The 72,089-nt window shown below is 34.7% G+C and overlaps 1 protein-coding gene across 1 annotated transcript; it reads left to right on the top strand.

Moving 5' to 3' along the window:
* Positions 1–30,076: 30,076 nt before the first annotated feature.
* On the top strand, positions 30,077–36,687 carry LOC101265793 (uncharacterized). Its single transcript, XM_019211160.3, is given in 20 exon segments — positions 30,077–30,445; positions 30,569–30,673; positions 30,844–30,900; positions 30,991–31,061; positions 31,407–31,506; positions 31,812–31,882; positions 31,996–32,081; positions 32,175–32,278; positions 32,380–32,433; positions 32,551–32,606; positions 32,725–32,755; positions 32,757–32,764; positions 32,864–33,008; positions 33,187–33,368; positions 33,451–33,518; positions 33,746–33,818; positions 33,913–33,974; positions 34,046–34,973; positions 35,179–35,469; positions 36,333–36,687. Coding segments are annotated over 20 exon segments (2,841 nt in total). The 5' UTR covers positions 30,077–30,382; the 3' UTR covers positions 36,619–36,687.
* The last annotated feature ends 35,402 nt before the right edge of the window (positions 36,688–72,089 follow it).

Genomic DNA, 72,089 nt, shown 5'->3' with positions numbered 1-72,089 from the left:
GTCATGGGTGGTGTGTCTAAACAAGCTGCAAAAGATTTGGTATGGTACCTTGCACAAAACTAGTGCAAGGCTAATTTTGACACAGTCTGCAAAAGTCATTCATGTGAGAATAATTTTACAAAGTCAATCAACAAATGGATTATAAATGCAAGGGAAAAACATATAATCAAGATGTTAGAAAATATTAGAATCAAGGTGAGTTGCTACTGTTTATAATATCATAACTTATATTACCTTAATATAACTGATAGGTTTTTTATAGGTTAGATTAATGTGGGATAACACTGAAAATTAGAGTTTGAGATTTTTATAGTTTGGTGATTTTGAGTTTTCAGCTCATAAAGTTATACTTTTTCTTATTCTTTTCAATTTATGTTGATTTTTGTTGTGATATATGACCTTGTTTCTCTTTATTTGAATCTCTTTAATATTTAAAAAATCAACTTATTAGGAACTGAATTTTACATTTGAGATTAAAGCCTTAAAGAGGAATGTTCAATTCTGTGTAAATTTATTTCCATTGATAGATCTAGTGTTTTAATAGAAATTACAGAATATAGCTTGATGTGATTGTTACATTGATAGGTAATGTTGTTCTTACTTCTGTATTGTTATATAGGTTATGAATAGGTTGCAAAAACTTGAAGAAGAGGGTAGAAATTGGAATGGAGAATTTAGTCCATATGCCATGGAGTTGTATAATGATTTCAATATCATTGCACAATGTTGTCAAGTTCAATCTAATGGAGACCAAGGATATGAGGTAGTTGAGTGCGAAGATAGACATGTGGTAATCTTAATAGGAAGAAGTGTACATGTAGGACATGAGCCTTGACTGGTATACCATGTCCTCATGCCATTAAAGCATATCTTTACGACAATCAAGAGCTACTAGATCAATTGAGTTGATGGTATTCCAGAGAAGCTTACATGTTGATATACATGCATAAAATACAACCTGTTAGAGGTGACAAGTTTTGGAAAGTTGATCCTTCTCATGCTATGGAGCCACCAAAAATACATAAATTGGTAGGCAGGCCAAAACTTAAGAGAAAAAGAGAAAAAGATGAGGCAAGGAAAAGGGAAGGGGTGTGGTCTGCTTCAAGAAAAGGACTAAAAATGATGTACGGACATTGTAGTGCAACATGTCACAACCAAAGAAGATGTCCTATGGTATTCTTTACTTGGTCAATAATTACACTAGTTAATTCAATATCTAAATAATTTTGTAATTTTTATAGCTTCAAAGATCAAAACAACTAGCCCAAGATATTCCAGTGTCAACACCCCAAGCCATTCAAAAAGAATCTGGCTTCTTCAAGTCAACAGAGTAGCCAACCTGATGGTCCTTCAAAATCAAAGAAAATTGAAAAGAACCCTACTGGACCTTCAAAGTCAAAAAGAAAAATAATTGTTGATGAATTTGAGGATTGGCAACATGTTGAACCTTCAAGTGCAGTTGCTGATGAGGATGGAGATGAGCATGAAAGTGAAGACAATCAAACAATTCTAAGGCCAAAGGCAATTTCTGAAGCTAGAACTAGGCTTCAAGCTAAAAAGATGCAGATTCGACCAACTGGTACCAGGAGGATTGACTTCAAAGGAGATGATAATGGTGGGAGTATTCCAACTAATCTACCATACTCACCAAGAAAATTGGCATGGAAAGGAAAAGAAGCTACGACTTTAGATCATTTGACAATTGAAAAGGAGAAAAGAATTGGCAAATTGAAGGCAAAGAGAGGTGGGAAGAAGTAGTTGCATTATGAAGTTGTTTTTTGTTTTCTGGTGTTTTGTTATGGCATGATGAAACTTTAATATTTTGACTTTTTTTGATGTTACTATGGCCCCGTTTGGATGGGCTTAATAAAAGCAGCTTTTAAAAAGTACTATTGAAAGTGCTGAAACTTATTTTTAAAATAAGCAGTTATGCGTTTGGATAAAAGTGCTGAAGTTAAAAAAAAGTTGTTGATGTGTTTGGCAAATAAGTGCTGATAAACAGCTTTTTAAATCAAAATATCTGAAATACCCTTAAGTGTTGTTAACGTAATAAAAGTTAATTAATTTATATTTTACAGCCATAAATAATTATATTTTGCTATCATTCACATATTTTTTTCTCATCATAAATTATTTATAAGAGGAATATAAACTTATTATAGATTTTAAAGATATATAATTTGAATATATTAAAGAACGATTTAAGATTTTATTTTAGTTTCATCCATAGGTAATAATAATTGTCTATCATTCACATATTTCTTTATTATCACAAATTATTTATAAGAGGAATATAAATTTTTATTTAAGTTATATGTGCAACTTATTTTATATTTTAATAATATATAATTTGAATAGATCACTTGAAAGATTTAAGATTTATTTTATTTTCATTCATTAGTAATAGTAATTGTCTATCATCCATACTTGAAAAGGGAAAAATAGAAGAAAGAGATGTTAGGGTTATGTGAGTAATTTGGAGATTGTATAAAAATATTAAGGGCAAAAAGGTAAAAATGTGGTCAACTTAAAACAGCTTATAAGCTGGAAAAAAAAAGCACCCCTACCTCAGCTTTTAACTTTTGGCTTAAAATAAGTTTTTTTTAACTTAAAATAACTTATTTTAAGTATTGCCAAACAGCTAAATAAGTCAAAAACCAGCTTTTAAGTCAGTTTGACCTGCTTTTAAACAAGTGTCTGTAAGTTTTTGTGGGTTCAAAATATATGACAATGTCATTATCACTTATCTGTGTAGTTGTTGTTTTTTGTTTTTCAGTTGCATTATGTATGTTGCTTGATGGCAGTCTTAACAGATCTTGTGAGTTGTGAATCCCTGATGATATTTCCTTTTAACTGGATTGAGTTGTAAAATTTTGCAGATTGCACTTTTTGCTATAAAATTTGCAAATTGTAAATTCCTCTAAAAATTTACAAATTGCAAATTGTTTTAAAAATCACAGATTGCATTTTGCTGTAAAAATATGCAGATTGATATAAAAATTTACTAATTCTATTTTGCTGTAAAAATTTACAGATCACAAATTAATGTGTAATAGCTATAAAAATTTGCAGATTGCAGATTTTTATAAAAATTTGCACACTGCATTTTGCTGTTAAAAATTGCAGATTGCATGTTGTTGTAAACAATTGCAGTTTAACATTAAAATGTGGATTGCTGTAAAATGCAGTAAAATGCAGATTGCAAAGAACTTTACCATTACAATCTAGAGATTAACACGATTACTAACAATTTTCCACAACAAAAACACCATGACATTACATTAGTTGTAACCTGCAGATTGCTAACATTACATCAAAATACAAATGGCTACACCACACTACTATAGACCGACTACACACTAGTAGAACAGAGCTACACCAAACATGATATTCTGAACACAACGCTCATCATCACGAACAAGAGAGGAAGAAAATCACGAACAAGATCACATTTATGCAAATGATGAATCTTCTATGCTGAAAGGTTTCTCCTGAATAAAATTACTATAGTGGTATTAACTTGACATTTTTTCCTCATTGATAAGGTAAATATTGGTAGATGGATGTATGTATGTATGTTTGAGATTGGTTTCGTGGCAAAACAATGGGAAATGTATGTTTAGTTGGCCCTCGAGGGCAATTGTAACGACCTGTTTAGTCGTTTTGAGCAGCAGATTTTATTTCTGGAAAACTGGCTGAGACGACGGACCCCACGACGGACCGTCATGGGCACGACGGTCCGTCGCAGGGTCTCGTTTCAGAACACTTAAAAAATCTGAAAATTGGATACTGAAATCGACTCCCTGAACTTCGTAACGAAATGGCAGGACGGACCGTTACAGGTGTGACGGACCATCACAGAGCCTTCAGTGGAAATCCACTCTCTGGACCTTGCGACGACCTGCAGGACGGACCGTCGCAGGCACGATGGACCGTCGCAGGTTGCGCAATCCCAGTCTGGGTCGGATTTCTTTATACGTTTTAAGGGACGTTTTTGACTATTCCTGCTTTAATTATAAAGTTAGTGGGTTAATTCTAATAAGTCTAATTACTTGGGGGTTAAAAGAGGTAACCTTAAGTTAATTAGTGGGTTATTATTGCCATCTTTATTCTTAATTATATACTAATTAGGGTAAAAGAAAGAGGGTTTGAATAAAGAAAATAGAAAGAACAAGAGAAAGAGGGAGAAAGTCGAACGAGAAAGAGGAGAAACGAAGAGAAACAAAGCTTGGGAATTGCTTGCTTGATCACCAATCTTCGGTGGAGGTAGGTTATGGTTTTCATGCTATTCGTAGTAAACTCTTAATAGCGAATGATATGTATTGATAGTATTGTAAACCCTGCTATGTGCTTAATTGTATGCTTGCATGAACGTGATTATATAATTGTGATTATATTAAGCATGATGAAGTTATTGAATCCCGAATCTTGATAAAAACCTAATCTCTTTTTAATGATGATGCCTTGGTAAGGGAGAAGGCTTGATGAACTAAAGTAATGAGATTAGGGGATCGGGTGTCACGAACCGACACGTAGAATTAGGGGATCGGGTGTCACGAATCGACACGTAGATTTAGGGGATCGGGTGTCACGAACCAACACGTAGATTTAGGGGATCGGGTGTCACGAACTGACACGTAGATTTAGGGGATCGGGTGTCACGAACCGACACGAAGATTTAGGGGATCGGAGTGTCACGTTCCGACACATAGTAGTAGGGGATCGGAGTGTCACGTACCCACACAAGAGGATTAATGAATATGAGGGAACGGAGTGTCACGTACCGACACAAGAGAAATAAAGATAATGAATCTTGAAAGATGTTAATATTCTCAATCTAATGAACATAATTCCCAAATGAGTATGGTATTGAGGCTTGAGTCCTCATGTGTGAACTTGACGGTAATTGTTAATGATATAGTACTTGTTGTTGCTACATGTTGAGTGTCATAGTTGATTTTATGATATTACTTGGTATATATTGATTTCTATTTTAAGTTGGCCGATGATATCTACTCAGTACCCGTGTTTTGTACTGACCCCTACTTTTATGTTTTCTTCTTGTTTATTTGTGGAGTGCAGCAAACGCGCCGTCATCTTCGACTCAATAGTAACTCTAGCCAGTCTTCATTACTCCGGATATCAGGGTGAGCAAATGCTTCTAGCTTGGACTGGATCTTCCTCTTCATGTCTTGATGCCTTGAAGTTCCGGCATGGACTAGCTTTTATGTATTTTTAGCTTCTTAGATACTCTTAGATTTAGTAATTTGAGGATAGATGTTCTTGTGATGATGACTTCCAGATTTTGGGAAATAATAGTTATTGAATTAGTTTTGATTAATAAGTTTAAGTCTTCCGCATTACTTTATGTTGATATTACATTGAATGTTAAGGTTTAGATTGGTTGGTTCGCTCACATAGGAGGGTAAGTGTGGGTGCCAGTCACGGCCTGGTTTTGGGTCGTGACAAAGTTGGTATCAGAGCATTAGGTTCGTTGGTCTCATCACACAAGAACTAGTCTAGTAGAGTCTTAAGGAACGGTAGGGGGACGCCTTTACTTTTCTTTGAGAGGCTATAAGACTATAGGAAAAATTCCATTCTTTCATTCTTTCTTTCGTGCTATTACTTGGATCCAATTGGTATCTAGGTGATACAAATTGGTATCTGACCATCTTCACTCTATTTCACAGATGGTTAGAACTAGAGCAACGACTGCGCCAACACCAACACCAGCAAGACAAGAAGCGTCCGAGCCAGCCACTGGGGCTGTAGCTCGAGGAAGAGTAGCGACAAAAGGCCGTGGTAGAGGTCGTGGGAGGACGTCCTCTAGAGAAAGAGGAGGAGTACCTAGCCCATTTGATACTAGGGCGGTGTCTCCTCCACCGACTGAGGAAGTGGTAAGAGAGGGTGATGAAGGGGAGAATGAACAAGTGCAAAATGAGGAATTGCCACCCCAACCTACCCCAGAGATGATCAATCAGGTTCTCGCTTATCTTAGTGGGTTATCTGATCAAGGTCAAACACCTCCAGTGTTTTCTGCACCAGCACCTCTGGGTCCGGAGGTACAACATGCAGCCACTATGGCTCCTCGTATGGATGCCTCATTGGACATAGGCACGTTTCCACGTCTGACTACCGGGCCTATAATGACAAATGATCAGCATGAACTTTTTAGTAAGTTCTTGAAATTGAAACCTCCAGTCTTCAAGGGTGCTGAATCTGAGGATGCTTACAATTTTCTGGTAGACTGTCATGAGCTACTACACAAGATGGGTATAGTAGAACGGTTTGGTGTTGAGTTCGTGAGTTATCAGTTTCAAGGGAACGCCAAAATGTGGTGGCGGTCACATGTTGAGTGTCAACCAACGGAGGCACCACCTATGACTTGGGCCTCATTCTCTAGCTTGTTTATGGAGAAGTATATCCCCCGGACTTTGAGGGATAGGAAAAGGGATGAGTTCTTGAGCCTAGAGCAAGGTAGGATGTCGGTCAATGCATATGAGGCTAAGTTTCGTGCACTATTCAGATATGCCACTCAACTTTGTTTCAGTCCACAAGAGCGGATTCGTCGTTTTGTGAAGGGGTTGAGGTCAGAGTTGTGGATTTCAGCCTTACAGGTAGCGGCTACGGCAAAATCCTTCCAAGAAGTGGTAGATTTTGTGGTAGAGGTGGAAGGAGTGAAGCCAGACGAATTCACCATGGCATCAACATCAAAGAGGTTTCGAAAGGGAGGTGAGTTTAATGGTTCTTACTTTAGAGGACAGGGTTCTGGAGGTTTCTCAGTTCGACCCATTCAGTCTTCACTACAGACTGTAGTTGGGGGTCCACCTCAGACCGGTCAACACTTCTCTGAGAGACCTATACTTGACTCTAGAGAGTGTTATGGATGTGGGGAGACTGGACATAGTAGGAGGAATTGTCCCAAACAGAGTTATAGACCCCCAATAGCTAGAGGTAGAGGTAGTTATGGTAAAGGTCGTTATTCTGTAGGACGTGGTGGTCGAGGTAATGGTGGTCACCAAAACGGCCGGGGTGATGGGAAAACTGGAGCCACTACACCACAACATGGTAGGGGAAACGGACAAACAAACGAAAGGGCCCATTGTTATGCTTTCCCTGGGAGATCGAAGGCGGAGACATCTGATGCTGTCATCACAGGTAATCTTCTGGTTTGTGATTGCATGACTTCTGTATTGTTTGATCCTAGATCCACATTTTCTTATGTATCTTCCTCATTTGCTAATGGTCTAAATTTACATTGTGAATTACTTGATATGCCTATTCGTGTTTCTACTCCGGTGGGTGAGTCTGTGGTAGTTGAAAAGGTATATAGGTCTTGTTTGGTGAACCGTGTGGGGAGCAACACTTATGTAGATTTGGTTATCTTAGAAATGGTTGATTTTGATGTAATTCTGGGTATGACTTGGCTTTCTCCGCAATTTGCGATCTTGGATTGTAATGCTAAAATGGTGACGTTAGCCAAGCCTGGGACAGATCCGTTAGTGTGGGAGGGTGACTACACTTCCAATCCAGTGCGTATCATCTCCTTTCTTCGTGCTAAGAAAATGGTTAGTAAAGGGTGTTTAGCTTTCTTGGCACATCTCAAGGATGACACTACCCAAGTACCTTCGATTGAGTCGGTTTCGATGGTCCGTGAGTTTCTGGATGTGTTCCCTGCAGATCTTCCTGGTATGCCACCAGATAGGGATATTGACTTCTGTATTGATCTTGAACCGGGTACTCGCCCCATTTCTATACCCCCTTATAGAATGGCTCCCGCGGAGTTAAGAGAGTTAAAAGCCCAACTTCAAGAGTTGTTGAGCAAAGGCTTCATTAGACCAGTGCATCTCCTTGGGGTGCTCCAGTTTTGTTTGTAAAGAAGAAGGATAGGAGTTTTCGGATGTGCATAAACTACCGCAGTTGAACAAGGTAACCATAAAGAACAAGTATCCTCTTCCTCGCATTGATGACTTGTTCGATCAGTTACAAGGTGCTTGTGTCTTCTCTAAGATTGACTTGAGATCCGGTTATCATCAATTGAAAATACGGGCAACGGATGTGCCAAAGACTGCTTCTAGAACCAGGTATGGGCATTACGAATTTGTAGTGATGTCTTTTGGTCTTACGAATGCCCCTGCTGCGTTCATGAGTTTGATGAACGGGATTTTTAAGCCATATTTGGATCTCTTTGTGATCGTATTTATTGATGATATACTGATATACTCTAAAAGTAAGGAGGAACATGAGGAGCATTTGAGAATGGTATTGGAAATGTTGAGGGAGAAAAAGCTTTATGCCAAGTTCTCTAAGTGTGAGTTTTGGCTAGATGCAGTGTCCTTCTTGGGGCACGTGGTTTCTAAGGATGGAGTGATGGTGGATCCTTCTAAGATTGAGATAGTGAAGAATTGGGTAAGACCTACTAATGTGTCAGAAATAAGGAGCTTTGTTGGGTTAGCTAGCTACTACCGCCGATTTGTCAAGGGATTCTCTTCTATTGCTTCCCAACTGACGAAGTTGACTAAGCAAAATGTTCCATTTGTATGGTCGGATGAGTGTGAGGAAAGCTTTCAGAAGCTCAAGACTCTGTTGATTACTGCACCAATTCTCACCTTGCCAGTGGAAGGTATGAATTTCATTGTCTATTGTGATGCATCCTATTCGGGTTTGGGTGCAGTGCTAATGAAAGAGAAGAATGTGATTGCTTATGCTTCAAGACAATTAAAAGTGCATGAACGTAACTATCCAACTCATGATTTGGAATTGGCCGCGGTAGTGTTTGCATTAAAGCAATGGAGACACTACTTATATGGGGTTAAGTGTGAGGTCTATACGGATTATCGTAGCCTACAGTATGTCTTTACTCAGAAAGATTTGAACTTGAGACAGAGGAGATGGATGGAACTACTGAAGGACTACGACATCACTATTTTGTATCATCCGGGGAAGGCGAATGTTGTAGCGGATGCTTTAAGTAGAAAGGCGGGAAGCATGGGAAGTCTAGCTCACTTGCAAGCTTCTAGACGCCCATTGACTAGAGAAGTTCAGATTCTGGCTAACGAACTTATGAGATTAGAAGTAAATGAGAAGGGAGGATTGTTGGCTTGTGTGGAGGCAAGATCTTCTTTTCTTGACAAGATTAAGGGAAAGCAGTTTAATGATGAGAAATTGATCCGGATCCAAGATAAAGTGTTGCGAGGAGAGGCTAAGGAAGCACAAATCGATGAGGAATGTGTTTTGAGAATCAAGGGAAGGGTATGTGTACCCCGCGTCGATGATTTGATCAACACTATTCTGACAGAGGATCATAGTTCAAGGTATTCTATACATCCTGGTGCAACCAAGATGTATCGTGACCTAAAGCAACACCTTTAGTGGAGTAGAATGAAGCGTGATATTGTTGATTTTATTGCCAAATATCTAAACTGTCAACAAGTAAAGTATGAACACCAGAGTCTCGGAGGAACACTTCAGAGAATGCCCATTCCTGAATGGAAGTGGGAAAGGATTGCAATGGACTTCGTGGTTGGTCTTCCCAAGACAATGGGTAAGTATGACTCTATTTGGGTGATTGTTGATAGGTTAACTAAGTCTGCTCATTTCATTCCGGTCAAGGTGACTTACAATGCAGAGAAGTTAGCCAAACTTTATATCTCGGAAGTGGTGCGATTGCATGGGGTTCCACTCTCCATTATATCAGATAGAGGTACGCAGTTTACTTCTAAGTTTTGGAAAACATTGCATGCGGAATTAGGTACTAGGTTGGACCTTAGTACTGCGTTCCATCCTCAGACCGATGGTCAGTCTGAGCAAACGATTCAAGTATTGGAGGATATGCTTCGTGCATGTGTGATAGAATTTGGTGGTCAGTGGGATAGCTTCTTACCCTTAGCAGAGTTCTCCTACAACAATAGATATCACTCAAGCATTGATAGGGCCCCATTTGAGGCACTATATGGGAGAAGATGTAGGTCTCCCATTGGGTGGTTTGATGCATTTGAAGTTAGACCTTGGGGTACTGACCTTCTGAGGGAATCGTTAGATAAAGTGAAATCTATTCAAGAAAAGCTTCTAGCAGCACAAAGTAGACAGAAGGAGTACGCAGATCGGAAGGTTAGAGACTTGGAGTTTATGGAGGGTGAACAAGTCTTGTTGAAGGTTTCGCCAATGAAAGGGGTGATGCGGTTTGGTAAGCGAGGTAAACTTAGCCCAAGGTATACTGGTCCATTTGAAGTACTTAAGCGAGTAGGGGAGGTGGCTTATGAGTTAGCCTTGCCTCCAGGGATGTCCGGAGTGCATCCGGTATTCCATGTATCTATGTTGAAAAGATACAATGGGGATGGAAACTACATTATCCGTTGGGATTCAGTTTTGCTTGATGAGAATTTGTCTTATGAGGAGGAACCTGTTGCCATTCTAGATAGAGAAATTCGCAAGTTGAGATCAAGGGAGATTGCATCCATCAAAGTTCAATGAAAGAATCGACCCGTTGAAGAAGCCACTTGGGAGAAGGAGGCAGATATGCGAGAAAGATACCCACATCTGTTTACAGATTCAGGTACTCCTTTTCGCCCTTGTTTTCCTTCTTTTGATCGTTCGAGGACGAACGATGGGTAAATTGGTATCTATTGTAACGACCTATTTAGTCGTTTTAAGCAGCAGATTTTATTTCTGGAAAACTGGCTGAGACGACGGACCCCACGACGGACCGTCATGGGCACGACAGACCGTCGCAGGGTCTCGTTTTAAAACACTTAGAAAATCTGAAAATTGGGTACTGAAATTGACTCTCTGAACTTCATAACGAAATGGCAGGACGGACCGTCACAGGTGTGGCGGACCGTCACAGAGCCTTCAGTGGAAATCCACTCTCTGGACCTTGCGACGACCTGCAGGACGGACCATCGCAGGCACGACGGGCCGTCGCAGGTTGCGCAATCCCAGTCTGGGTCGGATTTCTTTATACGTTTTAAGGGACGTTTTTGACTATTCCTTCTTTAATTATAAAGTTAGTGGGTTAATTCTAATAAGTCTAATTACTTGGGGGTTAAAAGAGGTAACCTTAAGTTAATTAGTGGGTTATTATTTCCATCTTTATTCTTAATTATATACTAATTAGGGTAAAAGAAAGAGGGTTTGAATAAAGAAAATAGAAAGAACAAGAGAAAGAGGGAGAAAGTCGAACGAGAAAGAGGAGAAACGAAGAGAAACAAAGCTTGGGAAATTGCTTGCTTGATCACCAATCTTCGGTGGAGGTAGGTTATGGTTTTCATGCTATTCGTAGTAAACTCTTAATAGCGAATGATATGTATTGATAGTATTGTAAACCCTGCTATGTGCTTAATTGTATGATTGCATGAACGTGATTATATAATTGTGATTATGTTAAGCATGATGAAGTTATTGAATCCCGAATCTTGATAAAAACCTAATCTCTTTTTAATGATGATGCCTTGGTAAGGGAGAAGGCTTGATGAACTAAAGTAATGAGATTGATGATGCCTTGATAAGGGAGAAGGCTTGATGAACTAAAGTAATGAGATTAGGGGATCGGGTGTCACGAACCGACACGTAGAATTAGGGGATCGGGTGTCACGAACCGACACGTAGATTTTGGGGATCGGGTGTCACGAACCGACACGTAGATTTAGGGGATCGGGTGTCACAAATCGACACGTATATTTAGGGGATTAGAGTGTCACGTTCCGACACATAGTAGTAGGGGATCGGAGTGTCACGTACCCACACAAGAGGATTAATGAATATGAGGGAGCGGAGTGTCACGTACCGACACAAGAGAAATAAAGATAATGAATCTTGAAAGATGTTAATATACTCAATCTAATGAACATAATTCCCAAATGAGTATGGTATTGAGGCTTGAGTCCTCATGTGTGAACTTGACGGTAATTGTTAATGATATAGTACTTGTTGTTGCTACATGTTGAGTGTCATAGTTGATTTTATGATATTACTTGGTATATATTGATTTCTATTTTGAGTTGGTCGATGATATCTACTCAGTACCCGTGTTTTGTACTGACCCCTACTTTTATGTTTTCTTCTTGTTTATTTGTGGAGTGCAGCAAACGCGCCGTCATCTTCGACTCAACAGTAACTCTAGCCAGTCTTCATTACTCCGGATATCAGGGTGAGCTAATGCTTCTAGCTTGGACTGGATCTTTCTCTTCATGTCTTGATGCCTTGAAGTTCCGGCATGGACTAGCTTTTATGTATTTTTAGCTTCTTAGATACTCTTAGCTTTAGTAATTTGAGGATAGATGTTCTTGTGATGATGACTTCCAGATTTTGGGAAATAATAGTTATGGAATTAGTTTTGATTAATAAGTTTAAGTCTTCCGCATTACTTTATGTTGATATTACATTGAATGTTAAGGTTTAGATTGGTTGGTTCGCTCACATAAGAGGGTAAGTGTGGGTGCTAGTTGCGGCCCGGTTTTGGGTCGTGACAGCAATATACGAGGACAATTTCAAGACAGAATTTATGGATGGAGATCATACCTATATGGGTATCAGTGCGATGGCCTGGACCTCCACTATCACTAGATCTCAATCCATCGTCGTTTGATCCTCGAGAGAAGTATTGGACTAGATTTCCAACAGAAGGATCAAAGATTACACCTCCTCATCCATCTTGTGAATTCAGATAGAAGAATTATTGTTCGAAAGTTTTCAGGTACGATATTATTTCTATTACTTGTTGAAATGATGACTTTAGAAAACATTGAAACTAATTATCATTTATTGTAATGATCCTCGGGGCATTAACGATGCTATTCGAAGTGGATGCAACTGATTATATGATATCGATCAGTGGTAATGATGCTCTCCGAAAGCTTTGTTCGCCTGAAAAAGTGGAAGTTTTTTCTACTTGACAAACAATGATCGATATATGATGAAAACAATGAAGAAGGAAGAAACAAAAGTAATTGTCTAAATAACTGCAATTTTTTTCTACAAAGATCAATATTTCCCCTTCTAAGGAACATTATGAATTTCATTGCCACCAATTTCCTTTGGTTTATGAATTTCAATTACCACCCATTTACTTTAGGATTTTCTTAAATCGGTTTCTTTACTTCCGAATTGAATCTAATTCAATCTTTTGATTGTGATTCATCAATGACACATGACTTGGAAGTTTACTATCGATCCAATCCAATAACCACAAGATAATGAGCTAGGACGACAACATTTGAAGAATCAACATTACATCCACCATTCTCACGAGTCATAACAGTAAGATATTTTTACTATCTATTCACACTTAGAGACTCAACTTATTGACTAAACTTATTGAGGTGAAGAAAAAGAAGATGTCAACATGGAAACAATAGAAAACTTAACAAATCTGATGAAGAAGATGAACTCCAAGAGAGCTCCAAGAACTGATGTAGTTGGGGGAAAATGTTTAGGTTTTTTTTTAAAAAAAAAATGGGTAATGGATTTTAATGGGTCGGGTGGATCCGGGTGGATAGGGTGGTTTGGGTCAAACTAATTAGATTTTAATTAATTAAATTTCTAATCAATTACAACATGCCACATAATAAATGAAATAATTAAATGTATTGACTAAGTAGTCTAGTAGCCAAAAAGGCAAAATAGGTCTCTAAAGGTTAACCCCAAAGGTATTTTAAGGTCAAAAGATAAACGAGGGGTATTTTTATATCAATTCTAATACTATAAGGATATTTTAAACCCTTCTCCGATTTGTTTAATGTTGGTATGATATAGGTAGGATCTGTGCATCTCTGTATGTTCGTTGTCATGTGTTCTTGACATGTTTTTTTTTCTCAAATTTTTTGAATGGTATATATTTGTTTTTGCTACAATTTTTGCAATAGTAAAATTTGCATTGTTTTACATTTCAATTTTTTTTTAGTAATTTATTCCAGTTGGATATCAACTTCACACAATTTTATTTTTATTTTGTGAAATGTTTTCAAGTTGGATATCAAGTTTATACAACTTAGATATCAGCATAAGCCACATTTTTATTAGACTTTAGTCTTGAAAAACACCTCATAACATATAGTACACCACAATTGTATACATTGTTACACTTAAAATTTCCAAATAGATATAAAAAAAACAACATATTGCATAGTTTTACATTTTGTTTCTTAATAATTTTTCAGTGGGATATCGGGTATGCAATATGCCATTAACTAGTTTTAGTTTGGATAACTTGGTTGAAATCTCAAATACATCTTAATATTTCTATTTTTGCAATGCGATATCAGTTCAAAGTCAAAAGGACACCAATTGAAATTACGTTAAATATTTTATATTGACTTACACTGTATCTAATTGATTCCAAATTGAAAAATAAGAATGACATTAAATTGATATCTAACTTGTATAAATCTGAAAATAATGAAGCCTAATAATGTAATAAAACAATGACTATTTTATATTATAATTTGTATCTACATCAATTGCATCTTGTTTTATTTTTTTTTTCAAGTCGGACATTAGGTGGATACCAAAAGAAATATCAATTGAAAATTACACTAACTAGTATCTATTTGACTTCAATTGCATACCAAATGGATATCAATTGCATACCAACATTACTTAATCAATTGTTCACTATATATTTGAAAAACAATTAGCAATTTATTAAGTAATATTGGTACATTGACTTACATTGTATCAACTTGATCTTCAAATTGAAAAAGAAAAACGACATTAAATTGGTATCATATACATTTGGTATTTTAACTTGAGAATTTAAGACAAACATTGAAAATTAAAAAAATGTGAAGTTGGTGTCGACCTTGCATAAATCTGGGAAGAATGCAGTTGATAATATAAAATTATGACTATTTTATAATATATATACCTCAACTACATCTTGATTTATATTATTTTTTTCAAGTCGGACACCAAATGGATACCAAAAGAATACTAATTGAAAATTAAAATAACTAGTATTTGTGTGACTTCAATTGCATATCAAATGGATACCAATTACACACCAGTATTACTTAATAAATTACACTATATATTAAAATACAATGAATACATAAAAATAAATTTTATAGTACTCAGCATAAATGTTCTGAAATCATAATTCATTAGTAAAAAACTAAATAAATCAAAATATGAGTCTGTTACAATTATAAATTATGATTTTTTTTTTTGTGTAGGATAATTTGAACATGTCTTCCTGTTGTAGCCCTCCCAACGACATGTGTTGCATGTAACTTTGGACCTCTTGATCACATCAACAAAACCCTTTCAGCGTTCAAGTTTATTCACATATTTCATTCCTATTTCATGGCAAAATTCATCAATTATTCATATTAAGATCATGTCACTTTTATATCAAAATAATTTCATTTTTATCTATTAATTTTCATTTACTAAATACACAATATACCAAATTCATTATGTTATTATTTTCAAATTCATTTCAATATAATGCCAAAAAATATAATCAATCATACCAACAGATTTGTACCAAAAAAACAAATCATAAATTGTCATATATGCCTGTTATAAGTAGTATACAAATTACCCAAAAAAAATGTTATGCAATTTTTTAAACCAGAAACAAAACAAAAAAAGTATATCTGATTCAGACAAATAATGAACAAATTAAATGTTCAAACATTATACTTTTAAAACAATGTCATAATTAAAATTATTATACACAATAAGAAATCAAAACTCAGTATACAAATTTCATAAAATTATTATGTACACTTTTCATATCTATTGGATGTCATTACTTATTCATACTAGAGTCACGCCACCAAAATAAATAGTACCAGAATCCTACCAACATGGTAATAAATAGTATATCAATGTCAAGCAAATTTTATGTAATTTTAAATCAGAAATACAAAAACACAAAATGAATGTTCATATCAAAATCTAACATTTATATAAAAAACATTTTAATTAAAACTTTTGTACACGAACGAAATCTTAAAAAAGAAATCAGTTTGAATGTTTATAATTTTGTTACATTTTCTTACCAATACAAATAAAATATCTTCATGAACACTAATACGAAGGATTCTATCTACTATCATGATTTATTAGTGTTGATAAGAAATCGTGCATTACAAAAAAATAAAGATTATTGTATAAAATCAATTAGAAACTAGATGAGAGTCAGCGAAAACATTGAGAACATAGAGAAACGTATGAAGAAAAAAATAACAAATCTGTTCCAAAATGTCAACAATCGCTTTGAGCTAAATAAGAAAAATAAATATTCATTTGTTATAACTCTTCTACTTTTATGTCTCTTATTAATTATCATTAATATTTTCAAATTATTTACTACTAAAATATCGTTTTTACCTTATTTTTTCACACTAATTAATTTTTACTGTTATTTTAAATTGTTTTTTATTTTAGTAAAATATTATAATTGAAATTCTGAAAAAAAAAACTAAATTGAGAGAAACTTTAGACAAAATAATTATAATTTGATTTTTTAATTAATGTTAATAGATTAGAGTGAAATAAGGAAAATAAATATTCCTTAATAGTTTCAATCTCCTAAATTTATGCTAATTTATAATTATCATCATTGAATTAAAAAATAATAATATGTTATAAACAATTTGTATTATAGTGAATGTCTAATTAAGTGGAGTCCTCGTAGGATATGCTTACGAATTCTACTTGGAGATCAAGTAAGGTTTTCCCTATAAATAAAGGGTTTCCTTCATTGTAAATAAGATTTGTGAAAGATCTATGAATCCTGAATATACTATGAATAAAAGATCTTTTCTCTTTTCTCTACTTTTTTCTTCTAATTTTATATAGTTTCATAACACGTTATCAGCACGATTGTTTTATTCTTAAAGAATTATGAAGAAGACGAGAAAAGTGCAAAAAAGATATCTTGCAAACCTTATGCAATAAGGTTCTTATATCTTCAAGGTATGATTTATTTTTATGTTATAATTATTTATGTAACAGATCTGGAGGTACCATACAAAGTAAGTATTTAAAGAGACTTGTCGACTTTCTATACGTTTAATTTTAACCGACTGCGAAGATAATTTCTTAATTTATTTTAATAATTAAATAAGTACAATTTAGTGAAAGATATTTTTTCAATCTCTACATGAGATACGTGATCTATTAAACTATATCTATTAAATGCTAGTGTTGATTATAAGAAATCATTAGTCTTAGGTTTGTGTGTAATTATAATATATAATCATATTAATGATCATCAAAAGTGATAAAATTGAAATTATTTTCAAAGGCTTGAGGTTGAGTCTCATTATGGGTAAGACAATGAATTTAAGTTATATCGCACCAAAAGAATAAGACAATGGATTTACTTCCAATCGCAACAAGAGGGTAAGACATTAGAAGTCTTGATGCTTTGTGATGAAAAATGTTTGATTCAAATCTCTTATTGATTTATCGCATAAGAAGTTGGATTTGAGTCTCAATGCACCATATTGATGATATTATGATGAATAAGGGAAATAATGAGTTTTTGATAAAATTAGTCATAAAATATATCTCGTTGAAACAGATTCATTTTTCAAAGTGAATGTAGTAGTGCATAAATGTCTAAAAGAATACAATTGATTAAATGATGCACATGAATATGGAATGAGGTACTAAATTATCAAAATTTGATGTACTTAGATGATTGTGTTCCATTCATGAAGAATGAGAGTCTTTGATAAATAGTAAAAATACAGATCCATTCTTTAGAGTGAATGAGGTGATAAACCACCATGCTAGACGTGAATTTTCTTGTACTTCTTGTTAACAAGGCAAGTTAATTGTGAGACCATCATAAACGAAAGTTGAGATTGAATTCTCTGCGTTCTAGGAACGTATACAGATATTTGTGGACCTAGTCATCCACTTAGTGGATTGTTTAGATATTTAATGGTCCTAATAAATGTTTCTTCTATATGATCTCATGTGTTCCTATTATTATCTTGCAACTTGATGTTTTTAAAAATGTTGGCACAAATAATATGTTACATGCACAATTTTCTTCAGATTAGTTCATTCAATGATGGGATCACGATAACCTAAAGGGTAAAGTAATTGAGAAGAAATAAATCTGAAAATTACTCTTGGAGTAATAAAGTTGAAATTTACTCATATAATAATAAATTAGAAATTTACTAAAGTAGAAGGCACAAACTTGGAGTTTACGAGTACTAATAATTATATTAGTTGGCATGAATAATTTGGTCATCCCAAAGATATGCATACTGAGTAATGGACATACAATGAAAAATCAGAAGATTCTTCAAGAATTCTTTTGTTGTTTGTTCTCATGACAAGTTGATTGGATCAACTAATGTTGAGAATAAATCTCTAAATTCTGAAAAGTATAAAAGGTGAATATGGGTTCGTTCACCTATCATGTGACAAGATAAAAAGATGCATCTATAAGATAATTACATGTGCATTTGTTGTCAACCAGTAGTTTGACATTAACAAAATTGCTTGTGCAAAAGTAATTGAGTTAAGAACACAATTTTAGAATATGTAATCAAGATAATTTATCTTGATAATATTGATAAATACTCAAGATGATGTGACATTAAATGTCTCAAATAGTAAAATCATTGTTTATGAAAATAAAGCTTCATATGCTGATATGAAATACGATATTGCATATAAAAGTAATTGTACGCATCTGACCGATAAATTATGATCAAATTTTCTTTCAATTGATTCATGGTCGGGGACCAAATATTTTTCATCTGATTATTTTGATATGTGGTATATAATCAATGAATATACATTGATGCACAAGAATAGATTCTCCGAAGATTGAGATATATGTTAGTTTGTCTAACATCAGGGGGAGATTAGAAGCAACACAAAAGTTGTAAATACTCCTATTGAATGTCCCTTAAAGATAGAGTCTACGACATGCATGAAGCATGATAGATTAATCAATTGTAAATAAAATAATCTTTGAAAAAGAAAGAGGAAAAAAGAATCAAAATGATCAGAATAAGGAGACAATGTGCTCTTGGAGAGCCTACGACATAACACTTTATGAAAACCTCATGAGAGGGGTAGCTACCTAAAAGTAATAAAGTGATGAAATCTCAATAAGTTTTATTATATTGTGAATCGATACAAAATGGTATATCGTTGACGATATCTTTGATACAATAGCGCGCAATATTGTAAAAGATTATGAGGATATGAATTCCTACATCTATTAAAGCATGCTTGTGTAGAAATAATTATCAAGTGAAAAGTGAAATGATGCATCTTGGTAAGCGTAAAACTTATTTGACTTGCAATCTAGACACTAGAAGATGTCATACATCTAATATTGAATGTTGTTACTTGACAAAATTGATATGAAAATATTCAATGGGTTCAAAATCTAAAGCATATACAAGTTTTTGGAAAACTTGTTTATTATCCTCATTAGGATTAAATAGATTCAAAATGCATATAGCATATACAAGTATTATTATACAAGTTGATGACTAGAATTGAAACTCTTGGTAATAGATTATTTGCTTAAAAAAGTTGAAGTAAGGAACTTGCAGAAATCTTTGACCATGAAGGAAAGGTTTATAAAAGCAGATAGAAGAAAACATATTTCGTCAAGGTTTTTCTACACTAATAAGCTCCCAAGAATGGTGATATCAACATGCAAGAGGTTTTTTAAATAATATTATTGTTGATTTATTCACCAAGTCTCTACCAACTACAACTTTCAAGAAGATGGTGCACAAGCTTGGAAAACGAAGATTCTAGTCTTGAATTGATGTTCTCATAAGGGGGAGTTAATACGCGATGTACTCTTTTTTCCTCACAAGGTTTTGTCCCACTGAATTTTACTTGTAAGATTTTTAATGAGGCATCCATAATGCGTATTATTAGATATGTGTACTTTTTTTCTTTCACTAGATTTTTTTCCACTGGGTTTTATCTAGTAAGGTTTTAATGAGGCACATAATATAACGACATTCAAGGGGAAGTGTTATAAATAATTTGTATTATAGTGAATATCTAATTATGTGGAGTCCTTGTAGGATATGGTTACGAATCCTACTTGGGAACCAAGTAAGGTTTTCCCTATAAATAAAGGGTTTTCCTTCATTGTAAATAAGATTTTTGAAAGATATATGAATCTTGAATATACTATGAATAAAAGATTTTTTCTCTTCTCTGTACTTTCTTCTTCTAATTTTATATAGTTTCATAACATAATACACCTTTATCTGTTTTTTTTATCTTTTTTTTTTCAAAATCTATTTGATTTCCTTTTTTATCTTTTTTTTTTCAAAATTGATTTTCTACAACTAATTAACTTTTTTAATAAACTGTTATAACCTGAAATTTTTTATTGTTATAACTTGGAAGTTTTATTCTACTGTTATAACTTGAAAATATTAGTCTTATGAATGTTATTTTATTAAATTTTCACTTATATAAACCATAGTTATTGGATGAAGATTATGTCAAGTAATGTTCAATAGTATTATAGATTCATGAAATGTGTACTATAGAATAATTTATGGTTGAGATTTATTTAAATTATATACTCATTCTAATAATAAAAATAATAAAGCTCTCAAATTTTTATTTTTTAAAAACTATCAAATAAAGCAATTAAGTGTACACAAACTAATATTTTTCAAGAAAAAAATTAAGATTGACGGGAATAAGCGAACTTCCTGACTTTTTTACCCGCCAAACTTTTTGGGAGTAATTTCACACCTGCTTTCTTCAAATTCAGAAGCAATCTCCAAAATAGATCAAACTTAAAATCGCCATTTAGTTATAACTAAAAATTCAACTAAAGAACATGATAATACATTTTTTTAAAAAAAACTTATTCAGAGGCTTTCAAATAATTATAAAAATATATTTAATCAGATTTTTCAAAAGTGCGGGTTCTTTAAAGTTAGTATTAACTTAAAAAATCCAGTTCAAGTACGAGGTTTGACATGTAAAAAAGTTGGAAAATTCACATATTCTCGCTAGTCTTATTTTTTTTCTTAAAAATGTTAGGTAGGATACACTTAATTATTTTATTTGATAGTTTTAAAAAAATAAAAATAATTGACGATTTTTTTATTTTTACTATTATAATAAATATATAATTTAAATAGAGCTCAACCATAAATTATTATAAAGTACATATGACATGAATCTATAAAACCATTGGACATTACTTGACCTAATTATACTTGACCGAATCTTTATCCTAATTATAGCATACAATTATAAATTTTATATTTGTTAAGTTAGGTTATTAGCATTTTAATATTAATATTTAACATATTAAATTGCTTTATTTTGGAGTTATAAGAATGAACATTGGAATGGATGACTTCTACGTCATACATTAGCATTAGTTATCCATCAATGTATTTCATTCTTAATTCCTCCATTACTCTTTGTAACCTATGTAACCTATGTAACTCCCATTGTAACATATGTAACTCCCATTGTAACCTATGTAACCTATGTAACTCCCATTGTAACCTATGAAACTCCTAAGACCATTATCTTCACTATTTACTACCTCCATTATCTTCCTATTCATTGCTAGGAAGACTTCTTGTAGTATAAATAGTGGTAGTCTTCATTTGGTTTTAGAGACACACAATTCATAAGAGAAAACAAAGAGTGAAAGAGTTAGTCTAAAAAAGAGTTCTTATTAGTTGAAGGGAGGTGTTCTTTTTTGTGGAGCTTTGGACTCAACTCTTATCTAGAGTTGTTGAGTTATACTTTGTGAAGGTTGTTGTATCCTGGAGGGGACAAGTCAAAGAGGACTACTGCTGGACCGGTGAAAACATTTGTTGCAGTGGGCTTGAATCTCCTTAAAGAGAGCGAGATATCCGCGCCTCAACATGAAGAGATTACTTTCTTCATTTTATTTTCAATTGTAATCTTGCAATTTTATTATCTTGTAAGTTTTTTCACTAACAATTTTAAGGAGATTCAAAGATGGCTACAATTGAAAAAACCGCGTATGTCAAGATGGGAGATCTTAACAAGCCATTTCTGTTCAATGGTAACCATTTTAAGAGATGGAAGGGTAAAGTACTTTTCTACTTAAGTCTTCTTAATGTTTCTTATGTATTAACCGAGAAGAATCCAAATAAAGAAGACATCACCACTATGAATGATAATGAAACTATTTCTCATCTAGAGAAAGTAGAAAAGTACGATGGTGATTCCTATAAGTGTCGGTATTATCTTCTTAATTGTCTATCTGATAATTTTTATGATTTTTATGATAGAACTTACTCTAGTGCAAAGAAAATTTGGAAGACATTGCAGAGTAAGTATGATACCAAAGAGGCTAGAGCGAAAAAATATGCAGCTAGTAGATTTTTTCATTTCCAAATGGTGGACAACAAATCAGTGGTAGATCAAGCTCAAGACTTCATCATGATTGTTGGAGAGCTTAGGTCCGAAGAGGTTAAAATTGGAGATAAACTTATTGTTTGTGGCATAGTGGATAAACTTCCACCTTCTTGGAAGGAATTTCAAAAAACTATGCGCCATAAACAAAATGAAACCTCTCTTGAAACCTTAATAATGAAAGTCCGCATGGAAGAAGAAGCAAGGGGCCAAGATGCACTTTTACAAAGAGAAGAGAACAACATCACATCGAAGGTAAATTTAATTACTTCGAATAATGCTACTCCTGAAACTCACAAAAATACTTCTTTAAAGCCTAAGAAGAACAAATTCAAGAAAAATAACGGAAAAGGGTCTAAAATACCCTCAAAGTATTGAAAATGGTACAAAATTACCCTCCATCCACCTATTGGCTCCAAAATACCCTTCCCACCCACCTATTGGGTCCAAAATACCCTTGTCATCCACCTTTTGGTTCAAAATTTACCACTTATTTAACGGTTTTATATTTAAACTATTTAATTTTTTTTTTAAATACGTGGCGCTCAACTATTTGTTATAATTTAACTTATTAGTGTAATTTATAACTCAATCTACTACCCATCCATTACCAATTAAACCCTCCAAATTAATAAATCACTCAGATTATTAATGCTACAATAGAAAAACTACTGCCAATTGAATGTTTTTTAAATTTGAGACGAAAATATCTATAGAAGTTAATTATCATACATTCAAGTGTCTAAATAAAAATTACCAATAAACTTAAAAGTCTGACTATGTTCATCTTAATTATTCTTACGTCCCAATTATGTGATGTTACTTCATAGGTAACTTTTTTTCAAAATAATATATTAAAAGTTTTAAAACAAATCATAAATATTAATAAAATTATATTTTAAAAAAGTGCATGAATTAATTCGGGATGTATTACTTCTTTACCTTTAATCATAAATTTCTAATTCAATCTTAAAAGAGAATCAAATTGAAAGTGTCCTCCTAAATAAGCGGCTCAACATAAATTTAATTGGGGCTTCGATTCGGACTCGAATAATTTTGGATGTCATTTTCATTAATCTATAATTTCATCGTGTTTTAGTAGTGTTTATGACGATTTTGATATTATAGTTGGATTATTAATTGGGTGGAGTTTAGTTAGTAATGGGTGGGTAGTGGGTTGGTTTATAAATAATACAAATAAATTAAATTATAACCAATAGTTAAACATCAAGTATTTTTAAAATATTAAAATAGTTTCAATTTAAAATCATTAAATTAGTGGTCAATTTTGAACTCAAAGGTGGATGACAAGAGTATTTTGGAGTCAATAGGTGGATGAAAAGGGCATTTCGGAGCCAATAGGTGGATGAAGGGTAATTTTGTACAATTTTCAATACTTCAAGGGTATTTTAGACCCTTTTCCGGAAAAATAATTGTAGACCTCCCAAGAAAAATAATGGTGAAAATCACCAAGCACAAAATCAACAATTTCAAGAAAAGGGATCATGCTTTGTTTGTGGCAAGAGTGGGCATATTGCTCGATTTTGCAGATTCCGGAAACGTGGTCCTAACCCTCAGGCAAACGTTACCGAAGAATCTTTTGTGGCGGTGATTACGGACATAAACATGGTTGAGAATGTTGATGGATGGTGGGCCAATTCTGGTGCAAATCGTCATGTCTGTTATGACAAAGATTGATTTAAAAAATATACTCATTTTGAGGAGCCCAAAACCATCATGCTTGGTGATGCTCACACTACTCAAGTGCTTGGAAAGGGAGATGTTGAATTGTGTTTTACTTCTGGAAGGATATTAACATTGAAAGATGTACTTTATACTCCTTCTATGAGAAAAAATTTGATGTCTAGTTTTCTTCTTAATAAAGCAGGCTTTAAACAGATTATTGAATCTGATCAATATGTAATAGTGAAGAAAGGTATTCTTGTGGGGAAGGGGTATGCACGTGATGGGATGTTTAAGTTGAATGTTGAAATGAATAAAACTTCTACTTCTGTTTATATGCTTTCTTTTACTAATTTTTGGCATGCTCGTTTGTGTCATATTAATGATCGTTATGTTGGAATCATGAGTAGTTTATGATTAATCCCAATGGTTAAAAAGAATTTTAAAAAGTGTGAAGCTTGTAGTAAAGGCAAGATCACTAAAAGGCCTCATTTTCAAGTTAAAAGAAAAACTGATTTGTTAGAATTAGTTCATACTGATATTTGTGAACTTGGTGGAATTCTAACTCGTGGAGGTAATAAATATTTTATCACTTTTATTGAGGATTTTTTGAAGTTTACATATGCTTACTTGATGAAAAATAAAAGTGATGCTTTTGAAAATTTCAGAACTTATCTCAATGAGGTTGAAAATCAGTTTGGAAGAAAAATAAAAAGAATTAGAAGTGATAGAGGTCATGAATATGAATCAAATGAGTTTAATTCTTTTTTTAAATCATTGGGAATAATTCATGAAACTACTCCTCCTTACTCTCTTTCGTCTAATGGAGTAGCAGAAAGGAAAAGCAGAACTTTGGTTGAATTGACTAATGCCATGCTAATTGAGTCACATGCACCTTTAAATTTTTGGGGTGAAGCTATCTTAACTGCTTGTTATGTGTTGAATCGTGTGCCTCATAAAAAGTCTAAATTGACACCTTTTGAATTGTGGAAAGGTTACAAGCCAAGTTTGGGATATCTAAGAGTTTGGGATTGTCTAGCCTTTGTGAGGCTAATGGATCCCAAGATTACAAAGTTGGGTAAGAAAGTTACTACTTGTGCTTTTCTTGGTTATGCTTCAAATAGTACAACCTATAGATTTTTAATCTTGAAGATAATATTGTAATAAAATCTGCTGATGCTATTTTTCATGAAAATAAATTTCCTTTTGATACTAAAAATAGTGGGTGTCAAATGATTGAACAAAATATTATGTCACTACCTAGTTCTTCTACTTCAACTTTGAAAAATAAAGAAGTTGTTGATTTTGAGTTAAGAAGAAGTAAAAGAGCTAGAGTAGAAAAAGATTTTGGTCCTGATTTTTATGTATTTAATATTGAAAATGACCCCCTAACTTTGAAAGAAGCATTATCTTCACATGATTCTATTTTTTGGAAAGAGGCTGTAAATGATGAAATGGAATCTCTAATTTCTAATAAAACTTGGAAGTTAGTTGATTTACCACCGGGTTGTAAAACAATTGGTTGCAAATGGGTCTTAAGGAAAAAATTGAAACCGAATTCTAGGCTAGTTGTAAAAGGTTTTAAACAACTAGAAGGCCTAGAACTTTTGATACTTTTTCTCCGGTAACAAGAATTACATCCATTAGAGTTTTAGTTGCTATGACTGCAATTTTTTATTTGCAAATTCATCAAATGGATGTAAAAACTGCTTTTCTAAATGGAGACCTAAATGAAGAAATATATATGGACCAACCCGAGTGTTTTGTTGAAGCAGACTAAGAAAACAAAGTATGTAAACTTACTAAATCCCTATATGGCTTGAAACAGGCACCAACGCAATGGCATGAAAAGTTTGATTCCTGCATGATTGAAAATGATTTTAAAACAAATGAGTGTGATAATTGCATATATCATAAGTCTTGGAATAATTCACATGTGATCATTTGCTTGTATGTTGATGATTTGTTGATCTTTGGCTCTAACATGAATGTTATTGATGAAACTAAAAATGTTCTTAGAAGCCATTTTGATATGAAAGATCTTGGTGAGACAAATTTTGTTCTTGGAATAAAAATAACAAGAACATGTGAGGGGATTTTCCTTGACCAGTCACATTATGTTGAGAAAATTTTGAAAAAATATAACTTTCATGATTGCAAGCATGTTGCTACTCCTTTTGATTCAAGTGTTCACTTATTTCCTGTTGAAAGTGAAAATGATGTAATAAACCAAAAGGAATATGCTAGTATAATCGGAATTTTGAGATATGTGACTAATTGCACTAGGCCTGATATTGCATATGCGGTAGGAGTACTTTGCAAGTTTACAAGCAAGCCAGGTAATGAACATTGGCATGCTATAACAAGAGTTATGAGATATTTAATTGGAACGAAAAAATTGTGGTTTGTTCTATAAAAAATATCCTGCTGTACTTGAAGGCTTTTGTGATGCGAATTGGAACACTTTGTTAGGTGATTCCTGTTCTACCACTGGTTATGTCTTTACTTTAGGTGGTGGTGCTGTATGTTGGAGATCAAAAAAGCAAACAATAATTGCTAACTCTACCATGGAGGCTGAACTAATTACTTTAGCTTCAGCTAGTGAGGAAGCGAATTGGTTAAGTGATTTATTGTTTCAAATTCCTTATTTTGAAAAACCAATTCCTCCTATTTTAATTCATTGTGATAGCACCGCTGCAGTTGGTAGAGTTCAAAACCGTTATTACAACGGTAAATCTAAACCTATAAGGAGGAAACACAGTAATGTAAGATCGTATTTGACAAATGGTACCATTAATGTTGATTATGTCAAATCTTGTGATAATCTTGCAGATCCTCTTACGAAGGCCTTAACAAGAGAAAAGGTCTGGAGCACATCGAGGGAGATGTGATTGAAGTCTACAAATCCTTGAGTCATATATGAGGAAACCCAACCCGGGGACTAGAGATCCTATAACCAGGTTCAAAGGAAAAAACTAATCATATGATGACTTATTGTGAAAAATGCACTATTTTTCTTTCCCTCCCTATGATGTGAGTGCATTGTTTCCTGTAGTTTGTGAAGGCTGAGTTGATAAAACTCTTAATGAATATCTGTAGCCCGTATGGGTGGAGTGTTAATCTTATAGGAGCACTCTCGACAGATTTCACCAATGTGATGTGTGGAAGTAGGTCGCTTCCTATGAGAATGAGGCTTATTCTCAAATGCACTCATGAAACCGAGATAGCACATGACCATAACGTGCTGGCTGTTAAAGCTCATGTCAACACCTTGATTATTATGTGTGAGCAGTGATATTTTATTTCCCTTAAGCAGACATAGTTTAAGTCTGAGATCACTACGACTCTGGAGTAAAAGTTGTTGTTTCACTAAGCGGAGGTTAAATGCAGAGCACACCTTCATTATGCATAGTAGTCTTCCTTCAACTGATATACTCTCTTATCTAAATATTAAAATGAGTGGGGGATTGTTAGGTTATTAACATTTTAATATTAATATTTAACATATTAAATTGCTTTATTTTGGAGTTATAAGAATCAACATTGGAACGGATGACTTCTACATTATCCATTAGCATTAGTTATCCATCAATGTATTTCATTCTTAATTCCTCCATTACTCTTGTAACCTATGTAACCTATGTAACTCTCATTGTAACATATGTAACTCCCATTGCAACCTATGTAACCTATGTAACTCCATTGTAACCTATGAAACTCCTAAGACCATTATCTTCACTATTTACTACCTCCATTATCTTCCTATTCATTGCTAGGAAGACTTCTTGTAGTATAAATAGTAGTAGTCTCCATTTGGTTTTAGAGACACACAATTCATAAGAGAAAACAAAGAGTGAAAGAGTTAGTCTAAAAAAGAGTTCTTATTAGTTGAAGGGAGGTGTTCTTTTTTGTGGAGCTTTGGACTCAACTCTTGTCCAGAGTTGTTGAGTTATACTTTGTGAAGGCTGTTGTATCCTTGAGGGGACAAGTCAAAGAGGACTACTGCTGGACCGGTGAAAACATTTGCTGCAGTGGGCTTGAATCTCCTTAAAGAGAGCGAGATATCCGCGCCTCAGCATGAAGAGATTACTTTCTTCATTTTATTTTCAATTATAATCTTGCAATTTTATTATCTTGTAAGTTTTTTCACTAACAATACATAATGTTCCTCCAAAAATGTAATAAGAAGCTTCTGAAGTAAATATCCAAAGATCGTTGAATATCTATCGGTTGTTATTGTTTGTTCTTACACGTTTATTTATATTTTCAAAAGATATGTTTGGATTTTAAAGCCCCTAAAAATTATGTAAAAATGGGAAGTTCTCATCATCTCCAAGACGGTAAAGTATTAGCTCAAATTTAAGTATTTAAATTTCAATTTCTTAAAAGAAATCTTTTCAATAAAAAAAGTTTGTTCTATAAGTAATGTAACAAAATAGTTTTTAAAAAGTATTTTGTATAAGTTCCTCGAATTTTTCTGTATGTTCCTCTTGAAGAGGCAAAATTTTATACAAACCAAAAAAAGAAGTTCTTTTTTTTTAATTAGTACTTTAACTCAATCAATATATTGAGTAATTAATACTTTGTCCGTTCACTTTATTTGTCATATTGCACTTTTTAAAAGTTAATTTGATTAAATTTTAAGGTTAAATTAAATTAGATTACATCACTTAAATATTTTAAACAAAAAATTTAGGTATTAAAAAACTATATGAAAAATACTATAAATTATAACTTTTTTACATATCAATATAATAAAAATACATTTTACAAAATTCTTATAATTTAACTCTAAAAATAAAAATCATAACAAATAATAATGAATGGAGGGAGTACAATAAAATATTTTTTTAAGTTAGAAGGATATTACAACTTTAAATTGAATTTGAATAGAGATAGATAATTATTCTTTTCCCATGTCTTTATGAATTGTATTGTTTGTTGTGTTTGATAATATTTTAATTGTATTGTACTCCATTATAATTTGTAATTTACTAAAATATATTTAATTATTCTAGGATAGGAGGTTTGACTAGATTTAAATAATTAATGTCAAAGGTAAAATCATATTTTGAAATATTATGTAAATATAATATAATTGAAAAGAAATTAAATAACAATGAGAATACACCAAATTGGTTGTTCCATAAAATAGGGGTTTTCATTGTTACGTAACAACGAAATTTAACAATACAATACAATATATTTTAAATAACAATCAAAACAAACATTATAGATATAGTAACGACACAATACAATATAATCGATAACAATGATTCAAACATAATCGAGTTAGGAAGAGTATAGTATTGTTAACTACCATTCAAATGTGAATTTTAAAAATATTAAAGAAATAATAAAAATTAGATATTTTGTATTTTTCGTTTATTCTTCTTTTTTAGTGTTTGCAATTTTAATTTTCATAATTCATAAAATCTGTTTTTTGGTATTGACATCTACACATTTTTTCTCTCTCTCTCCTATAATATAAATAAATTATTATTATTATTTCATTTGTATCAATTTAGGTGATTTACTTTTTTTTTATTCAAATAAAATTACACATCTATATTAAGTAACAATTTAATTATAAAATTTATTTTGCTTTTAATACAATGATTTATAACAACACAAGTTTCTATCATTTATTTTGAACCATAAATTTTATAACTTTTATTTTGTTTCTTAAACCCAACAACATCATCTAAAGTAAAATAAAACAAGACGGATGGAGTGTGGTAGTCAATTTGGATTTTGGACAAGTTGCCTGGTAAAAGGCCCGGTAACGAAAATGAGCCTTTTGCTACCCTTGAATTGTCAACATTAAGTTAATTCAAGGAATATTATTGGATGCAATCTCTTCACCAACCCCATTACTTATTTTAGATGAATATAAATACGATGATGTTGAACTATTAAATAAATTGGGAATTGAAGTTCTTGTGGTCCAGGGTTGGTTTGTGCTGCTTTCTAGTTGTGGCCCACTATCATATTCATTTGATTTCCTGCTTTAATTTCTGAAAAGCAAATAAGTTTTTATTAGATGAATCAATTATATTCATGGAAGAGTAGTAATATGTAGAATCTTGACTTTTTTTGATTTGGAACAAAAATTGTTGCTCATTTAAGTTTTCTAATCAAACAATTAGTCTATTTCCTTAACCAATTTTTGGCCAAACTAGACCTAATACCAAAAGTAGGTTCATAATGAATTTGTATTCACATTTCTTTAGTCTATCTTTTTTAGCTCTTCTAATCATTTTTGTGTGTGTTAATGAAAAACTAGCTAATACTTCTAAGTTTCATTCACTCTTTTTTAGACAAGATGTTTGAAAATGGAGTTGAGGAGGAAGATCAACCACCTTGTTCTGAATCATTGTTGCACAAGGTGAGAGGTTTGTTAAAATTATGTAACCAATTGTTATACTACTAGTAGTATAGTGTCTCTACTTCTTTCTTATGGCTGTTGATTCCTTTGAAAACTTATGCTATTGCATCCTTTTGCCTATAGGTTTATCCTGGAAAACCTCCTTTACTCACATGGCAGAGGAAGTTAAATTCTTCAGCAAGTACTCCTACATCTTTTGCTCCTAGCATTCGAGAAATATTGCACATGGTAGTATATGTTCATTCAGAAAACATTTCAATTTTTCCCATATATAGAAATCTTCAAACATTATATTCTTACGCATATATCTGTGCTACTCTAGGTAGGTGAAACAGAAAAGTTGCCATAATTTTGTTGCATATTCTTAATGTAATTATCATTTTATTTTTTGTGGATAGCTTCCACTTGGTCTAAGGTTGTTGAAGCATATACATGAAGAAGCTGCAAAAGGAACGGTAATGTCTGTGATATACTGTTTCATAACATGGAAAACCATATGAATGGTGTACTTATCCTCATCATTGTCAGCCAATTTACTTTTCCAGCCCTCAATCATGGATCCGTACAACAAACGTCTTATCTCATGTTATCATGGCGTTCCATTAGGTGGTATTGGGTGAGTTTTCCTATAGTTTGTGTCAGTCTGTTGTGAAGTATGGGAAGTCAATAATGAACTGTGAAATACAGTCTGTCACGCTCATTCTGATTAAGGTCAGTCGATGGAGTTTCATTTTCATAGTAAATAACTTCATCATGTATTAAGGTTCTTAACCCCTAACAACCTACAAAAAGTGAGAATGACAGTGTTTACGATTTATTATCTAAATATAGAATTGGAAAAGCAAATGCGACTTTGTTTTCTATTGATGGATAGTTGAATTGTTATATAATTACATTGAACTGTACGCTTCATTGTTACTGCTTAGGTTATGACCTTAGTAATAGAATCATCAATCTGCAGTGCAGGAAGTATCGGAAGAAGTTTGAGAGGTGAATTTCAACGTTTTCAATTATTCCCCAGAAAATGTGAAGACACACCTATTCTAGCAAACCAGTTTTCAGTAAGTAATTCATTTGATATTAGCTTTTTTTATTCGTTGTTTCTTACATTTCTAATTAGCCGGCAACAGAACCTTATTGCCGTGCTACTGTAATAATGCATAATCATTTATCTTAAAATCTGATTAAGGTAGAGAAACTCCAAAGTCGTCTACGATTTCTTAGCATCTGACTCATTCATGCAAATATAGTTGTTGATAAGTAGGCAGTCCTAAAGGTCTAGAGAAGTAATGACAAATTCCTGTAATAAGGAAAACATCATTTTTGTGGGAAGTCATTTGATAGTTTTGTATTTCTACTTCGACAGATATTCATTGCTCGCCCTGATCGAGAAAAGTTTTCAACCGTGCTGTGCTCCAGAGGTCCCAAAGAGCTCAAGTAAGTAACCAGCTTAACTGGTGTGAGGCATCAATTGAGACACACAGGCTCCACTTGAATTCTAGTGCTCTAAAACAATTCTAAAATGATACTGAATTTAGCTAGTGCTACAGAACGGATGAATCATGGAAATGGAAGCTAGACGGGGAGAACTGCACATATCATGCTTTGTACCCTAGAGCGTGGACTGTATATGATGGTATATGTGCTGATAAATCAAACGTCAAAAGTCTAAAACTCTTATATAATTCAAAACTAATAAAATGATTAAGTTAAATCATTCATCAAGCAGGTGTTCCAGATCCTGAACTCAGCATTGTTTGTCGTCAGCTTTCACCATTTATTCCACATAATTACAAGGACAGCAGCTTCCCAGTCACTGTATTCACATTTACGGTACAGTAGTTTTAAGAGTGTAGAAGATATTATACTAATATCTTGACTTGTCTTAACTTTCTTATATGTTAATTAAATCTTACTCATGAAAATTTATGCAGCTTTCTAACTCAGGGAAGACTGATGCTGATGTGACATTACTTTTTACCTGGGCTGTATGTCGAAATCCTTTGTTTCTAGTAGAAGTATTATATCCCTTATTGTTTCAAATGAATGTTTTTCATGAATTTCCTGGGTAACTTATTTCAGCATGTTTACTATCTTATCTTCAGAATTCAGTGGGTGGTATATCAGAGTTCTCTGGTGGACATGTTAATAAAAAGATTTTGTAAGAACATTTCCTACTTCATCTTCAATTAACATTGAGCATCTGACGGAATCAGTTTGGCTTGGTTGCTAATTGTATTGGATGATTCATTTGACAAGAATGCATTGGCTCTTTGTAGGATGGAAGATAGTGTGCATAACATCCTCCTTCCATCACAAGTATGTTTTGTGTAAAACGCCCTCTAGTCTATAGCTACATTCATTTTTCCCATGGCTTGCTAGTTCTGTTTTTCTAATACAACTGTATTTTCCGTTCAGCACTTCAGATGGACTCCCTCCAGTAACATTTTCCATTGCAGCTCAAGAAACTCCTGATGTCCATGTCTCAGAATGTCCGTGCTTTATGATTTCTGGAGAATCTGAGATTATGACAGCAAAGGATATGTGGAGGGAAATTGAGGAGGTCAGTTTTCGTTGGTTCATGCATATAAGCCACAGCATCACATATAACTTTTAAATTCTAACTTCTTAGCTCCTTTCAAGACCTTTTTCCTAATTCTAAATGATTATAATGAATATGAGTATTAACATTATGTCTTATTCTTTATTCTTAATTTCTTTTCAATTTTTTTATTTTGCAGCACGGTTCGTTTGATCATCTCAAGGATGCTAAGACCTTGGTAACTTCAGTAAAAGGATTATCTATTGGAGCTGCTTTAGCAGCATCTGTTAAAGTTCCGTCTGGTGCTGTCCGCACAGTAACTTTTTCACTTGCGTGGGACTGTCCAGAAATAAGATTTCCCAGAGGCAAGACTTACCACAGGTCATAAAACAGCTCTTGTTTCTAGAATATTACATTTAAATTGTTCATTTCTAAAAATTTTGGATATTTAATATTGTCTCAGACGATATACAAAATTCTATGGTGTTCAAGGTGATGGTGCAGCAAGTATTGCCCACGATGCCCTCCTAGGTAATAATATAATTTGTGATATAGTAATCTTTCCAGTATTGGTGTAGTATTTATGTTTTGGCATTCTTTAACAGCTGGGAGAACATACTCAACTAATTTAATCATTTAAGTTATCATAAAATAACAAAACTCAATTTGACAGACATGATCCAGAATGACTTGTGATCTGCAAACAGTATATGTTTTATAATCATCCTAATTTTATCGAATGTATGTCTTTAAATTAGAGCATAACATTTGGGAGCATGAGATTGACAAGTGGCAGAAACCAATACTTGAAGACACAAGTCTGCCAGAATGGTGAAATATAGATTTAACAAGCTTTTTCCTTAGGGTATACACAGATCACTGAAGTTCCTAAATAATTTTTTGAAGTGCTAATCATTTGCTTCAGGTACCGCATCACGCTTTTCAATGAGCTCTATTATCTTAATGCCGGGGGCACAATTTGGACAGGTAATAGAAATGGAGAATCTGTTGGAATTGTGTGTTGCGTCTGATTAAGGTCACGTTTTAATGTCACACAGATGGGTCCTTACCAATTCAAAACTTTAAAACCATCAGGGACAGAGCGTTTTCCCTTGACAAGACAAAATCAGACTCTGAGGAAACGTTAATGTTGGATGAAAAAAATGAGATTTATATGGGATTACTTTCTGGGATGAAATCTACTGTTAACCAACTTCAGACTCCGTTGACTTCAAACTGTGCTTTTGGTACTAATCTACTTCAAGATGGAGAGGAGAACATTGGCCAGTTTCTCTATCTTGAAGGAATTGAATATCACATGTTTAATACGTATGATGTCCATTTTTATGCATCATATGCGCTATTGATGCTCTTCCCGAAACTTGAGCTGAGCATCCAAAGAGACTGCGCAATGGCGGTAATGATGCATGATCCATCTAAAATGAATATTATGAGTGATGGAACATGGGTCTCCAGAAAGGTTCTTGGAGCTGTGCCTCATGATATTGGACTTAACGATCCATGGTATGAAGTTAATGCATACAATTTCTTCAACACAGACAGATGGAAGGACTTAAATTCAAAATTTGTACTTCAAGTTTATAGGGATTTTGTTGCTACCGGTGATAAATGTTTTGGAAAATCTGTTTGGCCATCAGTATACATAGCTATAGCATATATGGATCAGTTTGATAAGGATGGCGATGGCATGATAGAAAATGAAGGGTTCCCTGATCAAACGTACGATGCATGGACTGTTAGTGGTGTGAGCACATACAGTGGAGGGCTCTGGGTAGCAGCTCTACAAGCTGCCTCAGCAATGGCTCGTGAGGTTGGTGATGCTGCAGCTGCTGATTACCTTTGGGTTAAGTTTCAGAAGGCAAAGTCTGTATATGATAAGTTATGGAATGGTTCTTACTTTAATTATGACAATAGTGGCCGGAGATCAAGTTCTTCAATTCATGCTGATCAGTTGGCTGGTCAATGGTGAGTTATTTCTTCATCTTACTGGAAAAGAGGAACTAGTGTCTCTAATTAAATTGAAGAACTGGTTCTGAATTTAGAGAAAAGAACACGTACAAATATGTTCCGCTTTTCATATGGTTGATAGAGTCGTATTGATGATAAATTGTAACTTGTGCCATTGTTCATTACTTCTTTTTCTTATACTCATTTGGTTGCGATTTCATAGGTATGCTAGAGCGAGTGGTCTTTCACCAATTGCTGATGAAGAGAAGATAAGAACTGCTCTGAAGAAAATCTACGATTTCAATGTGTTAAAGCACAAGGGAGGGATGTGTGGGGCTGTAAATGGGATACTACCAAGTGGAAAACCTGATATGTCAGCTCTGCAGTCAAGAGAAATATGGACAGGAGTTACGTATTCTCTTGCTGCTAATATGATACAAGAGGGCTTGGTGGACATAGCATTTCAAACTGCAAGTGGAATACACTCGACAGCTTGGTCAGATAAAGGTCTTGGGTAAGTTTTTCTTGTTTTTTGCTTAGAGGTTATCATTTTTGAGGCTAGAGAGGTTCTCATTTAACTAGAAATACTGGTGAGGCTTGGGGTTCGATAAGATGTGGCTTTCTGAGAGCTAATGTTTGAACAAAAACCTATTTAGCGATTCAGTTAACGTAAAGAACAAACTGATCATAATCTGGATGCTAAAGATTGTAGCCATTTAATTATGTCATTGATGATTTTCTTTAGCTAGACATTAGCAAGAGCTTTGTTTTCCTATTGTGTTTTATATCTCGGCCGTTAAGGGAGAGGAAGTTAACTTTTTGATGCTGCCAAATCATGATCCTTATAACTAATAACTGCCATGATATCATGACCAAAGAAGAGATAGAAAAGGTTTGTTGTATTCATTCTTTGTAATTGTAGCTGTTTATCTCCTCTCAATTACTGTCCTCATTTCTCTAAAGATTGAACTCAGCAAGAGGATGTGAACCAGTAACTAGTTATTAGATTATCAACCACTCTCTGCATCCTTCTTCTCACTGTTGGAATTTCATGTCCCAAAACCGATATCCTTGTATACCAACATATATCAAGCATCATCATTCATTCATTAAGTTAGTAGTTATAGATTGATCATTTGTATCATTAAGAATCACCGATTATGGAGCCTTACTCGATGCATTAGCTTGCTATATGTTTACCAAAAAAAAGGTACAATTGAATAACTCCACTCATTCACAATGTACAATGACCAACAGGTGTTGTCTTGGAAATGTTGTTAGAAGTGCCAACCAGTATTCCTATGCTGGTTTCAGAATATTTGTATGATGATATCTGGCGTATCCATAATTTAAGCTGTTGTTCATGTGTATGTGCAGGTTTGGTTTCCAAACACCGGAAGGGTGGAACACATATGATCACTATAGATCACTGTGCTATATGAGGCCATTGGCGATTTGGGCAATGCAATGGGCTCTATCAAAACCAAAGCTTCACAACAAGGAGATGAAGCAGATGAGTAGTAGTTTAAGTGAGAATTCTTCCTATGTAAAGCAGGATGCAGGATTTCAAGAGGTTGCTTGCCTTCTCAAGTTACCAAAACAACCTTCTACCAGTTACATTCAGTCGTTGCATCAATTTCTTTGTAACAAATTCTCAATTTGACTCAAAACATCATTTCCTTTCCCAATTATTTGTGAAAAGACTCAAATATATCATCCAACTTTGAGAAAAGACTCGTTATGTCATCCCTTAAAAGTTTAACTCATCTGTATTATTACTCATTACCCTTTGAGAAATGTTTTATCCATGCTATTATTTTTTTATCTCTGGTTTTGCAAAACCATTTAAATCTCAACAAGACCCCAAAACACTTTTTACTTGGAGTTCTTTTCTTAAGAACACCAAGAACACATGAAGAACATCAAGAATTCTCAAATTTTCAACTTATTTAATTCTTCACAAAATTTTTACTCAAATTTCAATAATAGCTTTCCTCCAAACTATATATCAAAATTCAATATCTTTTGAGCTCGAACTCAACAAAAAACACTTGAAATTTCATCAAAATTTCAAAACTTCAACATCCTTTAATAGTAAAATTTGCTACACAACTCCAAATCTGTTGAAATTTTGAATATAAACTCAAAACAACACTAGTTACAAAAGATCTAGCGTCAAAATGACAACAAAAAAACTAATCCAAGCAGGTTTTCAAATTCTTGGAACTGATTTCCATTTTTAAACATAGGTGGGTTTTTTTTTTAACTCCACAAATAATTTTAGAAATTTGACCTTTTTTAATAAAAAACAAAAAAATGGTGCAATCATGTCATGTCATATCACTGTCACATCAAATGCTATGTTAAATTTCAAAAATGCCTATTTGTTTTTCATGTCACCCAATTATTTTTTCTTTCCTTATACATCATCAAAATTCAAATCCACTACAAAACCACCAATATCATATCCATATATTTCATTACTAAAATCAAAATAACAATTAGAGTTCACCACTCGCTATCAAACCTGTTGTCAGAACACACCATCATCATTTATCACAAAATAAAAATTGCAAATAACTATCACAAATTTCAACAGTCATAATCAATTACATTACTACCATTGTAACCTTCAAAATTTATAAATTTGCTTGAGTTCAACGTGAAGAATAACTTTAATAGAGTGTAAAGAAAATGCATAACTATCCCCAACCTATGCCGACATCTCAGAGACATACTTATACTATACTAAGGTTCTATTATTTCGAAGTTTTTTGATAAATATTTTTTTACCCCTTTTCGACCTACGTGACACTATCAATCAATAGCTTGAAAAAATTATCAACAGGCGCTGCGCCCTGAAGATAGTGTCATGTAAGCCGAAAAGGTGTAGAACATTATTTATTAATTACGTTCGGGGGAGGGGGTGGGTGGGGGTGGGAGGAAGTAATAGGACGTTGGTATATTATAAGTGTATTATGAGATTTCGAACATAGGTTGGTGGTAGTTATACATTTTTCCAAAAAAGAAAGTACTTTTAGTATTCCCCCTACACTTTTATTTGTCATGTTGCACTTTTCGAAAGTCAATTCGACTTATTTCAAAGTTAATTTATATTATACTATAAATTGCATATTTTTTGCATATTAATATAATGAAAAAATACTTTATAAAGTATCAGTCAAAGTTTTTATAAAAAGTTGAATCTAAAAAAAAGAAACTATAACAATTAAAAGTGGACGGAGGTAGCAAAAGAAAATAAATGATAGGAAAATAGGTAGTTTTAATATGAAAAAAATGAAAAAAAGGGAGGAGAGAAATGGTATGAAAGAAAATAAGAGGAAGTAAATAGAATAAGTTAGACATGAATCTTAGACAAAGGAGGTGGTAAGAATTACTTAAGGATTATGACATAAGTATTCTTTATCATTCAGGCAAGACTATTGTTGTTGCTGATGCATTAAGCAGGTTGTCTATGGGTAGTACCACCATTTTGCGGAAGATAAGAAAGAACTAGCAAGATATGTGCATAAACTTGCATGCTTAAGATTCCGACTAATGGATTTTACCGAAGAAAGAGTAGTAGTGATGAACAGAGCTGAATCATCATTAGTGTCTGAGTTAAGGACAAACAAGATCAAGACCCAATTTTGCTTGAATTGAAGGCAAATGTTCATAGGCAAAAAGTAATGGCTTTAGAACAAGGCGGAGATGGCGTAATGAGGTATCAAGGTAGAATGAGTGTACCAAGGGTGGATGAACTCCTCAAGAGGATCATGGGGGAAGCTCATAGCTCCAGATATTGCATTTATCTGGGTTCCACAACGATGTATCGTGACTTGAGATAAGTGTATTGGCGGGATAGTATCATGAAGGGTATTGCAGAGTTTGTGTCCATGTGTCCAAATTTTTAACATGTTAAAGTAGAACACCTAAGGCCTGACGGTTTGGTTCATAATGTATAACTTTCGGAATGGAAGTGGGAGGTGATTACTATGGATTTTATCATAGGTTTATCAAAGTCTCTCAAGAAGTATGATTCTATTTGGGTGATTGTGGATCACATGATTCTATTTGGGTAATTGTGGATCGCATGACCAAATCAACCCACTATTTGTCGGTAAAGACTACCCATTTAACAGAAGATTATGCTAAGCTATACATTCAAGAATTATTAGACTTCATGGGATTCCAGTCTCCATTACTTCAAACAGAGGTGCACAATTTACTACACAGTTTTTGAAGTCCTTCAAAAAAGGTGTGGGTTCAAAAGTGAACTTAAGTACTGTCTTTCATCCTCAGAACGATGAGCAAGCAGATCCCACCATTCACACCATATAAGATACGTTGAGGGCGTGTGTGATTGATTCAAAGCCAATTGGGATGATCATCTACCTCTTATTGAGTTTGCTTACAACAATAGTTACCATTTTGGCATTCAAATGACTCCTTATGAAGCTCTTTATGACAGAAGATGTAGATCTCCTATTAGATGTTTTAAAGTTAGTGAAGCTAGGTTGATAGGAATCGATTTAGTTCATTAATCTATGAAGAAGGTGAAGGTGATTCAATAGAGGTTAAAAACGGTGTAGAGTTGTCAGAAATCCTAAACTGATGAAGATAAGGGAGTTAGAGTTTAAAGTAGATGATTGGGTGTACTTGAGTCTTACCCATGAAAGGTTTTATGAGATTTTGTAAGTTGGGGGAAGCTTAGTCCCCGATATAGTGACCCTTACATAATATGAAAAAGGGTAGGTAATGTAGCTTATTAGTTGGATCTACCATAGGAGTTAGCCGCAATTCATCCACTTTCACATCTCTATGTTTAAGAAGTTCATGGGAGATCCTTCATTGGTCATACCAACTGAAGATATTGGGATCAAGCATATCCTATCTTAAAAGAGATTTCAGTTCAGGTTCGCAAGTTGAGGACTACGGAAGTAGCATCAATCAAAGTTCTTTGGAGGAATCAATTTATTGAGGAAGCTGCTTGGGAAGCTGAGGAAGATATGAAGAAGAGATATCTACATCTCTTTGAAATCGGAAAAGTTCCAAATTGAGGTACTAGTTCTCTTTTTGGTACTCTATAATTTATATACTTCATGTGTTAGATTTTCTTGTTGCGTTTTTGACAAGGGAGAGATATTGTAACATATCACAATTTGAAATAACTAGGAGGAAGTTAAGAATTGGAATAGCCATTTTTGGAAAGGATATAAAGAATCTGGAAATTTATTAAGTATGTTAAAGTTGGGTTTCTTGTCAACTTCGAACGATCATAAATCCTAGCTCAGGATGATTTATGTGTGTTTCTAGATATAGTAGGAAATATAGTGGAATAATATTTTCAACACCGCCAAGTTTGCAAGATTCTGAGTTCGTATGAGTGAGATATGTACATTTGTAGTTTGGTTGTTCTAATAAGGAAATCTAAACCAGATTTTGGAAGGGTAACTTAGTATTTCCCTTACCTAATTTTTAAGGGGTAAAATTAGATTTTAGTCAGTGTAGAAAAGGTGAAGTTCATTCTTATGGATTTGGAGAAAAGAGAAAAGAGGAGAACATTAAAGAAAGTTAAAGATTTGTCAGTGTCTTAGAGGTTTGCGTGTGGATTTTTCCAAGGATTCAATCTTACGAAGTATGTGAGATGACAGAGCATTGGGTAATTTAAACCATACACCAATCATGATTCAATTCAGGGTAAATATATTAGATTGAAAGTAAATTCTTTGAGTTCTTGATGAAATTCGTTTGAATTCTTGTGGATTTTGGTGTTGAAGTGTTCTTGATATTTGATTCAATTTTTCGAGTATAATTTTGAGTTGAATATAATATATCTTGAGGGCATAAATGATTATAAGGGTATGGGAAAGAACCAAGTGAAAGAGGGTTTAGATTTGAAAAAATGAAGAAGAAAGTTTGAGGTTTTATGGGGAGGGGGCTGGGGCACCGCGCCTCCCAGAGCGCCCCAAAAAGGGCTCTGAACTTTGGGCTCTGGGGCGCTGCGCCAGCCAAAGATCCCCAACCCTGTGTCTGAACTTCAAGGATTGGCGCCCCGCGCCTCTAAAAGCGCCAGGGACACCAGATCTTCCTATTCTTCCCCCATTTTTTGTACTAGTTCCTTAGAGACGTACCTATTCTAGTTGACTCCAACAATTTAATCTATGTCTAAACATGATGAATTTATCAATAAACTGAACCTTGAATCCATAATTCAATTCAAGGAAAGTCAAGAGTCAGGTTTGAAAATTAATAAGCAAGTCAAGAGAAATTCATAAAGTTTTCCAAAGTCTTCCACAAATGTTTTAACTTTGTTTTTAGACTTAAATTTTTCAAGTTGACTAAATAGTTAAAATTAAATTTCATTTCTTCAAAGATTATACAGGAACTAATTATTTAAAAAAAGTTAGAAGTGTTTTTACATTTGAGCAAGAAAGGGAACGTTCATTCCAAAAAAGCTTTTAAGATAAATTTTGAGTAATTATGTCAAACCAAGAAATAAGTTTTTTTTAAAAACATATGAGCTAAGTATATTGTGAGAATAGTGAGTAGTATTGAGCACCAAAATGGGGATGCGAGTTCATAATAACTCAAGTCTCCATAAACCATGTAGTCATTACGGGTAGTAAAAGATCATACTTTTTAGATGATTCTTTAAGTGATTTTTAGCATAGATCAGTGAATCCACTTAATTAAGGCATTCTATATGAAAGAAAAGTATAGGAAAGTTCTTGCAGCGTGGGCAAGACATTGTATCACCACTTAGGCTCATAGTGGTGCCAGAAAACTATATTACTTTATTACATGAGTAAAGTTGAGTTTGTTATTGCATTTTCTTAAAGAACTAAGTTGTTTTCCACTGTTTTACAAGCTTTCCATATATTGCATGTGTTTTATTTCCTTATATTGAGTTAAATTATTGATGAGTTGAGTAAAGCCAAGGTACGTGTTTCTTTCAGATTCTTTTCAAGATTATGTTATGTTTATCATTGATTAGGCATACTCGTACATTCAATGTACCGATGTCAAATGGTATGCATCATCTTATGATGCAAATATCGATAACTAGGATCATCATACAATTTTTCACAATCCAGTTGAGCACTCAAAGTCTGTTGGTGAGCCTCCTAGCTTTTGTGAGGGCTCTTTTTATCATTTCCTTTCAGTATTTCATTGTTAGGATGATCATTGGTCTTCTCCCCACATCCCTCATTTTTTCAGGCTTCATTATAACATCTTGCAACTAGAAACAACTAAAAAGGAGTTTAAAATATGGTAATACTTGTTTTTAGAAAGTATAAGGAAATCTGGAAAAATATTTAAGTAATTTAAAAGAAAATTTTATGTCAAATTCAAACGACCATAAATCCTAGCTCAGAATGAGTTAGGACTATCTATATATGGTTTGAAAGACCTTGGAATGATCTTTCTGTTGTTGTCATGTTTGTGCAATTCCGAGTTCGGACGAGTGAGGTTGCCCTTTGGAAGTTGGGTGGATTAAGAAAATGTCCAGTTCTGGGATTTAAAAGGGTATTTTAGTCTTTTCACAACCCTATTAATTTAATTTATTTTTAGGTGTTTAATAAGGTTCAAGACTGGATTAAGTCATTTTTAGAAGTTGGGAATTTTCACGCTAGGGCTAAGGAGAAAAGAGAAGAAAATAGAATAAGAAAGAGGGAAAGATTCGCCAAGATCGTCAAATTAACTTATGGATTTCTTTGGGGTTTATCCCTAAAAAGGTATGTGGGTCTAGTCAACATTGGGCTCATTCGCCCACGTGCCAATCAAGTTTGATTCAGAGTGTTTTCATTCCAAAAATATTGGATTTTGAATGTTCTTGAACGTGGTTTCTTGAATTGTTTTTGTTCTTGAACATGAGTTTAGATTTAAGAGTTATTTGGATCTAAGTGTTGTTCTTTAATTAATTGGGTTAGATTCATATATATATCATGTGGGTACCTAAAATGTAAGTGAATTTGAGAAAAGGAATCAAATTGGATGATTTAAGGTCACAAAACGAGATGAAAATTCGTATGGCATCACCTAGGAAGGGGAGGAAGGCGCGGCGTGCCCCATATGCTCTAGGGGTATTGGGCGGCGCGCCTGCAGTGCACCATTCTGGTGCCTCAGTTAGCTATGGTTGGTGCGACACACCCCGAACACGCCCCAATTTTCGATGTTCAGTCCGAATAACCCTCTTGAAAGTGTTGTAACACTTTCTAATGAGTCTGAATACTAATCATATTGAAATAATCAAGAAACATGAATTACAACCTTGAATCCATAACTTCAAACTCAAGGGAAGTTTAAAGCTATGTCTAGAAAGTTCTTTGAGGCCTTTCAAAAAGTCTTTTACAAATACTTTTAAACTTGTTTCAAGACTTAAAAGATCATGTTGAGTAAAGAGTAAAAACAATAATAAGAAAATCATTTCAAGTCTCATAAATCTTTAGAAAATGTTTTAAATGTCGTTTTAAGACATAAGTTTGAGTTTAGTTCAGAGTAAACTTCAAAGAAGTATATGCAAACGAATTATTCCAAAAGGAGTATTAAATGTTTTCACATTTAAAAAGAATGGAAATTGAGATTTCCAAAGAGCCTTGGGGCTAGCTTTTAGAAAAGAGTAATAGTTTTCTAAATGAAGCAAGCAGGAAACTGAGATTTCCAAGATGACCCTTGAGATAATTTTTGATCACTAATCCAAATCACAAAATAAGTATGTTTTTAAAACATAAGAGCCTGTATATCTTTGGATTAGTATTGAGCACCGATATGGGGAAGAGTTGAGACACCTCATAGCCCCCATGAACCATGTAGCCACAATGGGTAGGAAAAGATTCATACTTTTTAGACGAGCCCTTTCACAGTAGACTAGTGGATACATTAGGCAGTTTAGATCTTATACCTTTTGCTAGGTATTGGATGCGCTGGCAGCGTGAGGTAGATCGTTGTGTCATCACTATAGATTTGATTTGATGGTTGTCAGTTATAGAAACTCCCTTAGAAGTTATATATATATATATGTGTGTGTGTGTGTGTGTGTGTGTGTGTGTGTGTGTGTGTATACACACACACACACATACACACACACACACATTAGTTTATTTGTATTTTTACAAACACCTCAAAGTTAATTATATCCTTGTATGCGTTAAGAGTTTACATCATGCTTTCAAACAACTTTTCTATATATTGCACTTTCATTTAAATTATTTTATATTTAAATGAGTTAGATATATTGAGTTATGTAATTCATGAGTTGAGAATAGCCAAGGTGAGTGTTCTTTCTTACTCTTTTCAAGCTTATATTGTTTTAGCATTCCAACTCGCATACTTGTACATTTAATGTACTGATGTCAGTTTGCCTGCATCATATCATTATGTAGATGTAGATAACGAGGATTAGCATCCGTTACACCATTGATCGAGTTGAGTACTCCAGTGTAAGTTGGTGAGCCTCCTTTCATTTTGGAGGACTCCTTTTTATGTTTTTTTTCCAGTACTTTCTTTATTAGGATGTTGTGGGATCTGTCCCGACATCCATCTCAGTTTTTGAGGCTTCATAGGCAATTAGTCAGATGTTAGTCCTTTAGTCTTTTCATTTCTTTATATTTGTTAAGACTTGGTATGCCACTTTTTGCTAGTTGAATGTTTTAAGCCTTTACAACATTCTCAGATAGTATGCGCTTATCAGTTCAATTGAATTTTTATCATTATAATTATTGATTATTGTCTTCCGCTGAGTTAAGTGACCAAGGTCAAGGGTCCTCTTAAGGCCAACAATGGTCATTGAGTGATGACCAAGTCTATGGTATATGATCGGGGCATGACAAACTTGGTATTAGAGGAGAGAGTTCAAGAGTCCTAAGGAGTCTATGAAGTCGTATCTGTAGAGTCCTAGTTATCAGTGTGAATATGAGACTACAATATTTATGAATTTGTTCACTTCTTTCACATTCTTTTCGTGCATTAGAGTTTTATCTCTAAAAGTTTTCTTTCTAACTAGTGCTTACGCGTAATTCATTATAAGCTGGTATTTGCTTGAGGAGGCTTTTTTGGGCGTCCCCCCGTGATCTAAGAGAATCTAAGAGATGGTTGGCATGAGGAGTAGAAAAAACTTGTTTGTAGATGGGTTGTCTCGCCTGTCGAGTAAGGGAAGTAAGACAATGTTAATAGATGACATGGTAATAGCAAAGCTGATGATTCCTATGCAAAAAGTTGAGGAGGAAAAGTTGAGCGATAGAGAATAGTTCAAGAATAAGAGGGCTCAAACATAAGCAACAAGTTCGGGCAACAAAGGAATAATGTGAGTTGGTCTTATTTCTAATAGAAGCATAAAGGAGCTGCTCCATCATCTGCTAGTGCACCTTCACAAATAAGCAATGTGTGTATAATAGTCAGAACTCTCAGAACTTCAGAGCTAGACTTATATATTCGCAAGAATGTATGGCTCAAGGGAGTACTAAGACTCCCGCATGTGCCAAGTGTGGTGGGAGACACTTAAGTGTGTATCCTGATGGCTTCACTGATTGATGTGAGTGTCTATAGAACGATTATTTTATAAAAGAGTGTCCTAAGAACAGACATAGTAATGATAAAGAGGGGAATGAAACTTAATCTTCTTTAGTTAAGCTACTTCAGGGGTAGATGGAGAAGAAAACTGTCTTTATGCTATCACTAGACGCTGAGAGCAAGAGGATTCACCGAATGTTGTCACTGGTATGATCTAAGTTATCAGTTTTGATGTTTTTTCTAGAACAACATCTTGAATCCTCTAGTGTTTTTACACTTGTTGATAATTCTATTCTAGTGGAGAGAGTCTATTGTGATTGTACCATTTTTCATCAATCACAAGAGTACCATAGATGACTTAGTTTAGTTAGACATGGTAGAGTTTGATGTCATTTTAGGTATGGAATGACTTCATTCCTATTATGCATCAATATATTTTAGCAGAAGTCAAGTTTAAGTTTCCAAATGATTCAGTCTCAGAGTGGAAAAATAGTTAACTAGTGCCTCAGGGTCGCTTCATTTCGTACCTTAAGGCGAGGAAGTTAGTTTCAAAGGGATGTGTCTATTACTTAGTCTGATTTAATGAATCTAGTGTTGAGATAACTCCTATTCAGTCAGCTCAAGTAGTAAAAGTTTCCATAAGTCTTTCCATATGATATTCTTGGAGTCCCATTTGAGAGAGATAGACTTCGGTATAGATCTTCTTCTAGATACTCGTCTTATCTCTATCCCACCATATAGAATGGAATCATCAGAGTTGGATGAGTTGAATGAATAGTTGAAAGATCTATTAGATAAGGGTTTAATCCGACCAAGTGTCTCACTTTGGGGCATTTCGGTCTTGTTTGTTAGAAATAAAGATGGTTCCCTTAGGATGTGTATAGATTACCATCAATTAAACAAAGTTACCATCAAGTATGAGAATCCTCTTCAAAGAATTGATGATATTTTTGATAAGCTTCAGGGTGCTTGTTGTTTCATGAAAATAGATCTCAGATCAAGCTACCATTAGTTAAAAGTTAGAGAATGTGATATTCCAAAGACAACTTTCAAAACCATATATGGGCATTATGAGGTTTTGGTCATGTCCTTTGGGTTGTTTAATGTGCCTGCAACATTCATAGATCTTATGAATAGAGTCTTCAAACCTTATTTAGATATGTTTGTTATCGTCTTCATTGATGACATACTAATCTAGTCAAGGAATAAAGAGGATCATCCTAGTCCTATTAGAATAGTTTTTCAGACTTTGAAATACAGAGAGTTGTATTTCAAGTTGTCTAAGTATGAGTTTTTGCTCTAGTCTGTGGCATTCTTGAGTCACATATTTTCCGATGAGGGTGGTAGAGTTGATACCTAGAAAATTGAGGCTGTAAAGAATCGGTCTACTCTCAAATCTCCAACTGATATTAGGAGTTTTCTTGGTTTAGTTGGCTATCATAGAAGGTCTGTAGAGGGGTTCTCATCTATTTCGTCTCCTTTGATGAATTTGACTTAGAGAACATTGAAGTTTAAATGGTCTAAAGCTTGTGATAAAAGCTTTACGGAGTCGAAGAAGAGGTTGACTACTGCCCTAGTTTTGACTACTGCCCTAGTGGAACATAATCAAGGTTTTGTAGTGTATTGTGATGAATCTAGAGTAGGTTTGGGTTGTGTGTTAATGCAAAATGGCAAGGTTATAGCTTATGCCTCAAGATAGTTGAAAGTTCATGAGAAGAATTACCCAACCCATGATCTAGAGTTGGTTGCGGTGGTATTTGCTTAAAGATATTGTGTCACTATTTGTATGGTTTCATGTTGATGTCTTCATTGATCACAAAAGCCTACAATATGTGTTCACTCAGAGAGAGCTTAATAACAAACAAAGAAGGTGGTTAGAATTTATTAAGGATTATGACATGAGTAGTCTTTACCCAGGTAAGGCTAATATTGTTGCAGATGCCTTAAGCAAGTTGTCTGTGGGTAGTGCCGCCCGTCTTGAGGAAGAGAAGAAGGAGCTAGCAAAAGATGTGCGTAGACTTGCATGCTTTGGAGTCCGAATAATGGATTCCATAGAAGGAGGAATAGTGATGATGGATGGGGATGAATCGTCGTTAGTATCTGAAGTGAAAGAAAAGCAAGACCAATATCCTATTTCACTAGAGTTGAAGGCAAATTTGAAAAGCAAAGATTATTAGCTTTTGAACAAGGGGGTGATAATGTTTTGAGATATCTGTGTGTATCAATGGTGGATGGGCTCCAAAAGAGGATCATGAAGGTAGCTCATAGCTACAGATACTCTATTCATCCATGTTCCACAAAGATGTACCGCAATTTGAGAGAAGTGTATAGGTGGAATAGTATAAAGAAGGGCACTACTGAATTTGTTTCCAAGTACCCAAATTACCAACAATTTAATGTGGAGCACCAAAGGTTGGGAGGTTTGGATCAGAATATAGAACTTTCGGAGTGGAAGCAGGAGATGATTAATATGGATTTCATCACAGGTTTACCCAGATCTCGCAAGCAGCATGATTCTATTTGGGTGATAGTCGATAAAATGACAAACTCAGCTCACCTTTTGACGGTAAAGTCTACTCATTCGGCAGAGGATTATGCTAAGTTGTACATCCAAGAGGTTGTAAGACTTCTTGAAGATTTAATGTACATTATTTCATATAGAGATACACAATTTACTGCACAATTTTGGAAGTCTTTTCAAAAAGGTTTGCGTTCAAAGGTAAACTTAAGTACTGCCTTTCATTCTCAAACTGATGGGCAAGCAGAGCGTACCATTCAGAATTTAGAAGATATGTTGAGGGCATGCGTGATACATTTCAAAGGGAGTTGGGATGAACTCCTACTTCTCATTGGGTTTGCTTACAATAACAGTTACCACTCTATCATCCAAATGGATCCTTATGAAGTGCTTTATGGGAAAAGATGCAGATCTCCTATTGGATTGTTTGAAGGTGATTATTGAGAGATTTAAATGGGAAGAAAGTAATCAAAAATCCTACACTAATGTTAGGAGTAGGTGGAGGTGATTATAGAGAGATTCAAAATGACGCAGAGTCGTCAAATATCCTATATTGATCTTAGGAAGAGGTCGTTCGAGTTTGAAGTAGATGATTGAGTATATCTAAATGCTTAATGAAAGGTGTTATGAGGTTTGGTAAGAAGGGGAAGCTCAGTCCCCGATATATTAGACCTTATCGCATAGCCAAGAGGATTGTCAATGTATCTTATGAGTTAGAGCTACCCTAAGAATTAGCAGAAGTTTATCCCATGTTTCAGATCTCTATGTTGAAGAAGTGCGTGGGAGATCCTTCATTGATCATTTCAACTGAATATATTGGGATCAAGGATAGTATATCTTATTAGAGATTCCAGTTGAGATCTTAGATCGCCATGTTCGCAAGTTGAGAACAAAAGAGGTAGCATTAGTCAAGGTCCTTTGGACAAACCAATTTGTTGAATAAGCTACATGGGAAGCTAAAAATTAAATGAAGAAGAGATATCCACATCACTTTGAATTCAGAGAAATGCAGACAAATGTACTAATTTTCTTCTTACTACTCTTTAACTTATGAGTAAGCATGTTATTGTTGCATTTGCTTGTTGGGTGTTTAAACTTAATGTTACTAACCTTTATCTAGTAGGAATACCTTCATTTGAGGACGAATGTTACAAAGGGAGAGGTATTGTAACATCTCGGAAATATAAAGAACTATAAAGAAGTTTAAAATCTTGAAATACTTGTTTTTGGAAAGTATAAGGAAATCTAGAAACAATTTAAGGAAGTTAAAAGTAAATTTTTGGTAAACTTCAAATGACCATAACTCCTGGCTCAGGAAGAGTTAGGACAAGTTCCATATATGTTTTGAAAGCTCTTGGAATGATTTCTTCAACGTCGTCGAGTTTGGACAAGTAAGTTATGCCTTTTGGAAGTTGGGCTGTTTGATTTATGAAATGTCCAATTCCGGGATTTTAAAGGATATTTTAGTCTTTTCACTACACTATTAATTTAATATGTTTTTAGGAGTTAAATAAGGATTAAAATTGAATTTAGTCAGTTTTTGAAGTTGGGAATTTTCACGCTAGGGCTAAGGAGAGAGGAGAAGAGGAGAAGAAGAAAGATGAAAAGATTTGCCAAAATCGTCAAATTAACTTGTGGATTTCATTGGGGGTGATCCCTAAAAAGGTATGTGGGTCTATCTCAACGTTGGGTTCATTCACCCACGTACCAAGTATGTTCTATTCAGAGTGTTTTCATTCTGAAAGATTGGATTTTAATGTTCTTGAATGTGTGGTTTCTTGAGTTGCTTTCGTTCTTGAACATGAGTTCAGATTTAGGAGTTCTTTGATGATGTAAGTGTTGTTATTGAATTCATTAGTTAGATCCTTGTATATATGAATGATGTGGGTACCTGAATTCTATGTGAATTTGAGAAATGGAATCGAATTGGAATTATTTAAGGTCAGAAGACGAGATGAAAATTGATTAGATGTCACGTGGGGGGAGGGGGAGGAGGGAGGCAGGCGCGATGTGATCCATCTGCGCCAGGGGGCTGGGGCGGTGTGCCTTTTGTTTACCATTTTTTTGCCTTAGTCAACTAGGGGTGGTGCGGAATGCCCTGAACGCGCCCAAATCGGTATTTTTCACCCAGTTTTCGTAATTCAGTCTGAAAATAAGCCTTTGTAAAGAATTTTAAAACTTCCTAATGATTCTAATACTCTGAATGAATTCTAAACATATAGAAATAATCAATAAACTTGAATTACAACCTTGAATCCATAACTTCAAATTCAAGGGAAGTTTAGAGCGAAGCCTAGAAAGTTCTTAGAGTCCTATCAAGAAGCCTTTTACAAATTCTTTTAAACTTGTTTTAAGACTTAAAGATAAGGTTGAGTAAAGAGTAAAGATAACAAGAAGAAGTTAATTTCAATTCTCATAAACTTTTCAAAAACATTTTAAATGTCGTTTTAAGACTTAAGTTTGAGTTTAGTTCAGAGTAAAGTGAAGTATTTCTTCAAAGCAGTATGTGTGGACTAAGTATTCCCAAAGGAGTATAAAACGTTTTGACATCTAATAAGAAGGGAGACTGAGATTTCCAAACATCCTTCGGCTAGATTTTAGAAAAGTGTAATAGCTTTCTAAGTGAAGCAAATAGGGAAACTGAGATTTCCAAGATATCCGTGTAGCTAAGATTTTGAGCACTAATCTTTAATCACAAATAATTATGTTTTTTAAAACATAAGAGTTTATATATTATGGTATTAGTATTGAGCACCAATATGGGGGATAGTTAAGATAACTCACATGCCCCATAAACCATGTAACCACAATGGGTAGAAAAATGTCATACTTTTTATTTGAACCCTTTCACACTAGACTAGTGGATCCATTAGGCAGTTCATGTCTTATACCTTTGACCGGGTATAGGATGCGCTGGCAGCATGAGATAAATCGCTGTATCTTCACTATAGCTCTTAAGTGATGGTTGTCCAATAGAGAAACTATCATAGAAGTTTAATGTATTTATATACACACATCCGTTTACTTGTATTTTTACATACATCTCAAATTTAATTGTTCCCTTGTATACATACAGAGTTTATAATATCTTTTCAAACAACTTTTATTTTATCACACTTACGTTAAATTGCATTATATTGAAATGGGTAAGTTATATTGAGTTATGTTATTCAAGAGTTGATGTCAGTAGTGTTCCTTCTCACTCTTTTAAAGCTTAAAATGTCTTAGCATTCGAATTGGCATATCCATACATTCAATGTACAAATGTCAGTAGGCCCACATAAGATTGGTCAACAGGCCAAAAAAGGACGACCAGACCGGACTGAACCGGTACGAGACCGAAACCGGACGAGTTGATCATTTCGTTGACCGGTACCGTGATGAACCGAACCGGAAAAACTGGGATGGATACTCGGTTCCTTCTCGTCCCTTTATATATTGGGATGGAACCGAAACGGACCGGAATAAACCGGAACGGAACAGGATGAGATAAACGGGCTGACACATCTAGTTATTTCAGAAAATGATTTTTTTGAATTACAAAAATATGATTTTTTTTTTATTTTTCTAAGTTTAAATTAACAGTTTTTATATTTATAATGTAATTTTTTACTTAAGTTATTTTAAAGATATCTTTTATAAAAATTTACTTATTAAGTTTGCAAGTTAAGTCTAATTAAGTTTTCAGGATTTAAATCTTTTGAAATTTATAAGTTATTACTCATTATTTAGTAATATGTTATAATTTATAAGGAATATTTATAACTTGTAATTTAAATAAATTAAATTTTAATTTTAAAAAATTAAATAAAAATAAGTATAAAAAAATTACACAAACTTAAAAATATCAATTTAATTTATTTTTATTTGTATTATAAATTAAAATTTCAATTTACAACTACTAGTAGATTGCATAGTTTACGCAACCACCTTCTAGGAAGGGTTCTGTTTCAACTAAGTCTCGAATGTAATACTAATAGGGAGTAGTTGGGTTACTTGAGTAGTATTTATTATTAAATATAAATATATAAATTATAATTTATAAAGATATAATATAAATTAATTAATAAATATATAATATAAATTAATTAATAAATATATAATATAAATTAATAAATGAATTTTAATTAGTCTGAACTGGACCAAAACCGGATCGGATCTGACAAGAACCGGTCTAAACTTGTACCGGTACAGCGGTACCAAACCTCGGTTCGCTGTATTCCATTTCGTGGTTCGGGATGTCTCATTCCATCCCGTAGGCAACCGAACCAGGATGAATTGTATCGAACCGGAATGGTACCGGGTACATCCCGTTCCGATGCTCAGCCTTAGGCCCACATTGCATAATGATGCAGATGTTGGTAATGAGGATCGGAATTCGACGCAACGTTGATCTAGTAAAGGACTCTAGACTAAGTTTTTGATCCTCCTTGCATTCATGAGGACTCCGTCTAATATTTTTTTCTAGTACTTTATTTATTAGGACATTGTGGGGTTTGTCCCAACATTTATCTTAGCATTAGAGGCTTTATTGATAGACAATTAGATTTTATTCCTTTAGTCTTTTCACTTCTTTCTATTTGTTAAGACTTGGGTTGCCATTTTTGGCTAGTTGAATGTTTTAAACCTTTACAACATTCTCAGTTAGTATGCTTATCAGTTCAGTTGAATTTTTATCATTATAGTTATTGATTATTGTCTTCCGCTGAGTTAAGTAAGCCAGACCAAGGGTTTGATCAAGGCCAACAATGGTCAGTGAGTGCCGACCACGTTCATGGTGTAAGCTTGGGGCTTGAAATTCATAGTAATATAATTATATTTTTTTAGTCCTTCCACTTTTAGTAGTATACATTTAAGACTTGAGTTACTATTTTAGCTATGTTATTATCTCTTAAGTCATTGCATGAGTTACATTTCTTATGTTTAAGTTTTTCGGTGAGTAAGTAACCTAGGCCAAGAGTTCGCTTGGGCCGGTAATGGTTCTCTAGTTCTCATCCCGCCCATTGTAGATTCGAGGCGTTCAAATATTAACATCAATCAGTTGATAAATCTTGTTTCTCAATGCACAACATTCTTTTGTAGTATGTTTCCTTAATTCGTGGATGATAGTTACAAATTTTGTTGGTTTAATACCATTTGGATTAAGTGTATGGATTAATGACAATAAAAAGTGTCACACAACAAGCCACTTTAAGCCTTTCATCCAGTTTGTCTATGGAGTCAGCTAAAGGAGGGTAAACTTTGATGATAATCTTCTCAACATTGAATAAGTTTTTGCTAATATGTTGTTGACTAAGGCTTTGACTTTGTGGAAAAGATAGGCAGGTTGTTGATACACATACATTGATGTGAGACCGAAAATAAATATTTTTAATTATTATTTGTATCACATTTATTTTTTATTCTTGAACTTTTCATGAATTTTATGAATTGTGAAAGATGGAAGGTTGAAGAAGGAAATCAGGCAGACAACTTCATGGAATAAATTGAATATTATAATATATTCATTCAACTTACAAACAAAGGAAATTAAGGAAGTTTACCTGCCACAATTGCCACGTGGCTGATTTTGAATGCGGCAAAGAGAATTGAGTAGTGGGATGGCCATCTTTCACGCGAAAGTCAAATTTCACTTAGTTTTGATTTTCCATTTTGTTTTGGACTCAATTAATTTTATTTAGGGGTTTCAATATCTATAAATAGTCCATAGAAATAATTATTTTAGGATGAATCATAGGTCATCAAGTATAAAGTTGTCAATATTTTTTAGGGTTCTTTCATCTTTATTTTTTTCTTATAGTTTAGTGGCTAAACGCCCCTCTTCTGGGACTGTAACTAAGAATTGATTAAGTTACTTTCTTGGTTATGAAACAAGATTAAATATAATGGTTACGTTTAAACGTTAAGTTACTTTAAAGATTTTTTTGATTAATTCTTAGTTATCATTTATTCTTGTTTAAATTTCTTGACCGACCACCTAGAGATCATTAATATATTGTCTATTATTAAAATGGAGAGAGGAGGGGGTAGATAGACCAGAGAATATAGAAATCTCGATCTTTCGTTGTGTTGATGTATGTTCAGGAGGGACACTTGGATGAACAACTTTCTTTGTTACGAAACATGATGAAATATAAATGCCCGCCAACAAGGCCTACTATCCCAACTCAACGATATAGTTAGACAAATAACTAGAGTAAAAGGCTAGAGCTCAAGATACTCGACTCATATAATTAACCCTGTAAATCAGTAACTTGATAACTGAAATTAGTTCATTGCGTGAGATACGATACATAAAATCTAATCTATGCTACAACCTTGTAATTACCCCAATAACTATAAGTAATATTATTATTTCATTCTTGCATTATTTTCTTTATAAATTAAAGAAAACTTTTGACACTCTTAAATAAATAACTAGACTAGTATAATTTAGTAAATACTTAATTGACAAGTTCTTTGGGTACGAAATCTGGTTCCTTTAAGTGCCATTATATTACTTGCGTGATCATGTACACTCGCGTGTGTAATTGGGAGCATCATCTTTTTGGCCCCGCTGTCTGCGAAGTAGATTTAACTATTCTTTTAGGTTACACTTTAACTTTTTTTAGTAAGTTCTTTTTGAACAATTAATTATTATTATCTTCTTTCTTTGAATAATTCTTCCCCTTATATATATGGATTATTGAGATAAATTGTGGTTGGGTGACAAATTTTCTTATAAAAATCCTTGTAAGTTTTGTATCAGACACAATTTGGATATTGAGTGTCCTATATGTCATATATGTGGTCGTCAATATATCTATTTGGAATGATTTTCCTAAATCTTATCCATTCCCCCAAACCCCTCTCTTATGATTCTTCTGTTATTTTTGATGTTGTCACAAACGATGAAGTTGAGAATGCAAAATAAGAGGTGCGCAATGTGAATTCACTTATGGAAGGTATGTGTATATTGGACAAAGTTAATTCACAATCATTAAACACATATTTGAATGCATGGAAGATCACACAAAAAATCATGAAACTACTTGATAAGCTTGACATTAATTAATTAGAAATTACAATCCAAACTAAATTAGAAGAGATTGAAGCCAACATGGAGAAAATTATGGAGAAACAGAGATAGTGAGACAATCATGGCTACAAGAACATTTTCAACTTCTAAAATTTCACGAGTCTATCCGTAATGGTCTGACATACATGAAAACCCAACTAATCGAAGGACGTACTGATCTCACACAAGATATTGATAAATTTGGGTAAGATATTCATGACTAGGAGGATCATTTGAGAAAAACAATTGACATGTCTAAGCCAAATTATCAATTTCCTTGGAGGATGAAAAACTAGTGGAGTAAAAAGAGGAATTTCACCCATTCAACTATACCTTATTTCTTAATATCGATGTTGTGAAAGAGTAAAAAGTGAGAACCTTGTAAAAATGATGCTTTGGAGTTGAGAAAACTTGAATATCATTAAAAACACTTTTTGATATCATCTAAATTAATGAATAAGTGTATAGATGAGGTACAAGGCCCTTCAATCCTAAAGTTTTTAAGTCCACACAGGCAAAATGACGTGCCTCCCCTAAGGTCCTCGGAGTACACGATGCGACATATATTACTTGGACCCTTTATATTTATACCTATGTCCATAGAGAGGAGCAAAAAAATTAATGCATAGTTATGAGTAAAATTCATAAGTTCAAAGTTGAAAGAAATTTGGTGAACTTACTTATGCTTGTGCTACAACGTTCACATTTTTTCTTTTGGCGTTGTGTTTACAAGTTTTGGAGAAGTCTGAGTATCCAAAATTTTGAGCTAAGGAGCACGTTTGAGTTTAACAGTGGGGTGTCGACCCTTGATGAAAACTAAAACAATATGCTACTAACTAGGCCTAAAGGTCTCAAGGAATTTTTCTAACCCTTGTTTTAAATTATATTTGATTCTTTGGGGAGATAACATTTTTGTAAGTGTGGGGTGGAGGAATGAATTCCTAATTTTTACTATTTTATTGAGTCTTTCTTTTTTAGGATGAGTTCCTTGACTTTTGTTTTGGTTTTTTTTTCTAGAGGATAGTCCCTTTGAACCAAGTGTCTTTTTTTGGAATAAGTTTCTTTTAATTTATTTTTTGAGAGTAAAGAAAAGACCCTTTTGAGTGGTGTGATACTTGCTATTGGTCTAATTTTTAATTAGTACTTTCTTTTGAATGCTTGATTGATAAGAAATTACAAATTCTTTGACACCTATGCTCATGGTTAAGACTTTTTATATAGCTTATTTTAACTATATTAGTTTGTTATGGTTTTGTCTCTCTTAGAAGTGAAATTGATCCATTTTGATTGATACTTGTGCAATGAGTGGTAAAAATTTGTTTATTCCATATTTTGCATCTTAGTCTAGAACTTGCCTTGCATGTTATTGAAGCAAAAAAAAAGAAGCTTCTTTGTTTAGGAGATGATAATAAGCTTTCTTTTATTTATTTAGTAAATTTTACCCTTTCCAGATATCATATAGTAGTTAACATTTTTGAGAAAGTAGCCTTTTGTTGGTAGCCATATTTTCCCTTCACCATTTTGTTGAATCCCTAGTTTTTACTTGCACCTTTTTTCCTTGAGTATTATAGTATAGACTTATTCTAATTATCAATTTCTAGAAAAAAGGATGATCGAGTTAAAAGTTAATCAATGATTGTTACAAAGTACTTAAAATCCCTCTTTGAAAGAATGTGACATGAAAAAAATAAAAAAAGATGATTGAAACATTAATGAGATGATGAGAATTACTTGTGAAATAATTATTGATTAGAGGGATGAAAATGAAGCGAAGAAAATAATGGGTGATGAAGTCTAAAATTCAAAGTTCTTAGGATGTTTAAGTCACTACTGTATAGTTTTCCTACCCGTCCCGTAGCTTACATTACAAACCATTAACGTCCTATTTGATTCTATTCAAGCATGCTAAATTAGTGGGGATATACCTAATAGAAAAACTTGTTGTTGTTTGTGCATACATGTGCATTTTACTTTTTAATGTGAGAGTTGTTCTTTGATTTTAAGTCCTGAATTTATGTTCTATCTTTTTAATTGAGTGTTTGAACTATTTTTTTTGTGTGGACACTAGATTTATGATAAATAGGTGATTTTATTATCTTTTCTTGATGAGAATAAATGAGCAAACTTAAATTTGATGAGTTCAATGTCCTTACTTGAAATTTGGAGGTTAGAGGTTTATTGTATATTATGATGTCGTGCATAGTAATTGAGCACAACACTTTATGTTTTTTAATTTTTATATAGCCTGATTGTTTGTATTAACAAAAGTGATGACAAACCTAGTATGATTTTTTTTTGAGATGAGATATAATGTTTGCTCGAGGACGAGCAAAATTGTAAGTTTGGGGCGTTGACATGAGGCCAAAAATACATATTTTTAATCCTTATTTGCCTCACAGTGATTATTTATTTTTTCTTTTCTAGCATGAATTTTATGAATGGTGCTTAATAGTGTATTTTATTTTTTAGGAGTAAATTAGTATAAGATTGAAGAAGTTTGGAGTTAAAAGATTAAAGATGAAGGTTGAAAGAAGGAAATCAAATAGGCAACTTAATGTAATAAATTGAAAATTATAATATGTTCATTCAATCATACAAAGAAAGGAAATTAAAGAGAATTCAACTATGGGACGACCATCATTCACTAGAAATCAAATTACACTTGATTTTGGTTTCCCGATCTGTTTTATTACTATATCCATAAATGGTCCATATAAATAATTGTTTTGCGGATGAATCATAGGGCATCAAGTATAAATTTTTTAATACTTTTTAGGGTTCTTCTTCTTCTCCTTCTTCTTTTCTTAGAAATTAGTTGCTAAAGACCCTTGTTCTGGGGCTGTAGCTATGAATTTATTGATGAATATTAAAGATTTTTTGAATTAATTCTTGGTTATTCTTTGAATTACTTTTATATTCTTGTTTTAGTATTTCTTAACTAACCATCTCGAGATGTATATATTTTCTATCTTTAAAATCGAGAGAGAAGAGAGTAGATAGACCAAAGAATAAATAAAGATCGTTATTCCATTGAGTTGATGTGTGCTCAATAGTGACACACGGACGAACAAGTTGCTTTGTTACGTAACAAGATGAAACAGAAAAGCTCACTGGTTAGGCCTACTATTTGTGCTCAAAGATGTAGTTAGACAAATAAATGGAGTAGGCGATTGGAATTCTAGAGACCAAACCATACAATTAACCCTGTGAACTAGTAACTCGATAACCTAAATTAGTTCATTGCTTGAGATACGATGCATGAAATCCGATATATGCTGCAGCCTTGGAATCATTCTAATCATTGTAAGGAATATTATTATTTCATTCTTGCATTTTTTAAAATAAAAATCAAGCACTTTTGGAACTCTTAAATAATTAGATTAGTATAATTTAGTAAATAGTTAACTGAAAAGTACTTTGTGTTCGATAATCTGTTTCTTTTAAGAGCAACTATATTTTTTGTGCAACTATGTACACTTGCATGTGCAATTGGGAGAAATACTATTTATATATGGAGGCATATGATATGGTATAAATGGTGTGTGATACCAACAAATTTGGTATAGAGGCATCTGATATTGACGAGCTTGTATGGTGTGAGTTCTGTAGGTGCAGAGTAAGATATGAAGATCTAAAATCATATGCGTGATGTTGGGAAGGATATGGGTATTTTGGAAAGTGAATGCTCTTTGGAGGCATATGAATGGAGCTTGGTTGATCTTGAGGATGAGAGGTAGGTTGAGTTCTTGGACGAATATTTGAAAAGTGGCTTCACTTACAACAAGATGCTTATCCATGTTTGTCTCCAAAGTGGGATTGACAATGGGTAACAACTTAGCTCACTCGGAAATATCATATATATTTAGTCTAACTCCCTTACTTTTGTGTTCCAAACTTGAGAACAAATTGTTCATAAGATTCTCCTTTTCAATGGTTTTACCCATAAACTTATCGTTATCCATCTTTTTATTTCTTTTGTGATTCTTACTTGGAAAAGGAGGAGGGGCACCCTTTGATCGTGTGTGGTAAACCATGGTCTACAGATCAACCATTTGGGAAGGGTAAAATAATGTAAATCGAATATAAACCAAGTTAGAACATTGCATACATTGAGATAACAAGCACATTTCCCCCCAGATAAACGCCCTAAATGCAAGGACCTTCGTTGATCGAGAGGCAGACCTAAGACAACACCTAAGTGATGCAAAACAATTAATGCAAGACTTATTTATCCATTTCAATTTTAGACTAGAGGAAATAAATCAAGTTTCATTTAATATATAATTCAATTATTACATCATAAAAACATAAATAAACTAAGGGGAACAATGGGGTAACATGGGAAAGTTTTTTTTAACTTTCAAAATCGTGAAAGCCTATTTATTTATAGTGGAAAAACATTTAATCCCTAGTTAAGAGTTTCTAAATTTTCTCTAAAAAACAAAAATGATTGAATTTTAAATGTCATTCAGTTTCATAACCGTTTATATTAGAACTGAAACTTAACTTCAATGTGATTGATTACTGGTGATCTCAAACTTAGATTATTTGTCTCTATGATTTTGCAATAACACTCAAATGCTGACATAACAGTCAATACTCAAACACAGAAAAAATTAAATTAATTGGTTGATAGTATCAATGTAGATAAAGAAGGAAAATGGAAACTCTTAACTTTTTTAAAACTCATGCACAAAGGTATTTCATTACTTAATATATAGAACACAAATTTGTATATACACAATAAAGGATGAATATTTTCCATACTAGATTCATTAGACCTATTTAATATTGGGGAAGCCAATTCTATTTTGGTAAATAGTTTATAAGGAAAGTAGTATTAGAGCTTGGAACGCCCACAATTTTTTCTTTATCATTAGGTTTTCCAATCATTTCCCCCCTTTCTTCATATCTTTATCAACTCAATTTCTTTCTAATTAGAAACATAAATGAAATTTTATAAGTACGACATCACTAATAGCTCTGATGAATTGGATAACAACATTGTTTGTAAATATAAAATTTTGGTTATGAATGAAAATATGCAGGTTACCAGAAAAAAGATAGTGGAATTACAAGTTTTTTAGAGGATGAACTAAGATTGTTGCTTATAAACAGAAATGGAATTAAGAATCTAAGTTACCTCCATACTACATTTAAAGAAAGATACGAAATTAAAGATGTGACACAAAATATGTACTATATTTCTTTCCCGCTTAATCATTAATGATATTTAGGAAAATGTTCAAAAAAGGGAATCATTAGATATTAGTTCATTATTATCATACTGGCAAAGAACTACATGCAATAAATTTTCACTATACTTTAAAAAACTATTGAATGAGGATTTTCAATCTAATCCTATTTTCTTATGTGAAGAGCGTCTCATGCCATTTCCTTTATATCTTTCTTGAAAATGCAAAAGTTCTAAGTTCTACCGAGGCGTTATTCCTTGTAAAGAATGCGAGAGTTATTTTTATTGTAATTGAAGATTGGAAACTTATTCCTCTTCATCACTATTATCATGTATTTGTTCAAGTTTTTTCTCTTGCATTTGATCCTCAGGATAATATTGATTAATATTATCACATTGTTACTGCATACCCTCCTTCGGATAGACCAATTCACTTATCTGAGTTTTTCTCATCTCAATCTAATTCTTGGTGGTGCTGTTCCTAAAATTGTCTTAGGTAGAAGATACAATTGTTATTGGTAGGAGGTATTTATATGACGTTGATGACTTACTGTAATACAACTTCAAAATGATGCACCCCCATCTATTGTGAAAAATGATATCACAAAAGAATATGAGTTATGCTATGTAACTATAGATTATTACCGCGGGGAAATTTTATATTTGTTAGATATATATGAAGGAATGGGAATGTGTTAGTGCAGTGTGTACGTAAATCTTGGACATCAAAAATTGTGAGATAATTTTCTTCATAAACAGTCATATTGTGTCGTATAGCGTACTACCTTATATTAATTTTCAAAAGACGTTATGATTATAAACATTACTAAAGGATAAATTCTTATCACTTTAGGGATCATAAGGTTGATACTTCGTGAGTATAAGACAATGATAGTTTCAGAAAAGATTAAAACCCTTGAAAAACAATCTCGATATGTACATGAACATAAGAATAAGTAACCTTGATGATATTTTCGATTGTTGTCAAGTAGAAAACCTATTGCATGCTCTTTGTTAAAGCATATATTTTCTCCTTTTTCTTAGAACTCCTAGAAAATAGTGAAGCACAAAATATAAGAAGTTCTAATAAAAGGATATAATATATCAATATAGAACATGAGAAAAGTTTTCTACCTGACAACATTAGAAAATACCATCAAGGGAACTAATTAATCACCTCATGTTACTGAATGAGGTTGTTCATGTATGTTAGAGTTATCAAGTTAGGAACCTGTGGGGAACACTTAAGACCTAATTACTTTTATTAATTGATTAATCTCATAGATATAAATCTGTTAGTTCTTTAATTTACTTTAGTTAATTATTTTCATTAATTTAGATACAAAACCCCCCCTTTATTGTCTTTTGTTTTCTAGGAAAATAATTGACTAAATAATAGTAATAATAGAATAAATTTAAGTCTGAACTATTTTCCTCGTGGGAACGATCCCGACGTGATTGGTTGGGTTCTTTACTTGATATGACCACTTTACTTCTTATTCGAGAAGTAAGTTTGAGCGTATCAAATTTTGGCGCCACTGCCCGGGAAAGTAGCTTTTAGATTAACTTAAACTTATTAGTAAAGCTTAGTCAATATTTGTGTAATTTTACTTTTCTATTGTTTTTGATTCTTGCAGAACTAACTTACCTGTATGCCAAATACACGGAGAGGAAAAGAACCCTTGTGTCCCTATGACCAAGAATTAGAGAGTACGCTACGCAATATGAATCTAAACTTGGGTATTAACGATGATGATCCAAACTAGAACATCCCAGCTCCAATTGAAGTTCATGGTCAGTTATTACCCGATGATCCTGGTGAAAATCAACAAAGGGGACAAAATCCCACTCCATGCCCTCAAGAATACTACAGAGGTTACGATAATATTGCAGACTCTGATGGGCAACTTGTCTTTCCCCCTCTACCACTTAGTATTATGCAAATGCTCACTGCTATATGTTTGTTTTTAGGGCTACCTTCTGAGGACCCACATACCCATATAGATAAGGTAAGGGCAGTGTGTAAAAGCTGTGTGGGGAGGCCTGATTTAGATTTGGATGTAATAGGGATAAGAGTATTTCCTCTCTCAAATGACCAGTTATTCTAAGTTTATGAAAGATCTGGTTACAAAGAAAAGATCACTCACTTTTGAGAATGATGATAGAATGCAACATTGTAGTGCTATTCCTACAAGATCTCTAGTACAAAAGAAAGAAGATCCAGGTGCGTTCACTATTCCTTGTATAGTCGGGTTATTACATTTTGCGAAAGCACTATGTGATTTTGGGGAAAGCATAAATCTTATGCCCCTCTCGATTTACAAGAAGTTGGATTTGGGTGATCCAAAGTCCACTGGGATGCGGTTACTGATGACCGATCAAATAGTAAAAAAGCCTATAGGGATACTCAACGATGTGCTAGTAAAAGTCAAGTCGTTCATATTTCCGGCAGATTTTGTTATTATTGATTGTGAAGTAGATTTTGAAGTGTCTATTATTCTTGGGAGGCCATTCTTTGCTATGGGTAAAGCCTTAATTGATATGGAAAATGGGCAGATGAAATGTTGGTTAAACAATGAAGAAGTGACCTTCAACATTTATAGGTCCATGAGGCAGAGTCGTAAGCTCAAATCGGTATCTTCTATATCCTACAAAGAAAAGATGAAGAAGTACCATGACCTAAAAATTAAAAAACTAGAGTTTGTGGTTGGGGATTTGGTGCTTTTACACAATTCTAGGTTGCACTTGTTTCCGGGCAAGCTCAAGTCCAAATGGACTGGCCCTTACTTGATTACCCAACTATTCCCTCATGGAGCAGTTGAGTTGGAAACCAAGGAGGGTGTGCGGTTTAAGGTGAATGGACAATGGAGAAAAACCTATTTTGAGCATTCTGAATTGGAGAATGAAGTGATCGAGGCATACCATCTTGATGAAGTCTAAGTAATCAAGTGTCTTCAGTCGTGCCGCGACGTTAAATTAGGCGCTGGTCGGGAGACAACCCCATATTTATAGTTTTCTTTCTAGTAATGGTAGCATTTTATACTAATGGGTTTTTAAATTTGCAGGTAGCACATCACCAGGAAATTCTGTAGAAAATCACTCTGCAACATTCACTGACGGATACATCGACGGTCCGTCACGCTTGTGATGGACTGTCGCATGAATCCGTCATGCCAGGTATGTTTTTCAATTATTTTCAAAATTAGGGCACCCACGATGGAACCCATGATGGAGCATCGCCTATGAGACGGAACATCTTCGGGGACTCGTTACATCATTAACCAGCAACCCGACCCGACCCGACTGGAAAATTTTAAAAATTTCAACCTTTAAAACCCCCACCACTTCATTTTGACCGCTTCTTTCCCTATTTATCCCATTCCTTCCCTTTCAAACTTCCAACTTTCTACCTCTGTTCTCTATCAACAGATCACTTCCTCGAATCCCCTATTCTAGAAATCTTCTTTCTACTGGTCAGAGTCTGCTGCCGTGGTTCTGCTCTTGATAACCAAGTGCCTCACTTGCTTGTTTTTCTCCTCTTCTCAGGTATGTGTCTCTGATCTCTACCCATTTACATTGCATTTATGTTTTTCAATTACTATTAGCCTATTTCTTTTTGGTGGAACTTCATTCATTGATCCAATTTTGTCTGACCTAGGTTGAGAATCCTCGAATTGCCTTGTTAAAATATGAGAAATTGGTGCTTTAGCATTGCTAGTTTGCTAGGTATTTGGGTTAGCAACATGTAGGTTAACACTAAGTATTCTGTTTGAGTCATAGGTGATGATTGTGGCATCCTCAGTTCTTTCACTGAATGACAAAATGAGACCCCGATGATTGACCATCGTACTCACAACGGACCGTCATAGGGTCTGTTCTAACACGCTTCTATTCGTTTTCTCTAAGTGTCCACTAACAGACACATGCAACGGACCGTCATTCCCACGACGGACATCAACGACGGTCCTTCCTGCTTATCCGTCACAACTGTCAGAGACTTTCCTTCAGGGGTCTCCACATACACATAGATAAAATAAGACATGACAAACTCCATGACGGTCCGTCATACTCACGACGAGCCATCACCTGGTCCGTATTAGTTCACTGTTACTACAGAGATGTCATTACAACTTTGCTCTTATGTTTATTTTGTGTCATTTTTTCTTGTCTTATTTGATCCTTTTAGTACTAATAATGATTCTTTACAGGTTTTATCTCTAATGGCACTGAAATATGATCGAGTTTACACATGTGGGCGTTCAAAGTCTGTTGCTCTGTCTGCCCGACTGGTTATAGGCTCTGATGATGAGCATGATTCCGAGTACGTGTCCCCAAGTACTGCCACTCTAGCTCGAATTGCACGTGCAACCTGAGCTACGCCAAAAAAGGTGGCGTCCAACGTAGTCACTGCCTCCAAGTCTAATGAGGAGCGCAGACTGACCGGCACACCTTATGGGTCATCTACACAAGAATTGAGCGTTTGGTTCCTAAGAAGTTCTGTCGGAGGAAGCCTCCGATTCCGCAGAAGTCCCTGCACCCGCCACGACTGCACAGTCTAGCTCATCTGATAAGAATGATAGTCCTGATTCCACTCTAGGCTCACTGACTGGTGCTCTCGCCCCAATTGCCGACCAGCACAATCGGTGGTGTGTCGACGGGCAATACCGTGTATTAAGACGCCAAATTTCTAAATGATAAAGGCGTCATGACACAGACCCTTACACTGGAGAGGCGGGTCCTTGCGGGATGTCTCCCCACTATGCCAGATATCCATAATCTCTTCACCAGACACCGGCTAGAGTGGAGAGTTTGTTCTTTGGGCCGCTAAAGTGAGGAGTTGGTCTGAGAGTTTTACGCCTCTTATGTGGCTACTCTGCGATCACATATCGATAGGCGGGCTGCCCCTTCCAAATAGGCCCCACTTGATCATGTTAGAGTATGCGACATACAGGTCGACATCTCCCTACCAGCCATCCGTCGGTATCTGTACGTCGAGGGTGTTGATGCCAATAGGACCCCTCTCACCACCGAGTTTGATTACCGGTGGCAAATTGTTAAAGATAGCCAATTCTTGCGTGAGCCATCACTTAGAAAGACCAAAAAGAGGTGGATGGACCTGCACTTATGTATTAATAGAGGGGGTGGCGACTGGGTAACAGATCCCGAAGGGAGCCATTAGGAAGGATAACTTGACCTTCACGGCTAAGTTTTTATGGTTGATTTTCCGCCACTTCCTTTTCCCCACGGCTGCTGATAATATAGTTACATGGGATCGCGTAGTTCTGATGGCAGTGATGATAGTCGGGTTTTAGGTGGACTTCACTTGGCTTCTATAGGCGGTAATGCACGAGAGGGATTTCAAGGTCACCACTACTAACCCTTTTTCGTGCATGATATTTTGCTTATGCAAGTCCGTAGGTGTGCCCATCTGGCACATTGATCAGCTCAAGACTCCGCTGGGTACTATAGATATCACCTTCATCAAGGATGAGGCCAATCAGTTGGCTTCACGCAGAGGGCCCTGTCCAGAGTTGCCTCCACTTGGTTAAAATCTGGCTGATACGGTAGCCCATGCTTGAGCGGCTACACAGGCTACTTTAGTGACCACTGACACTACCCCGGTGGAGTCTATCTCGGGTAGTAGCAGTGCCCCTAGCTTCTCTCGCTCAGCCCCTTCCCTGCTCTTGTCCCGCTTGCTAGGGTCCAGAAACTAGAGGCTCAGATGGCCACAATTCTGCATCACATCCATCCTTGGATGCAGAGGTCTATTGCTGAGGCGGAGGAGCGCTTGGTGCGTAATATGGCCCAGCACACAAAGCGGAAGATCGCAGAGGTTTATCAATGCTTAGACGCTTTTGAGTTTTGGGTGCTAGCCCGGACAGTCCCTCAGGTAGACGTGTCGACCCTTTAGGCTACGTTTGAGAGTCTCCAAGCATATATTGATATAATGCTAAAGGCTAGTGTGCTTGATTCTGAGGCCCTTTTTGCAGAACGTGCTGAGGACACAGTGCTGGTTACTTTATTCGCCAATTCTGAGATTCTACCGCCTACCCCTCGAAAGCATGAAAAGAGGCGTAGGGGTCGAGATGAGGATGAGTCTAGAGCTCGAAAGAAGGTGCATAGTGAGATGGAGGCTGTTAGGAGAGCCTCAATTGCTGATGAGGAGGCGCGTCAGATCAGGGCTGTAGAGTCAGCTGCTGGGGCATCTAGCTACAGAAATGTTGAGACAGCGGGAGGCACTACTGATAGTGCTGTTGCTGATGAGGACACTACTAAGGGTGTCCAGACTACATATGTAGTGGGTCCTGGGTAACCAGACCCACCAGCTTGCTGATCGCCGGTGCTTTGCACCCCAGGTTTGCTTCACCTACCACTCTCGTATTTCATTTTTTTATGCATTGGGGACAATTGCATATCTTTTTGTTGGGTGTGGGGTAAATGGAAAGTGAGTGCTAGGGTGAAGTCTGAGTATCCTAATTCGCGATCTTCTTTTGGGGTTTTCTTGCCTGTGTTCTTTTTCCCCCAAGAGATAAGAGTATTTTTATTATTGAACCGGCATGTCTATATCTTGTGCACATAGTATAACTGTGACACATGATTGCTAAAACAAAAATGAAATCTTAATGTAGTGAAAATGATGCATGGCTAGGCATAATAACTGATAAATGTGTGGCTCTAAGCATGACATAGAGATACACCACTGCATGACCCTAAGTCTATGACTCGAACTAGGTGTCTGATATTCTTGTCGAGTAATGAGATGTCAAGTGAGTGTGAGGAAAATTTGTATAGTCTACTATTTGTACTGAGCTTGAACTTGCCTGGTTAGTCTTGCTAAAAGTAAGCTGGGATAGACAATTAAAGAAGGATCATAGCACCTTGTTCAACATAGCTAATTATTAGCCTAAATAAAACAAACCAATGAAATTAATACCTCTTTGATCCAAATGATTTGAGCTTAAAATAGACCTTTTTTCACCCAATTCATCTTTTTTGGGAATAATGTGTTGGCCCTGGTCCCTCCTTGGACTGGTGCACGTCAACTTATGCCAAAAGCATACGTTGAGGGTGGCTAATGCAGTAAACAACCTTTTCGTGGCCCTGACCCAACTTTGGGTATTGTGTTCATTGACTCATGGCAAAGACATGAGTTGAGGGTGACTATTATGAGGAATGCTTTGGAAAGTGGGGTTGAAAGAACAAAGAGAGAGAAATAACAAAAGTAAAGTTACTCAAGAACCAGTTGAAAGAAAAGTGAAATAAAAAATATATATATAAGCAAGAAAAGAAAAGAGTCACTTACACAAATGAAGAAAGAAGGAAAAATAGCAAGGTGAAAGAATATGAGAAATTAGGCGAAATAAAATGATAACAAGTGGTACGTTTAGCCGATATGTCAAGGAGGGCAACAAGTCACTAAAGTATACCTAAATATACCCTATATGACCCTGAGCCTACGTTACAAGCTAAGAAAGTTTTATTATGATCCTAAGAGTTGTATGGCGAACTTAAAGCAGTGAAAATAAGGGCAAGCTTATGGCAATATGTATGAATGAGTTGTGAATTTATTCTGAGAGTGAGTGTTGAAAAGTAATCCTTATTCTCACACTGAAATCATTGTGTGAAAAATGAGGCTGTTGTTTTGAAGTGAGGACACTAGTTGCAATACCAAAAATATTAGCACCTCGGAGAGAAATTGAAGAGGATAGGTGTCAGTGCGTGGTGAGTCTGTGTCATGGTCTGGTTCCACATAATTTAAGCCTAATAGCGATAAAATGAATAAACATGATGAGACTGATCGGGATTGATAGCCAAATGATTGCGAAAGCTAAAATATGGATACTATTGTACAATGATTTTGTAGTGAGTCATAGTGCGTCGCTTGAGGACAAACAACGAATTTAAGTTGAGGGTGTTGATATACCGTGGTTTCACGATATTTTTAATGCTTTTTCCTTAAATTTAGTGTGTGTTTTTTGTATTGATTTTTATGTAAGTTTCTCCATATTTGCAGGAAATCTGTCCAAAGATGAATGTGGAAGTTTTTGAGCGAGAAATGCAGAAGAGACCACCAACGGAGCTTGTGACGGTCCTTCGATCCTGTGATGGTCCGTAGGTGGAATTATAGTGAAGATGATGAAGGAAGATGGGGAAGTCTTACTTAGTTTAGGATAACGGAATTCCATGACGGACCATCATAGCCACGACAGTCCATTATTCTAGTTCGTCGCAATGATCAGAGAGTAGTCCCAGTACCCAAATTCCTAGAAGTTTAAGTATTATGGAACGAAGACCCTCGACAGACCGTCGTTCTTGGAATGAACCGTCATACCTGTCTTTTGAGGGTAATGTAGAAAGCAGTAGAAGAATTTTAAAGTATGGGACGACGCTTCATCAGGGATGAGGCCAATCAGTTTGCTTCACGCAGAGGGCCCTGTCCAGAGTTTCCTCCACTTGGTTAAAATCTGGCTGATACGGTAGCCCATGCTTGAACGGCTACACAGGCTACTTTAGTGACCACTGACACTACCCCAGTGGAGTTTATCTCGGGTAGTAGCACTGCCCCTAGTTTCTCTCGCTCAGCCCCTTCCCTGCTCTGGTCCCGCTTGCTATGGTCCAGAAACTAGAGGCTCAGATGGCCACAATTCTGCATCACATCCATCCTTCGATGCAGAGGTCTATTGCTAAGGCGGAGGAGCGCTTGGTGCGTAATATGGACCAGCACACAAAGTGGAAGATAGCAGAGGTTTATCAACGCTTAGATGCTTTTGAGTTTTGGGTGCTAGCCCGGACGGTCCCTCAGGTGGACGTGTCGACCCTTTAGGCTGCGTTTGAGAGTCTCCAAGCATATATTGATATAATGCTAAAGGCTAGGTTGCCTGATTCTGAGGCCATTTTTGCAGAACGTGCTGAGGACACAGTGCTGGTTACTTTATTTGCCAATTCTGAGATTCTACCGCCTACCCCTCGAAAGCATGAAAAGAGGCGTAAGGGTCGAGATGAGGATGAGTCTAGAGCTCGAAAGAAGGAGCATCGTGAGATGGAGGCTGTTAGGAGAGCCTCAATTGCTGATGAAGAGGTGCGTCAGATTAGGGCTGCATAGTCAGCTGTTGGGGCATCTAGCTCCAGAAATGTGGAGACAGCAGAAGGCACTACTGATAGTGCTGTTGTTGATGAGGACACTACTAAGGGTGTCCAGACTACATATGTAGTGGGTCCTGGGGAACCAGACCCACCAGCTTGCTGATCGCCGGTGCTTTGCACCCCATTGCTTCACTTACCACTCTCGTATTTCATTTTTTTATGCATTGGGGACAATTGCATATATTTTTGTTGGGGGTGGGGTAAATGGAAAGTGAGTGCTAGGGTGAAGTCTGAGTATCCTAATTCGCGATCTTCTTTTGGGGTTTTCTTGCCTGTGTTCTTTTTCCCCAAGAGACAAGAGTATTTTTATTGTTGAACCGGCATGTCTATATCTTGTGCACATAGTATAACTGTGACACATGATTGCTAAAACAAAAATGATATCTTAATGTAATGAAAATGATGCATGGCTAGGCATAATAACTGATAAATGTGTGGCTCTAAGAATGACATAGAGATACACCACTGCATGAACCTAAGTCTATGACTCGAACTAGGTGTCTGATATTCTTGTATAGTAATGAGATGTCAAGTGAGTGTGGGAAAATTTGTATAGTCTACTAGTTGTACTGAGCTTGAAGTTGGCTGGTTAGTCTTGCTAAAAGTAAGTTGGGATAGACAATTAAAGAAGGATCATAGCACCTTGTTCAACATAGCTAACTATTAGCCTAAATAAAACAAACCAATGAAATTAATACCTCTTTGATCCAAATGATTTGAGCTTAAAATAGACCTTTTTTTCACCGAATTCATCTTTTTTGGGAATAATGTGTTGGCCCTGGTCCCTCCTTGGACTGGTGCACCTCAACTTATGCCAAAAGCATATGTTGAGGGTGGCTAATGCTGTAAACAACCTTTTCGTGGCCCTAACCCAACTTTGAGTATTGTGTTCATTGACTCATGACAAAGACATGAGTTGAGGGTGACTATTATGAGGAATGCTTTGGAAAGTGGGGTTGAAAGAACAAAGAGAGAGAAATAACAAAAGTAAAGTGACTCAAGAACCAGTTGAAAGAAAAGTGAAATAAAAAATATATATATAAGCAAGAAAAGAAAAGAGTCACTTACACAAATGAAGAAAGAAGGAAAAATAGCAAGGTGAAAGAATATGAGAAATTGGGCGAAATAAAACGATAACAAGTGGTACGTTTAGCCGATATGTCAAGGAGGGAAACAAGTCACTAAAGTATACCTAAATATACCCTACCTGACCCTGAGCCTACGTTACAAGCTAAGAAAGTTTTATTGTGATCCTAAGAGTTGTATGGCGAACTTAAAGCAGTGAAAATAAGGGCAAGCTTATGGCCATATGTATGAATGAGTTGTAAATTTATTCTGAGAGTGAGTGTTGAAAAGTAATCCTTATTCTCAAATTGAAATCATTGTGTGATAAATGAGGATGTTGTTTTGAAGTGAGGACACTAGTTGCAATACAAAAAATATTAGCACCTCGGAGAGAAATTAAAGAGGATAGGTGTCAGTGCGTGGTGAGTTTGTGTCATGGTCTGGTTCCACATAATTTAAGCCTAATAGCGTTAAAATGAATAAACATGATGAGACTGATCGGGATTGATAGCCAAATGATTGCGAAAGCTAAAATATGGATACTATTGTACAAAGATTTTGTAGTGAGTCATAGTGCGTCGCTTGAGGACAAACAACGAATTTAAGTTGAGGGTGTTGATATACCGTGGTTTCACGATATTTTTAATTCTTTTTCCTTAAATTTAGTGTGTGTTCAAGAGCCTTTTTGTATTAATTTTTATGTAAGTTTCTCCATATTTGCAGGAAATCAGTCCAAAGATGATGTGGAAGTTTTTGAGCGAGAAATGCAGAAGAGACCACCTACGGAGCTTGTGACGGTCCTTCGAGCCTGTGATGGTCCGTAGGTGGAATGATAGTGAAGATGATGAAGGAAGATGGGGAAGTCTTACTTAGTTTAGGATTACGGAAGTCCATGATGGACCGTCATAGCCACGACAGCCTATCATTCTAGTTCGTCGCAATGATCAGAGAGTAGTCCCAGTACCCAAATTCCAAGAAGTTTAAGTATTATGGAACGAAGACCCTCGACGGACCGTCATTCTTGGAACGAACCGTTGAGGGTAATGTAGAAAGCAGTAGAAGAATTTTAAAGTATGGGACGACGGAGGCCATAACGGCCCGTCGTGACCACGACGGTCCGTCGACCCTGACTCGTTTTGAAAGATTTTCAGTAATTGGAATCCTTCTTTTATTAGGTTTTTATTTTTATTATAAATAGTTCAAAAAACCTCATTTTTGGGGTGAAACTCTTTGATGATAGACTTTTTGAGAGGAGACTTTTCAATAGTTAGACTTTTTGATAAGTTTAATTTTCTTGTTCAAGTATTGAAGGATTAATTTCAGTAATTGTTACACTTTTTCTGGAATTGATTGTTGGTGCTTTTGTTGATTAATCAAGTGAATTTTTGGATTTTATTCTTTCTCATCAAAGTAAGTGCATGAATTCTTATATTAAATATATGAATAGTGTGATTATGACCATGGGTAACTAAACTCCATAACTAGGGTTGTGGGAATTATGGGTGAATAATGAGGTAAAATCTAACTAAAATAGTAATTCTAGAATAGTGTCTTGCACGTATTGATAATTCTTTCGTTTAATAGTTTTTTTAACGGATTACCAACATTAGAACTCGCCTTAATGCTACTTAACGGAACAAGGAG

This window comes from Solanum lycopersicum, chromosome 11 (genome assembly GCF_036512215.1).
Source record: "Solanum lycopersicum chromosome 11, SLM_r2.1".
Classification (NCBI taxonomy): Eukaryota; Viridiplantae; Streptophyta; class Magnoliopsida; order Solanales; family Solanaceae; genus Solanum; species Solanum lycopersicum.
Note: the sequence above shows the minus strand (reverse complement) of the source record. Positions and strands in the feature narration are given on the sequence as shown.